Source organism: Panthera onca, chromosome D2 (assembly GCF_046562875.1).
Source record: "Panthera onca isolate mPanOnc1 chromosome D2, mPanOnc1 haplotype 2, whole genome shotgun sequence".
Lineage (NCBI taxonomy): Eukaryota > Metazoa > Chordata > Mammalia > Carnivora > Felidae > Panthera > Panthera onca.
Genome location: NC_138349.1, coordinates 33,973,690 through 34,045,778, shown reverse-complemented (window position 1 = coordinate 34,045,778; position 72,089 = coordinate 33,973,690). Strand labels below are relative to the sequence as shown.

The 72,089-nt window shown below is 41.4% G+C and overlaps 1 protein-coding gene and 1 pseudogene across 4 annotated transcripts; one reads left to right on the top strand and one right to left on the bottom strand.

Moving 5' to 3' along the window:
• The first annotated feature begins 17,799 nt into the window (after positions 1 to 17,799).
• On the top strand, positions 17,800 to 56,816 carry LGI1 (leucine rich glioma inactivated 1). 4 transcript variants are annotated; one of them, XM_060641993.3, is made up of 8 exons: positions 17,803 to 18,374; positions 18,784 to 18,855; positions 38,082 to 38,153; positions 38,250 to 38,321; positions 49,548 to 49,619; positions 52,466 to 52,635; positions 52,912 to 53,076; positions 55,625 to 56,816. In XM_060641993.3, the coding sequence occupies exons 1-8, from the start codon at positions 18,160 to 18,162 to the stop codon at positions 56,458 to 56,460; spliced, it is 1,674 nt and encodes a 557-aa protein (XP_060497976.1). In that variant the 5' UTR covers positions 17,803 to 18,159; the 3' UTR covers positions 56,461 to 56,816. The 4 variants fall into 4 exon arrangements, with proteins under 4 accessions (XP_060497978.1, XP_078290733.1, XP_060497976.1 ...); XM_060641996.3 differs by having other exon boundaries at positions 17,813 to 18,374; positions 56,406 to 56,816; XM_060641995.3 differs by lacking the exon at positions 18,784 to 18,855 and having other exon boundaries at positions 17,800 to 18,374.
• Positions 56,817 to 68,078: 11,262 nt separating this feature from the next.
• On the bottom strand, positions 68,079 to 69,803 carry LOC132684634 (stress-induced-phosphoprotein 1 pseudogene; annotated as a pseudogene).
• Positions 69,804 to 72,089: the final 2,286 nt, after the last annotated feature.

Here is a 72,089-nt window from a genome sequence, read left to right as displayed (position 1 = left end):
TTCGCTGTCTCCAAGTCTAAAATATGGTAGATGTCCCTGTAGCCATATCACAGCAGAGGCTATTAAACAAGGGAGTCTTAAAGAATCTTTGAGAAATGGTACAATGGTTATTCTGGCAGACATTATGTATTCACCAAATCTTATCTCCCTTTTCTTCTGCTAAAGGAACATACGATTGAATTCTGACCAATGGAATGTGGGCAGAAGGGCTACATGCCACATCCAGGCCTAGCCTTGAAGAAACCTTGCTTGAGAACCTCCCCATGTGCACTCTCTCCCTCTCCCTTCGTCTGCTGGTGGGAGGCAGAGTCCAGTGGAGGAGTCCAAGGTCCTGGGGAGGGTGGGATATGTATAAGCAGTCAATCTGCATATGTTAAGTCACTGAACTTCAGGGAATGTTTGTTATGGCTAGCTTACCCTGACTTATACAGCAGTCTTAGATCAAACAAGTTAACTTATTCACAAGCATAATGTCAAGCATAATGTCAAGAACATAGCAAATGTTTAGTAAGTAATAGCTATTTGTTATTATGTGATATTTACCCTACTTTAGGTACGTAGACTTTCCCTTCCCATTTTTCTAATGCTATTTCTTCCCTTTGAGCCAGTGACCAAGGCATATCTGGATGTCTATTTCTGCTCTGTCTTTAAGCCTGATCAAAATGTCAATGCAATACTTCTTTCTGGACTTCGCTTTACTAATAGCATTTCCTTGCAAAAACTATGAGGATAGAGGAGATGCTTCTGTTGACATGATAATGGTTCTGAAATGAGTCAGAGGCATGAGGCAGTCCAATTGGCACCATTCATCACCGCTCCATTCTGCTTTCCCTGCCTTTCCGTATGAAGGCTACTGGGCTGAGAGTTCAATTAGTTTGAGGGCTAACCTGGAGAAGCAGCACAATCTGGTCCACTGGAGAAAACAGTCCATAAAAACTGTTCCTCCTGAGTTTTCACAAAACTTCCAGATTGTGATTAGAAACTGGAGAACCAGATGGGTGGCAAAAGGAATTCTGACAACTTCAAGGAATTCAGGGTACTAAATCAATAGTTGTGTGACTAGGTGGCCACTTAGCATGATTTGAGGAGCTCCAGGGGTTCCTCCTGTGGCCCCCAGACATCTCCTCCATTGCATCAGCAATGCCTGACCAGTGGTTCATAACAACCTTTCACAAACATGTTACTTTGCACGATCTCTTTAATGCTCCCAATTCTCCTGCAAGTTAGGGGTATAAGTATGGACCCCAAGGCTCCACAAAATCAAGAGATTTGCACAAGATCACACAGCTAATAAAGGGCAGAAAGGGGACACTTCATATGCTCAGTGGCTTCAGAGTTCTTTCGACCCCACCACAACTGCCTCTGACATTATTAAAGCTTCGCTTCTTTGGGTTCAGTGCATCTCCTAAGGAATTTCTCATTCAAATGAAATCTCACCCGAATCTTAGTGTATAAGTGGAGTGGTTCTGGTCAAAGTGTATTTATGAGAACGAGAGACAGGGAGAGGGAAAGCTCAGGGAAGTAGATGCAAAGCCCAAGAAGTACAGTCTAAAAGCCACTGGGTTAAAGCATCTGTCCCCTATTCGGATACAAATGGCCTTGGAGGAACCACTTAGTGTCACTCATACATTGTATCCCATCAGATAACTTCCTACTGGCTGACACAGTGAGATAAAACAGCAAACCCAGGATGAAGGGACCTGTCAGTGTATGGCAAGGAGAGAAGGAGAGAAGGCAACCAATAAAGGATGAAAACCAACTTCAGGTTTACTCTGCCTGTGGAGGGAATCGACTTCTGCTGCTGCTAGTAGATTATTGTGCTTCTTGAACACTGATGTTTAAAGCTAATGCTTTAAAGTACTGTATTTATCGAGTGCTCTGAGAATCAGGATTTTAGGGGCCAGAGAGAGTGATGGAAACCAGCCACCAAGCTCTCCAAATTCCTGGGAGCAGGACAATGCAAGAGAAGAGGGTGTGGGCAGCTGGCCTGTGACTGGGATTGGTGAGAGAAGAACCTGGGTGGGTCCTGATGCGTTGGGAGATACTAATTGAGGGGCTTCCCACGTTCTCTTTCTCTCATCTCCATGTCTTCCCTCTGCTTTACTCAGTTCATGTTCATCGAGATCCTCCTTGGCCAGCACCACAAGGTGTTAGAGGATTTACAATTCCTGCCAAGGATCCATTTCTTGATTCTTTTTAAATGCCCCTTTTGAGGAACAATGGTGTTTCCCACATTCACTCCTGCAAAAATTTGTCTTTACTGAAAAAGGATCAATTAACTTTATCATTTTCCTGGACTCAAATCCTAGCTCTGCTGTTGGCTGGCTCTACAACCTATTTATTTCACCTCTCTAGCCTGTTTCCTTACTTGAAAAATGGGCATAACAACACCTACCTCAGAGAGTTGTAATGAGAAATAAATGATATAACAAAATATAAATAAACAGTTCTTAGCACAATGCTCTATACTCACACAGGGCCCAGTGAAAGGGATCAGAGTATGTCACCCAAAAAATGCCATTTTGAAATAAGGTTTGTTTTGAGCTGAAAGCATTTAGCCTTTGCCCTTTCACTTCTTGTCTAAAAGCAAAGCACACATTTCCCTTTGTAAATGTAATGTAAATTTTCATTTGTGAACATGCCTTTCTCTCCAGTACCAGGAAAAGAACTACTGAGACAATTCTTGTCACCTGAGAGAAACTTATCTGCATAACAAACCTTACTAAACCAAGTCTTATTTATCATACATTTCCTAGACCCTTCTCATAATTTACCCACATTCCAGAAGCCCCAAGCCCCTCTTCCTTTGTCTCCCCTTTCTCCCCCAACAGTATCACCCTTTGTTAAGATGACATACAAGTCCCAAATTCTTACACCTCCTTAAGTCACATTTGTTTGTGAACTCTTGTGCACAAGTGTGTAATTAAATCCTGTTTTTAAAAATCTCTTGTCAATCTGCCTTTCATCAGCTTAATTTGCAGGACTCAGGTACAGAACATAAGAAAGTAGAGGAGAAAGTTTTTCCTTCCCTACAGAGGCATAAAACCTTTTTCTTCTTGTACTTTTTTTTTTCTTGTTTCACATTATATTCAATGTTCCCTGGTTTACCCTAGAAACCATTTCTCAGAAGCCTTCGCCATTTGGGGGAGGATTCAGAGGCAAAGGAGAGAAGACATTTCCCAGATCTTTGGGAGCAGAAGGACTACGGTGAGATACTCTCTACTACTGAGCCATCTGACATCCACAGGGAATCTGGGGACCTTGAGGAAGCTGCCAGCGTGGGCTGAAATAGAGATGGGGCCTTTCAGGTTTAGTTTAAATTTTCCTGACACTTTAGTCAGGACTCGGTGCTGCTATCGCTGCTCCGCCAACCTGATTGTCCCCTGACACAGCCTTCTCCCACACTGTGCTTCCTCTTGTTTAATTCTCGTGTCCTCCTCTAGACTACATGATGCCCAAAGGTAGCAGCTCTGTGGGGCTTGCCCTGAGCTGAATGTCCGGTGCTGTGCTGTGCCTCACATGGAAAACACACTTAGCACACATGTGTTGAATGAGTGAACTTAGACAACATGCTGAGTAAGAAATAAGATTCATTTGTTTAGAGTAAAAAAAAACAAAAACAAAAAACAATCCAGCAATCTAATCTGAGTGGCACGATTATAGTCAAATGTCAGCCGATGCGCACTCCACTTAAGCAAGGCTTGTGTCCGTCACAACTCACTTCAGTGTTGGGCCCGAAAAATGACAAAAGGGAAAGTGTTGTTTTCCTGGAAAAACCTTAACAATCATCTCAGCGTGCTGATGCTGTCATTTGAGAGCCCTTCTGAAATCTGGCTGCTCTTCAGGCTGAGGATGGAAGGAAATGCCACCTCTGGATTGTGTTTCTTCAAGGTTCTGTGATTTACCCTCAGACTAGAATGAAGGCACTGTAACAGAGGTCTGGGCTTGAGGGTATAGTCTGGGTTGGGAAGGCAGCCTTTCCACTCTGTTCTCCTCCCTGGGTCAGGCCTGGTTTCTCCCTTCAGTCATTCTGACAGGTTCAGGAGGGAGGCTCTCATAAGGGTACCTGGGATAGTGGGAGACATCAGAATAATAATAGTTTGCTATGTGCTAAGCACCTTCTTACAGTATCTCATTTCCTCTTCATAGCAATCCTGTGACAAGAGTACTGGTATCTCCATTTTACAGGTGAGAAAAAGATAAGAAAGTTCCAAAATTTTCCCAAGGTTACTCAGCTGGTAAATGGCAGAGCCAGGGGTGAAGCCATAACCACCACACTAGACCACACTACTGGTTTGGGATGACCCAAGGCTTCCCCTACGTGTCCCCAAAGAGCCTCCCGAGCCAGCGCTGAATCATCCTCAGTCGTGTCCATGCCTCGAATGCCATATATTCTACAGACATCTTACACAACACTTGCCTCACATAGACAAGGCCTCCAGAACTGCCCATAATTTCATATACATCAAAAATAAGGTAAACATGATAAACATTTTGGAAATAGACAGAAGTCAGTGTGAAGCCAACTATGTGGCCCTGGGCAGGTCATTTAGCCTCTGTGAGCTGTGCTTCCTCTTCTGCAGGGTGAGGATGACAATGCCTTGTATTCAGGGCAGGTAAGATGATCAGCTGGCCCAGCAAGTATTGGCTCTTCCACCTTCCTCAGTCCACCTCAGGAACAGTACAGACAGTGACGCACGTGTGGCCAGGAGAGGGGCTGGTGCAGGAGCCTGATGCTTTCCTGCTGCTGATGCTCCTCCCTGCCCCAGACCAGCGGGGCACTAATCCTATGGTCATAACCATTCCTTTGCCATTTTCTGGGGTTAAATTCCAAGCTTCTTGGATCATCATTCCTATGCAAACTTAATGGGTGTAACACAGGCCGTAAGTCACGGGCAGCAACGGAAAGCTCTTAATTCTTCCAGAATGAGAATTCAAAGCCAAACAAAACAGGACCTTTCTAAATGGATAAGGCAAAAGCAACAAGCTTGAAATCCAACATCACGAAGTTCAAGTTTCCAAAGCCCGAGCAGTCTGGTTGTATGTTTCTCCTTTAATTTCAGAATCTTAAACCAAAATCATCAGACAAAAAAGCACTTAGTGGCCTCCTTGAAAAGGTAGAGAAGTGTCTCTTTTAAGAAAAAAATGTCTAATAACTTTTGTGGCAGTGATTCAGGCATGAAGAAGAAGAAGAAGAAGAAGAAGGAGAAAAAGAAGAAGAAGGAGAAGAAGAGAGAATAATCATGTTTTCAACTTTATATTTCAATAAACAAGTCCTCCCTAGAGGCAGTGTTTTCCCTTAGTACCACCCCAAATCATATTTCTGGCTCAGTTACGTTCACCTTGCCCATGACTTAGAATCATGCTCATTATATTCACTAACAACCTTCTGTTTTTTCGCTATTCAAATCTAGCTGGTAGCAAGGGCAGCCTACCATGATGCCCTTCCCCTGTTTTTGGTGTTTGGCTCTGAAAAATTCCAATATATTTATAGAGAAAATGCTAAATAGCTAAAATCCTAGTTTATCAAAAATATTCTTGATATTTTTGATAAAATATTCTGATAAAATATTTTGATAAAAATATTCCTTCCATATACTTTTATTTTAAATTGAGGTACAGTTGACCTATATTACATTAACTTCTGGTATTCAACATAATGATGAGATCTTTGTATGTAGTTTTGCAAAATGATCACCACAATAAATCTAGTTAACACCCATCACCATATAGAGCTACAAAAAATTTTTTTGTTTCTTGTGACGAGAACAAGATCAAATATGCATTATGGCATTGTTAGCTACAGTCAATATAGTCCATAAAGAATGCTTTTGTATTTTGATTTAAACTTTGCCATGTGCATTTTGGTTAACTGAAGGATATGCATCTGCCAGACATGAAGTGAGGAAAACAAAGTCTTTTCAAGCCCCTGTTTTGACAAGGTATTTTTCCTGCCTGAGGAGAGAAATTTGGAAGTTATAGAATGTCAGTGCTAGAAAGATGGAGAAACTGAGGCCTGAGGAAATGAGGAAACGAAATGCCTGTCCAAGGCCACACAGCCTCTCCTCAGTTCTTGCCGGAGGGTATCTGTCAGTTTGTTTTGGATTCTGTATGTAGAGCATTCAGTGTCCCTGAGTTAATGGATTATTGATTAATGTTCAGAAAAATGCACAAAGAAGTTTTTTATGTTCCCACTATGAGAACTCCTTTTATTCCTTCTCAGTGGGAACGCTAGGAGCTTTGGGGCAGGACAATTCTTCGTTGTGTGTGGAGGTTCCAAGAGTTTCAGGATGTTGGCATCTCCCGTCCAACAGTTGCAGCCAGGGTGAAGCAAGAGGCAACTAGGCCAATGTTTTCACTCCTCAGGGCACCAAATAGCTAGGAGTAACTTACTACTGTCCATGCAAGAAGCTGCTCAATGCTCTCCCTGCCTTTCTGATAATCTTCCCTCCAGGAGGGTTTCTGACAGAGGCAGTTCACATGTACGGGATCCTTAGAGATCATCCAGACCAAGCACTTCCTTTGAAAACCAGAGCCGGGATGTCAAGAGCTATGCACAAGGTCATACAGCTCATCCCAGACAGAACCAGATCCTGGCCTCTTCTCTTTCTACCACGGCTTAGAGACAAACTTCCCAAATGCCACATCTTTGGCCAGGATCAGCCCCGGGTACACACCCAGAGGAGCACAGGGGCTGAATACCCATCACCTCACAGGGGTTCTGCACTCCCACAGTCCCTGCCTGCTCTTGTGAGTACAGTGAGACAACCCTTGTTCCAGGAAACCATGCTGAAGCAAGAAGTGCTTCACAGCTTCACAGCAACAGTGCTGTGGAGTGATCAAGAGTGTGGAATGTCTCAGTTTTAAGCCAGATGGATTTCTTATTGTATGTGGGTGAGCTGCCTAGCCTCTGTGCCTCAGTTTCCTCATTGGGCAATAGTTCCAAGGCACCTACAACAGCACCTGGCACATTATAAACAGGTGCCAGTGTTATTTGTCAGCAACATCACCACCACCATCATTTTCTTCTTCTTCATCAATTACATCAACTTTCCTCCCTGAAAATTTAACCAAGGAAAGAAAGCAGGGCCAGTTTCTGCCACCAGCATGAGTCAGGGGGTCTCTTTCTTTGGGGCTGCAAGCAATGGTCTCCAGTCCATGCCTAATTCAGTTTCTACTCAACTTTGAAGACAGTTATGAAAATGTATAAACTTGGCATACTTAACTGTGGTAATAAAAATTAAACAAAACTGAGTTCATTTTTTAAGAGGAAAAAGTAAGTACAAGCCCACACATCTAAACTACATTTTCTCCTTTACAAGCCCATTTTAGCGGTTTCTCCTAGGTAATGATCATTCAATCAAGGGAATAGAAAGATAAATAAAACTGCAGATCGCACCTTCAAGGAGGATTTTTTTAAGCAGTACAACTTGCTGCCTTTCATCCCATTCACCCGGGCTTCACTCTGTGACGGGTTTGGAATCTTGGTAAACTGAATAGGGCCAGGGCGAAAATCCTACTGGATTCACTGACCCTCCTACTCCCTTCCTTGCAGATCACCACTCCGAATAGCTTCCCCAGGCTTCCACAGTGTTCTCAGATCCCTTAGAGTTCAGTCAGTTGCTTCCTATTGAGGAGCCATTGGAAGGGTACAGTAAGTATGTCTTTTTATCTTCTATATTCTGATGGTTTGACATCTGGGGACTTCCTGACCCTGGAGGGACTGCCCCTGCAAGGTTAACCAATTCCTAGAGGTAGTAAACGACACATCTGTAAGAATATCTTTCATCTGCAAACCAACTAATGCAGAATCCATCTCCCCAACCATCTCCTCTGTTGGGCTCTCTTACTCTGAGCCACTATCCACCTGCCCTAATAATCCCAGAAACAGGTACCAGATAATCAGGGACAGCTCCTATGTCCCAAAGCCCACTGAGATTATTCAGACTAGCACAATAAAGGCTCTTGTCTACATTTTCCTTCACTCTTTCTGCCTCCTGACTGACCCCAGTGCTTCCCCATGTAGCCTCCCTACATAGTGTGCCACACCTCCTACTTTACATTCCAAGGTTGGTACAGCAACTTCTGTGAGTACAGCAACTCTTTCCTTCATGGTAGTCATTTCCATGCTTGCCTGTTTTACCAGACCTGATTCAAACAAATCTTGGCTACCCTTACAATAAAGGGAAATAAAATGGAAAAAGATTCCAAGACAAGAGCCAGTTGGGGAGGAAGGGTAGTAAACATGACTAGAACAGCATAATGACCTCTCACACTTGTAAAAGACTAGAGTTGATGAAATGCTGTCATAGACACAATTTAATCCAGCCAGTGGCAAAAGCCTGTGAAGTCAACATTAATCTCATTTCACACAAAGATACTGAGACAGAGAGAGGTTGCATGACTTAACCGTGATCCCACAGCCAGTAGGTGGCAATGTCAGAATTTGAACTCGGATCTATCAGTTTCTACAATTCTATTGCTGCCTCTCAAAGAAGCAGAGAGAATAAGAATGGAGAATGAGCTTTCTACCATCTTACAGTCTGGGTAATCATTCCATTTGCTGAGAACAGAGACTTGTATGTCTTTGCATTCCCCAACACCTTGTGCATAATATTCAGAAGTATACATTGAACTAATAAATGAAGAGCAATTGAAAGGGGGCAGTAAACAGTTCCAAGCACCTTAGGAACCCACTGACCCTCCCTCTCTTATCCTTGGTTCTGACACACCAATGTAGCATTGGTATTGACAAAGGTGATTTTAAGATACTTCCTACAGAAGACACTGGAGCTTCTGTCAGAAGAATTTTAAAAGAAGTAGTTCAAAAAACAAGAACAACAACAACAACAAAAAACGACCCACTCTTTTTGTATAATTTTGGAGACTTAGAGGCCAAAGAAGCTGTTCTGGCATGGCTTGTATCTGGGCTTGTTTTTTCTTAAGCAACTGACTACTTAGGAAACTCACTTCCGGGACTAAAAAGTTTAGTTTAAGTTTCTCAAAATGCCTAAATTCTGACTACTCTTCATCACAGATTGCTGGCCCTAAGATTAACTACTGGTTTCCTTTGTTTTACCGAATAGATGTAACCTGTCAACTTTAGCTATAATATGAGATCTATTTTTCCATGGACTTCTATCCTAAAATGGGAGATGCATTCATGTGCTAACATAGCACATTTTATTTACAACCAATGGCAGATGGTTACTCTTCTTTGAGTACCCACAGGGTCACTATTCAGTTTTCCTGAATAGTTTGGCCCTACTGTGTGCCTAAAAACTTGAATTTCGGAATTAGACAAATATGGGTTGAGTTCCATTTAATAGTAGCTGCGTGACTTTGGGCAAATGACTTAACGCATTTGATCTTACATTTCCTTATCTGTAAGATGGGGTAATAATAGTATTAATGCAAATCTGTTGAGAAGAATTAATATATAATTCAAATATATATAATACAGTTATATAGAATATTATTATATAAGTTATATGTAACTTTAAATATGTAATATTTGTTGCTGGGCATTAATATTGGAGAGATGTTTTATCTATATGCCATAATAGATAAAAGCCAGGTGGGGAGGAAGGGTAGAATTCAACTTAGTAAACATGACTAGAGCAGCATAATAGACCCTCACACTTGTGAAAGACTAGAGTTGAAATGCTTTCACAGACACAATTTCATCCAGCCATTGGCAAAAGCCTGTGAAGCAACATTAATCTCATTTCACACAAAGATACTGAGACAGAGAGAGGTTGCGTGATTTAACCATGATCCCACAGCCAGTAGGTGGCATATATATATTATACTATATAATCAGTATTCAGTGTGGTAGCAAGAGTTAGCACCTTTTCTTTTTTAAGTTTATTTACTTATTTTGAGAGAGCGCATGCTAGCAGAGGAGGGACAGAGAGAGAGAATCTCAAGCAGGCTCTGTGTCCAGCGAGGAGCCTGACACAGAACTCTATCTCCCCACCATTAGATCATGACCTGAGCCATTATCAAGAGTTGGATGCTTAACTGACTGAGCCACTCAGGCTCCCGAGTACCTTTGATTCTTCCGCTCTTGGCTAGGCCCTGTGGGCCTTTGCTGTCTGGGCTGTGGATGCAGTGTTAATGACTTCTGCTCAGAATTCCCTCCTTAGCCATCCTTTTCACCAACTGGTAGTTATGTCCCTGCTTTCTATCTAACTCCTGTTTTTCCCCCTTTGACAAAAGCGAGAGGCTGTGTTCTAGCTCCATGTCCCTGTAGCACTTTCACTGTTAATTCAACAGGTATTTCTTAAGCATTGTTTCATTTTTCATGTTGCTGCATTAACAAACCACCCAAAACTGACTAGCTTAAAATCATTTGATTTGCTCACAGCTCTTTGATCTGGTGTAGGCTCAACTGGGAGTTTCTTCTGTTGGCCTTGCCAGCAGTCACTCTTGTGGTTGCATTCATCTGGCAGATCCGTTGGGAGCTGAACTCAGCCTAGATGCTGGAGTGGCTGGGTCTCCTTCTCTATGGAGACTCAGGGTTTCTAACTCTACGTGACCTCTTCACAAGGAGCCTGACTTACATGGCACCTCAGCACTCCTAAAAGTGCAAAAGCAGAAGCTGCCAGTTCTTAAGACTCTGGCCAGGAACTGGCATCGATTGTGTCACTTCTGCAGATTTTGTTGGACAGTCCTGCTCCCAGAGGAGAGGGCACAAGGGCATGAATACTGGGAGGCCTGGTTCATTGAGGGCCATTAATGCAACAGACTATGGAAACCACATTCTCTGTGCCTAACATTGTGTTAGGATCATTGGGAAAACGTCAGACCAGATTCCTGTCTCCACGGGCCTGCATCCTAGGGCAGTGGTTATCAAAACTTAAGAGTGAATTGGAATCACTTGGAAGCTTTGTGAAAACACAAATTGCTGGGCCCCACCCCAGAGTTTCTGTTTCCATTTGTCTGGGGTGGGGCCCGAGATTCTGTATCTCTAATAAGTTCTCAGGTGATACCAATGCTGCTGGTCTGGGAACACTTTAAGAACCACAGTCCCGGGAACCAGAATACATCCCCAGAGATTTTAATTCAGTTAGTCTGGGGTAAGGCCCAGGCACCTGTATTTTTTTTTAAACATTTCCCAGATGATCCTAATATGCAGCCAGGATTAAAAACCACTGCTTGAGAGCCTATTCTGTCTCCCTCTCTTTTATCTTACAAGTTTCCTTGAGCTAGTCACATGTTGATTTATCTTTATGACCCCACCTGAATATTTCACATCTTCAAAACCAAGGTTCTCAAATTTTGCTGCACTTTAGAATTTCATGTGACCTTTAAAAGTCTCAATGTCCAGGTCATACACCAGACCAATTAAATAAGAACCTCTAGGGATGTGACCCCAGCATTAAGTATTTTTAAGAATTCTCAAAGTGAATGGGGCACCTGGGTGGCTCAGTCGGTTGAGCGTCCAACTTCGGCTCAGGTCATGATCTCATGGTTTGTGAGTTTGAGCCCTGCGTCGGGCTCTGTGCTGACAGCTCAGAGCCTGGAGCCTGCTTCAGATTCTGTGTCTCCCTCTCTCTCTGCCCCTAACCCACTCTCATTCTGTCTCTGTCTCTCTCAAAAATAAATAAACATTAAAAAAAAAAAAAAAAAAGAATTCTCAAAGTAGAGGTGCCTGTGTGGCTCATTTGGTTGAGCATCTGACTCTTGATTTCAGCTCAGGTCATGATCTTGTGATCCGTGGGATCGAGCCCCGTGTTGGGCTCTGCACTGACCATGTGGAGTCTGCGTGGTATTCTCTTTCCTTCTCTCTCTGCCCCTCCCCTATTTACACTCTCTCTCTCTCTCTCTCTCTCTCTCTCTCTGAAAATAAATAAATAAACATTAAAAAAAATTCTCCAAGTGATTGCAAAGTGCAACAAAGTTTGAGAATGGGTGCTTTAAAATACCCTTATTGATATCGTCAGAGTACACATTTCTCAGTTAAAAAATGATCCTTCCCACAGTAATTTTCAGTGTCTTCCTTTGAACATTAAAAAAAAATGAAGAGTATATTTTAAACTAGAATTTTACCCTCTCCTCTGTCATTCCCACTTACATCTGCATTCATGCCTCAATTGCATAATTATCCTTTAGGGAGACCAGATTTTGCCACATTTGCCATTAATTTTTTTTTTTTTTTTTTTTTTTTTTTTTTTTTTTTTTTTTTACCGAAGACAGTGAGGAACTTTTGGTGAAGAAGGGGTTAATGTGATAGCCCGGTTGCATGCTGGGAACTGTAGTCCGGGAGAAGCACCTAGCCAATGAGGCACTATGGGCCTCCAAAGCAGCACCCAGTGTCTCACATCCCACTGATCCTTTGGGGACGCAGCAACATCGTGGGTATCAGAGTCAGATCCCAGTGCCACTCCTCACCAGCTGCAGGACCCGGGGCAAGCTACTTCACCTCCTGGCCCTAAGTTTCCTTATCTGTAAGTAGAGAGGAAATAACAACACTAATAAAGATCTAACCCATTGGATTGTTATGAGGATTAAATGAATTAATATACATAAAGGGCTTTGAACAGCAAATGGCACACAATATGCATTCTGTTAAGTGTCAGCTCTCATTATTCTTGCCTTCCATCTCCCCTTTTGGCCAAAGATGGACTGCAGGAATCGAAAATGCCCCAATTCCACAGTCAGGACACAAGAGTTTAGCTGTCTTTTGAGAAATTATCCCTGTTTGTCTGAATTGTCCTCTGGTCATTCTCTTAAAAATCATGAGTTCGGCTGGGGTGATAAGCTGGGGCCAAGGGAAATGATATTAGCAGACAGATACTGGCACACGTCCCATCCGTAGTGAGTATTCCTGGGTTTTGCCTACCCAGCAGCCATCCTCTCTGCTCCTGGTAGTAGTACCAAAGTTTCCTTTGGGGTGCCACCCCCCTGCCACTGTGTCCACTCTTGGTGGGGGTGGGACTGCTGCTAATGTGTCCTGTTTTCCTGTGGCAAGTGGGTAGGTACCTGACCCCAGATCAGCCCACTGGGCTCTCTCCTTCAGGGAGGAACATGGGGATAAGAACTGGTTAGAGTGCATGCACCTGAGGACCTTGTCCCTTACCTCCTTCTACCTAGACTCCGAAGCTCCCTCAAGTTTCTCCATTCTGAAGTCTGCTTGGACAGCCCTTCCTTGGATTCTGCCAGTCACTCTATCACCATGGCAATAAGGGCCTTTTATGCTAAGGTTGGCAGAGTCAATGTCTGACACTTTCTCCAAAGAGTCCTAAGTGACACACTCCTTCTAAGCAATCTTCAAAATCTGGTCCTCTGCTCACTGCCCTCGCCTACTTCTCATCTACTTTCTGGCAGAACTGTCAGTAGCTGAATGCCTTCTTTGTGACATGCCTTCCACGTGCATTGTCACTAATCTTAATATCAACAATGCAAAGATGGTATTCTTGCTACTTTATCAACATAGCAGGTGAGGCAAAGAGAAGCTAAGCAACTTGCCCAAGGTCACACAGCTAGTGAATAACAGAAATGGCATTCTAACTGGTCTATTTACTGCCCTCAATCAGTAAGTGGAATTGATTGAAATTGAGATCAACATTTCACAGACTCCTGGGGCGGTGAAGATCTTACGCACTCTCTAATGAAGCATTTTCATTTTCTTTCTTTCTTTTTTTTTCTTTTTTCTTTTTGGTCATAGACTGTAAGAAACATTTTACATCACAACCGTGCGCGCGCACGAACTGACACCATTTGCGTGTGTGAGTGTTTGTAAAAGGAGGCAGGGCCAAGCTGCATCTTTCAAGGCTCATAATAATGATTTGTTTACTTGCATAATGCGTGTTTCCTAGGCCACACCAGCCGGATGGGAGAGCTGGAATCAGAACCAGCACAGGCTGTTCCTCTCTCACTCTGCTTTCATCAGCTCTCCCAGAATCTCCAGCTCCCCCACAAAGCCCCTGTCCAGTTTCTGAGGATGCCCAGGGAACGTCGCACACATGCTCCCAAACACACACCAGATCCTCATTTCCCTTCTCCTGTGCTCTGGCTCCTGCTGGGATCATCCGCCAACTCCTCTGTGGGGCTGTCACTGCTGCTGGGTCACTAGTGTTGAGCTGCTCCTGGTGGAAAGCCCGGTGACTTTGGTGATATCTGAGTTACGCACTTGCATGGGGACGCTGTTGGTCTTGTATCTCCAGTGCCACAGCGCTGTGTGCAGTTCCTCACAGCACCCACCTGCAATGCCGCGATGCCCACTAAACTAGAGAGAACCCCCTCTGTGACAGGGATCCCAAGCAGATTCCTCTTACCCCTTCTAATTTACACACGTTCAAGGGCAGGAGGCTGAAAACAATCTTTGTCCCGTGTTTAGAAGCACCTTCTTTTTCTCCAGCTCTGGACCTTGTCCTTGGACTGAGTTTCGATGTCGTAGTCTCACCCAAATTGGTGAGTTCTTTCTTTCCCAGGAGGATCCTTGGTTGCTTTATGCAAATAGACTCTTGGCAAGGCCACAGTCTGTCATCCAGCCCAGAAGTGCCTGCTTCCTAGAGTGAATACAGACTTAAGGTAAACCCATTTTTATTTGAGAGCTTTGCTTCCCAGGTATCAGGAGTCACGTGTTCAGAGTTCAAGTCCTGTTGCAGCAACGATGATGATGATGACAAATCTTTCCCATGTATCCCATACTAAACACTTTGGATACATTACTGGATTTAATTCTGCCGACAATTCTGTGATGTATATTATTATTATCCTCATTTTACAGAGGAAAAAACTGTAGCTTAGAAAGCTTAAATTGTAGCCTGTAGTCACACGGCTGGCAAAACGCAGAGCCAGCCCTGGACCCACTCAGCTACTCCTCCAGCCTGGGCCTGGCATCGAGCCTTCCTCAGCCTGGCCTCCCAGACCCCCTGGGCCTCCTTCCAGCTCTGCTTTCATCCTTTCTAGGCCAATCTCCCAGGGTCCCCACCGCAATCCACAGGTGGCTTATCAAACCTTATCTAAAGGTGTCTGAGTTTGTGGAAACTCCTAAGTCTCCATCCTCTCGATTCCCACAACTCTCTGAGCCCAACCAGGGCTTCCTGGAGAAGGGGGAAGTGTCATCAGCAATAAGAGCCCCCTTGCCAGGCCCCCTAAGACTTTAACATGGTAAACTGCTCTCCCTAGCCCCCTCCTCAGATCCAATCCTTCAGTCAGGACTTTGTCTTTCCTAAAAGGCCATTAGCAATCTACATGACAGGGTTAACATTTTGCCTGATCTTAGTGGGTTAGTGGGTGTTTTCATTGAATAGGGAATTCAAGTCTGGGCTTTAAATGCCATAGAAAAAGAAAAAGTTACTGTCTTTTCAGAATGCCCATTGTAATTTGTCCTTAGAGTCCCCACTCCCCTCCCCATGGTCCTTTTTCCACTTGAGCTGACAAACTTAGCCACCAGATACATATAGCGGCAAAGTGAAGTTATGGATATGATTTCTTTCCCTCATCCATTTGCCCTTCTGGCTTACTCAAGTCAAAAATAAAAGACTGCTCACACTTTCTTTGACCATGTCTAAAGAGTACAAAGCCAAGGTCTGATCAAGCAATCTTGATAATTTGATACATTTGAAGGGGAAACACAGGGAGCGAATGATCCTGTTTAACCGCATCGATCACTTTAACCAGGTATCTGTGATGGTGTCACCCCACACAGAGTGGTGGCTCTGCTCCTAACAGTCCGAATGACCTCTCAGTAACTCAGTTTCCTCATCTATAACATTTTGGAGATCGAATCTGAGAACTCCAAGGTTCCTGAAAGTTCTCCGGGTCTTTATTTTATAATTACAAAATGCATCATTTACAAGTCAGATAAGTTAGGGGATGGGTGGTAAGAATAAAAACAATCCTCTATAAAATTTTTACCACATAATTATTTTTATGGAGCAAATTTCCACTGTGCACTTGAAGCAGGATGCAATTTACAAAAATCTGGCTTGCAGCCAACTTTTAAGTGACACTTTTACCATTTCAAGTAGGGCTTGCCCGTGGGTCACAGTCTAAAAACACTCTCATATACTCCCTCCCTCCCTCCCTCCCTACAGAGACTTTGACAGTGAAACATTAGTAGAATCTATTCTAAAATCATTACTTATCTTGGATTGAGGTGTTTTTTTTTCCTTTTCTGTAAAAATGCAACATATTTATATACCCTCAAAAACTGGCTGAATGATAATAATCTACTGGTCCTTTTGAAGCACAAACCAGATTAAATCACTCCTAAAACACTGGAGGGGTGTCCGCTGCTCCCTGGGGGGAGGCCAGGCCCTTGTGTCTGTTTGCCCCACCTAGAATGCTCCCACTCTCTCTTTCATTCCCCCTTACCTGGGAACTCAGTTTAATCATTACTTCTTCAGGGAACTGTCCCCAGACTCCCTTGATGAGATCAGATCCCTCTATTGTAACTCTGAGATGTGATGTGACATTTCTTTGGATGAGCACGTCCTGACCATGAATAGCTTCTCTGCTCCATTGTCGCTCTAGAAGGCTTACTTTTTGCACACTGCGTGCACAACGCTGTCCAGGCACTGGGTTCACTGCAGGGTGCCTCCCTTCATGAAGCTTACAGTCTTCTGGGTAAACAGACAGAAATCAGCTACAAGAATGAACATGCCTTTGCTGCTCCGCCCCCCCCCTCCAGAGTTTATAGAGGTTAAACAAGTGATAGGCATGAGCATGGGGCATGTGATGCGAGGGAAAGGGGGGATGGGTAAACTGACAATGCATCAAGCTCCCGTAGAGGTTGAGTTTATGTCATAATCACACCTTTGCTCAAATGTTCCTAAGAACATGTCTCCGCTAAGAAGCTGAGCAGGAGACAGGATTGCAGGCTGACATCCCCTGGCCAGCTGTGCCAGCTCTAGGGATGGCCGACTTCAGCATGGTAAGAGGACCCACAGTTTATTTTCCAACGTGTCCTCCAAGCTAAGGGTCTTCCCACCCTCTTGGACTATACCGCCCTATCCCAATGTCAAGGACTGTTGTGGGTTTTTTTTCTTCTTTAAATTAATTTCCTATTCCAAGGGTACATTCTCTTTTCCATCAAATGTGACAGTACCATAGCCTACCGTTTTGATTTAATGTTCATAATATTTATGGAACACCTTGGCGACCATCCTCATTTCACAGGCAGGGGAACAGATGCAGGGATAACATCAGCTAGTTTGTGGCAGAACTGGGACCTCAACGCCAGGTCTCCGGCTCTTAGTCCAGTGCTTCCCCCACCCTGTCTGAGCCTCCTGGGCTAAACCAGGATCTTTTCAGGGCCCTGAGAAGCCAAAGTTGGCTGCCTCCTGCTGGCAGGGAGCTCTTTCAGGCTTCTGGTTCCACTACTAACGCAGGGGGAGTGAGAAATGAGGAAAGTGGATTATGCACAGAGGCAGTCCACACTGCCATCTCCACACCTCATTGGGGAAGGAGAGGATGGCTTACATATGGGGGGGAGGGAGGTATTATGATAACCAATAATTCATAACTGTTGATAAGTGTCAGAAAAGTATTTACTCACATTCATTCCCTGAAAGTCACATTCTCCATGTGTTCTCATTTGTCTTTCAACGATGGCATCAGTCAGGTGGATTCAGCAAAAACTACCAAGGTTTTAGCCAAATGCTGCAGAGGGAGAGAGTTTCATTTAACTTCATTTTTCCAGCCAGGGCTGGCTCCAAAGCGAGTTTTTGGTTTGCTACATGCAAAGCAAATTCCCAGAGGTTTCTGAGACTGCCGAGATCTGATACAAGATGACTGCTCCCACCCACCCACCCACTAATAAGACAGAAAGCCATCCTATTTTTGGTAACAATTAAAGAGCCTCCCCGTGCAAGCGGAACGCTGTTTATTTTCTGTTACATCACTTCACTTTGCCTTTGAAGGCTGGTCTGTGCTCAGTGTTCTCGTGGTGATGCAAGTCGGCTCTCTCCTCCAGCCGTTGGGTCCCTCCCATCACACAGCACCTCACAGGTCTCTTCCCGGAGCAGCGCATTGCTGGAGCGAAGAGCAGCTCACGAATCAGCTGCAGGTCCCCGGTTTGAAAAGCAGAGATACAGAGAGGCAAAGGAAAAGGGTGGACTCCTGTGTGACCTGGTCTCAGAGCAAGACAATCACCAGCTGAATTCCAGAAGCCCTGTTCATGTTTGGGGATATTTTTTCGACTGCATGGAATCAGAGAGAAGCCAAAGGATGGGAAATGCCTGCATCCCCCTGAAAAGAATCGCTTATTTCCTATGTCTCTTATCTGCGCTTTTGCTGACTGAGGGGAAGAAACCAGCGAAGCCAAAATGCCCTGCCGTGTGTACTTGTACCAAAGATAATGCTTTATGTGAGAATGCCAGATCTATTCCACGCACCGTTCCTCCTGATGTTATCTCATTGTAAGGCCCGTAAGCATTTTGATATCTAATTTACGATTTAAAAATTCCAGCCGATGTATTTGGGGCTTTTTGTATGTATCGGTAGGAGGGCATGGAGAGAGAAATTCCTCTTGCGTGCTTGGCCATTTGACAATGCTAACATTTTGCTGCATTTAGAAATTTTGATTTTTATTAGCTGCTATGGAACCTGCTTAGAGACCCCCCAACCCCTGAACATTATTGTGGGAAACCTGTAGCCGATTCATCTCTCCTACTTCATCTGGGAAGGAACAGTATCGTACTTCATAAAATAGTGTCAAAATAGTGACTGTTTTGCTAAACCGGATTAACATAAGGTTTGTTCTGTGTGTGTGTGTGTGTGTCTCTTTGTGTCTGTCTGTCTGTTTGTTTTTTGTTTGTTTTCTTTCAGATCCTTTGTGAGATCTGGTTTTACTGAAATCTCAGAAGGGAGTTTTTTATTCACACCATCGCTGCAGCTCTTGTGAGAAATATTTATATCATGACTATTTTTAATATAGCATATATTTGGATAAGCCCTCTAGTAAAGCGATCTCAATATTAATTTTGTCAAATGTGACTGTGTTTCTGGAAAGAAAAAGAATATCAGTAAAGTAAGAGGTAGCTGGGTTTGTTTGCGACTTGACATGGGCAGTGCAGGTTGTTTCTTGCAAGGGTAAATTTGCTAACCTGTAATGCTGTCTACTTTCATGGCTATTTATGAAGTTGTTGGAATGTTTGCAACAATGATCCCAGTTCCATGCCACTATTTTACTTTCATTTTTGACTTGGGAACTTTGCTTATTTCGCCCTGGAGTTTTTGAATTAGTCCATACAGAACCCTGCGTAACATATGCGCTCAAGATGTTGTCTCCCAGGGATCTGGGGCCGGCTGCTACCCTGTATGATTTACCATGTGGGGAAAAACAAATCTGGGTTCCTTCGAGGTAACTCCTTAATATATTAACTCTCGTGAGATTGTTTTCTAATCTCCTGTAATTTATAACTTACAAGGAGGGAAGGAAAATATTAATATAGGATAGTGCAAAGGATTAGTCTTTGCTGTATGTTTTGAGTTAGCCACGAGGGAACCACATATTCAGTCTATGTCTCAAAACAGTCAAAAAACAATATTCGACTAAGAAATCAGATTTCTCCACAGGCACAATGTCACATGTATAATTTGTTTGGACGTGTAATGTTGGGGCCATTGGAATGCTCGTCCTTAGAGCAGGACCACGTGAGGGTCAAGAGGTCCCCTGGTACTCAGGTATCAGGCAACAGACTAGGGTTGTAGTGACATGGGTCCAGGAGGAAATTTAGCCAATTGTCAATCAACTGAGTTTTGGCTATCTGAACTGCATGATTCAAGACCCAAATTTTTTGCTTGCTTGTTTTTTGTTTTCTTGCCTTAATTGGCCATCTTGGCTATTTTAAGTTATATATAGAGAGACAAACAGCATGATTTGAAATTGGAGAGACCTGTGTAAATCTAACCCCACTATTCATTAGAAACTAGACATGGAATCTTGTGCAAATGACTAAATCTCTCTGAGCCTCAGTCTCCTCATCTGTAAAATGGAGGTGATAATGCATTCAAGGAGTGTTACCAGAGATAATCAAGATTTAAGTAGATAAAATGCTTGGCATCAGGTATGAAAAATTGTTTACACATTTTACAAAAGGTGGAGGTTTAATTTTTTACATAAAGCTATAAAGCTAAAAAAAAAAAAAACCTCGGTTAAATCTGTTAATATATTGCTTTATCTATATGAAATCCCAAAACTGGTTTGTCTATGTCATTGATTCACAAACCCGATCAGGTGTTATGACATTATGTAACAATGTTGGCTAATGTCTTTCTACCAGCTAATGTCTTTGAGTGATACACAATTGAGTAGAATATTCTTAAGGGATTTACCTGATTGATGGCTAGTGGTGTGATTAGGGGAAGTGTTTACACATCAAACAGACCCAAAAAAGAGTCAGGCAAAGAGCACATGAAGAGGCAAAGTCTCCAGTGCTGGAATCCTTCCATAGCGTAAGAATTGGTTGTATCTGAAAACGCGATACATTGTGCTTCTGTTGTCCACTTGTTAGATAAATAAATGGCTCATTTAAAAAGCATCCTTTTGATGAGCTGAGGCACCTCCTTCCCCCCAGGATAGTTAAATAGATCAGTCCTTAAAACTCAAGAAGGGTCAGTCAACACATACTAATATTCCAACACTAAATAGACATTAGCTGTGACACAGAAAACCTGGATAGAGCAACCCCATCAGTCAGAACGCCCCTACTTTGTTTTTGCTGGAGGACCAGCCTCACAGGCACAGATGCCGGACAGTGTTATAGGAATAGTTACCGGCTGCTGCGGGGTAATGTGATTCCACGTATTTAGAATCACAGAGGGAAGCCAAGGAACTGGTTTTTAAATAGCCCACACCGAGTGTGTGCCATGCCCCTGTGTCCCATGCTCTGAGTTCCTATGGAACATTCCAGCCCTTATTTCTAAAAGCAGTTCAGGTTTCAGAAATAACAAAAGGGCGAGTGATTCTTGCCCAGTATGTCCTTACTTAACTCACATTGGGTAACCTCAACATGGCAGACTTGTGCCAGGGCAGAGCTTATGCAAAAATGTCAGGTGTCAAAGTTTGTCTCTGATCTCAGGACCCTGTTTCCTAAAGATTTTGCTCCCTATTCTTCCTGCCCAATGTTCTCTGCTTCCTGCTCCTCAGGAAAGGGTCTAATAAGCTGATTTTCACTGAGCAGGAAATAAATTCTAAGGCTCCAAATACGAATTGTGCCATAATCATAACATTGATGGGACTAGATGGTTCACAGACAGGAAGAGTTCTCCTATGGGGTAGGGCCATCCAGTGCCCTGAAAAACCCATGTGGGCTGCCAACTCCCCGTGGAACATGAAGACAAAGGGGCCTGAATTTGCCTTTGCATGACTTTTGCCATCAAACGAGGCCTGGATCACACCAGCCATTGCTTGTGTTTTGCAATGAATTCTAAAGCATTTGTGACTGTGGACTGACCTGTCATATCCTGTGAAGATGCAAACTTCAGACTCAGTTCTGCTTGATTGACACACAAACACAGTTGGTTTCTTGCTCTGTTTTTGAAAAGGGAAAAGAAATGACCCATTCCCATCATCCACGCTAACAATCTGATAATTTTGTTATGGCTTTTTCAGACCTTCTGCAGAAGCATGATGAGAAGTACTTTTTGAAATGTCAGCTCCGGGTAGTGAGGGAAACGGACGCAGTGCCTCCTTAAGTTGCATACCGTGTTTTTGGGGAAAAGATCCTGGTAGGCCATGGCTGGCAATGTGCATTGGAGAGCAAGAACAGCAAAAGCCCAGACTCTGTAGAGAGGAGAGAAAGAATAGAATTATCACCAAAAAAAAAAAGAAAGAAAATCATCAAATTAGTTGTACAAAACATTTTAAAAATGTCTTATTTACGGTTTTAAACAGCAACAATAACAAAACTTTGCCTAAGAAAATGCAATTTCATTCATGTTTTCCATAGGGCCAGTCATGAAGCATAACCAAGGAGAATGATTATTCACTTGGGTTTGATTTTAGCGGTGGAGAACAGTGCTTGGAGTGAATGCAATTTACAGAAATGTGTTTTCACACATTAAAGCCCTGTTCTTCTCAATTACAGACTGAAATCCCCAATGATAAAGGCTCATTCCAGAAGTAAAATTCTAACTGAAGAGTATAAAATGTGGCCACATTTCCATTCATTTATAAAATGTTTAATAAACTAAATCCCTCCAATTCTTATGAGAGTGCTATATGCAGGGAATAAATTACAGGGTTGATTTTAGTATCCTGCTATATATATAAGAATTCAGTGTGGTCAGAAAAAAATTCTATTTATTCCAATGAGATTTGATCTTGTTTGAAGCAATAGAATTGATTCTTGTGGGGGAGAAGATATCAAAAAAATCACTATTTCTTTTCTTAATCCACAATCGGCACACAAGTACATAGTCCATAAGAAGTAAAAAAACTAAATAAGGAAAAAGCAAATACCATGAACAAGGTAAATAATAAATCCATCCTTATTAAGTTTTTATCGTTTAGTCCTTCAAAATATTCTTTGTCTGGGAAAATATATCCATGGCCTATCTCTTCTTTGCAGTGATCAGCCCCCTTTCATCCTTAGGTTACAAGATTAAGAAAAATGTAGCACTCTTTTTTTTTATTTTTTTTAATGATTATTTGTTTTTGAGAAAGAGAGGGAGAGAGAGAGAGAGACAGAGCACAAGCAGGGGAGGGGCAGAGAGAGAGGGAGACACAGAATCCGAAGCAGGCACCAGGCTCTGAGCTGTCAGCACAGAGCCTGACACTGGGCTCAAACTCACCAGCCATGAGATCGTGACCTGGCTGGGCGCTTAATGACTGAGCCACCCGGGCACCCCATATGTAGCACTCTTTGATGAGTACTCAAGCCAGACCTAAAAGCTAAGAGGGCTTCTAGAGGAATTATTTGCTGGCTGTGGATGAGCCTGTTTTGGTTTATGCCCAGCTGATGCCCCTCCCCCCCACAATAGACCAAGAAGTAAAAATTTCAGCCAGCTAACTAGGTTGTTCTGTCTACAACTTGCCTAAGGACCATAGATCTGATTTTGAGCTTTTTAATTAATTAATTGTCGTGACTGCAAGCTGACCCTGTACAACCAATGTTTTCTATGAAAGTGTATTTCATCCTTTCAATTATTCAAGCAAGAAACTTAGGAGTTACCTGCCCCTTATCCCTCACTGTCCACTTCCAACCAGACAAGTCCTCTCTCAAACAGGATGAGAACCTGCCACCTCTTCTTCACCCCAGGGTCATGGCCCTGAATGAGGCTGCAATTCACCCTTCAGGCCACTGTGGGAGTTTGTGCACTGGGTGCCTGTTTAACCCTCCTCCATTAGTGTTACTTTCCTGAAACACAGATCTCATCAAGTCACACTTGTGCTTGGAAATGTTTAATGTTTCCCTAGAAACAGAGAAAGACTGAACATCTGAATTGGTATTAATAGAATTTGGCTATTGGTCCAGGGTCATCTCTCATAATATTGACACCACACATACACACACACACCCACACACACACACATTCTCTCTCCCTTGGCTCCATTTATACCAGACTGAAGTACCTCATTCCCTGACCTCTATTTTCTCAAGCTCTATAGATTTTACAGATGTCTCTCGTTCTTCCTGTCACTTACTAGAGTTCTTTGTGCTTGTATCTGCCCCATGTCTCTGGACATCATGGAGGGTTATCAATAGCCAAGGTCCTACAAAAGAGCCCAGATGTTGTAAGTCTGGACTAAGCATGTTATTTGTTGGATTCAATCCATATTTCCACAGATTTTATGCTTAATACTCTTGCTTTCCTATCAGTAGATAGTCACATCCTTTTTCATGTTCGGTGTACCCTATCAGATTTCACATGAGCTAATTGTGTGGAGAGCTAGAAAGTGAACTGAACCAAAAAAGAAAAAAAAGTGAAGAGATTTTCTTCAGCCTCAGAATAAAGGTGTTGTTCACCGACTCAGTTCCCTCCTTTTTTAAAAAAAAATTTTTTTAATGTTTATTTATTTTTGAGAGAGACAGAGACAGAGCACTAGCGGGGGAGGAGCAGAGAGAGAGGGAGACACAGAATCTGAAACAGGCTCCAGGCTCTGAGCTGTCAGCACAGAGCCCAACGCGGAGCTTGAACTCACAAACTGCGAGATCATAACCTGAGCTGAGGCCAAAGCTCAACCAACTGAGCCACCCAGGTACCCTCTCAGTTCCCTCCTGCATACTGGCACCTTAAGTTGGGAATCGTCCCCCTTCCCTAGGAACCAAGGACTATTCCTACAAAGAGAGTAATGGTTGGGTGATATTCTCTCAAGCCAAAGAGAAGCTCCCCAATCTGTCCTAGGGACCCAGGTTGACCTAGAAAGTGTGGGATAGAACACAATGTGGGGAGCCCCTGGCTCTGAGGTTCAGGTTACTGGAGGACTTCTACCCTCCTCCCTCCTGAAGACCTAGATATAGACTAAATTTGAGTGGGTCAGGCAGAGAGTCTAGTCAAGAAACTACCTTGCTTTTGGGACCAGAACAAAATAGTGGAAGGCAGACTGCGAGGCATGGCCACATCCTCTTCCCCAGGAGAGGCCAGGGCCAGTAGAAGTTTACCTGGAGACCCCGTCCTCCCTGTTCCCTGCCTCTTCACTTTCTTTATGCTTCCCCCACCCCCCCCCCCAGCCCGTCTCTTCACACCTACTCCTGGGCTGTCCCAATCCTCTCTTCTGTGTCAGGTGTGTTATTTGTACATAAAAATTATACTTTAAAAAAAAAAGGAAAGGAAAAAAGCATGGTGTTATGATGTTAAACTTCACCAGAGATTTCCAGTATACCAGAACGTAAAAGGCAAAGCTTTCAAAGCCTTTCCTGAGACGCACTGCCTGAGTCTCTTCTGTCCCACTTGGACTTCTACTAGGCCTTTGACATGTAAGAAATCAAATATTTCTCCCAGGTTCTCTATTGATTCTGGAGGTCAACTAGCTTCTCTCTTATGAAGGGTAAAATTCCCCTGTCCAACAAGACATCCAAAGGGAAATGTTGCTTAAGCTTAAAGAGTATGAAGATGAAAAAAAAAAATTCATTAACATAGGGTAATTTCCTTTTTGACTTATTTATATTTGCTTAGCTAAAAGTATTTATTCATTGCATCGTGGCAAGCAGTAACAAAATGAAAGCAAAAAGCTTCCCATTTCATAAACACATTTTTGGATTCTGCTATGCAACAGGCATAGCATTGGACTTTGTTAGGGACACAGAGATGAGTGTCACCTCCCTCCCTGACCTGATATGGCAGCTCTCAGTTAACAGAGATCCCTAATAAGGTAAATTATAATTGCCTGATTTTGAATGTATCATAATGTAGTCTCTTTTTTAAACAATTTTATCGTAAACTAGTCTTTAAAAAAATTTTTTAATGTTTATTTATTTTTGAGAGAGAGAGAGAGAGAGAGAGAGAGAGACAGTACATGAGCAGGGGAGGGGCAGAGAGAGAGGGAGACACAGAATCAGAAGCAGGCTCCAGGCTCCGAGCTGTCAGCACAGAGCCTGATGCAGGACATGAACTCACGAACCATGAGATGATCTGACCCATGAGATCAGGACCTGAGCCAAAGTTGGATGCTCAACTGACTGAGCCACCCGGGTGCCCCTATTGTAAGCCAGTCTTGATTGGCTTTCTCATTTTGTTCAAAATGATATCCAGTTGATTGGTGATGATGGTGACTTGTGCCAACTGTTGAGATATAGGCTACAGAATGATTGAAGGGGCTTTGTGGTGACAGCTGTGATATCCAAATGGCTAACCCTGGAGAGCTGGCAATGTGGCAAGTAGCAAAGAACACAGGTTTTATGGTGAAATAAACATGGGTTCGGTTTCCACTCTGTTGCTTAGTAGTTCTATGAGTTGGGGCAAGTTTTATCAAGCCTCATTATCTGCATCTGCAAAATGGGGACTAATCATAGATTGCACAGGATTACAGTAAAGATTAAATGAAGCAATAAAGCAAAAAAAATTTTCATTCAAAAATGAAAAATAAAGTACTTGGCACTGTGCCTGTAAGTCAATATTAAATGTTAGCTTTTATTATAGTTTTTGAAAATCACTTTAGTATATATGGGGCTGAAGCGAGCACTGAAAATCACTTTAATTTGACTGACCACAACATTAGATTAGCATCCGATTGTATGGGCTGGGTTTGCTTAGGATCCTAGATTCAAAATTTTGTTGTTCTACGCGTAGGTCTCCATCAGAACCTGCTAAGAAATCTTTCCTTCAAATACTTCTGACAGAAAACATGAACTATTTACCTTTCTTGGGGTCAGGGACAGAGAGGAAGCAGAATGCTGTCACTTCCTCCTCATGAAAAAAATGCACCACATTTTGTAAAACATGATTTTGTTCAAAATAATGAACACTGACCAGTATTCAGATGAGTGGTTCTGTGACAGGATAGAAAGAAGTCTGCTCTAGAAGACATTTGTTTCCATCCAGTTCAGCCATTAATGAGCTTTCTGAACTTGGGTTGGTCACAAAATGTCCATGGGCCTCAGATTTTATATGTAGAGAATACCAGAGATAGACCAATTATGGTTCTCAAACTCAACTGCCAGCGGGGGTTGGGTGGTAGCATAAATAAAGGAATCAGCTGGGTATAAGACCTTAGGGCCTGGTAGTGACTGGGGTAAACCAGAGAAGACATGCCTTGCCTAAAAATGACATCCTCTGCTCCAACTGATTATTGCTGATGAGAATATGGTACATGAACATGGGGTCATATTTTCCTTATTTTCAGGAAAAGGCAAAAATCTGGAAGCAGATTTTTTTTTAATTTTTTTTAATGTTTATTTATTTTTGAGACAGAGAGAGACAGAGCATGAATGGGGGAGGGGCAGAGAGAGAGGGAGACACAGAATCAGAAGCAGGCTCCAGGCTCTGAGCCATCAGCCCAGAGCCTGACGCGGGGCTCAAACTCACGAACCGTGAGATCGTGACCTGAGCTGAAGTAGGACGCTCAACCGACTGAGCCGCCCAGGCGCCCCTGGAAGCAGATTTTTTTAAAGGATAAACACCAAATAAAATGTAAGTTGACATTTTGAAACCTTTACATTCAATTAACTAAGGCGTCTTCCTGGCTTAAAACAATTCTATTGTATTCTGTTCTATTCTACAAATAGAGTTACTTTAAATTATAATATAGAAAGTGGTCTTGTTAAAGAAATGGACAAAATTTATTGTATCAGTTCTAACAAACCAGTAAATTGGATTGTTAAATGAAAGAGCCTCATAATATGGAATTGACTATTATAGAATCATTATTAAAATAATAATGTAGTTCTCAATTTCTCATGGTGGCTGATGATAAAACAATATTTCACTATCCCTCCCATGGGCAGGGACTAGAAAGGAATTGTGCCTGTTTGCATGGCGAGATGGCAAGTGTTTGCCTGTGTCAGGTGTGATTAAAAAGCAACGAACCTTTAAAAAAAATAAACAGACAAGAATTTGTATGTACAAATAACTCTGGAGTTGCAGCGAATTCCTGTGGAAGGTCATAGATTCCTCCCTTCTATGCTTCCATGGCAAAGCATTTCTAGGTCCTTCTCTGAGAATTGTCTTTGCTGCCACTTTACAAGCCATGCAGTAAAACCAGGCAGTCTTTTTAGGGGGTTTTTGTCATTTTTGAATCGCCTGATGCTAAGCACTTTATAGATTCTCTCTCTCTCTCTCTCTCTCTCTCTCTCTTTCTCTCTTTTCTTTAACTTCATCATCACAATAACCCTATGAGGGCGTATGATTACCTCCATTCCACAGAGGAAGCACTGAGTCCTAGAAGGGTTTTAGGTAACCTCCTCAATGTCTCACCCTTCCTAAGTGGCACATCTGGGGTTTAAACCCATGTCCTCACTTTTAATTACTTTCGTCTACTTCCTCTTGAACATGAATCACCGGGCTTGACTTTGCACAGTTCTGTTCCCAAAATCCAACCCCCTCTCAAAGGGTCAACCTTTGCCATTAATGAGGGTATTCAGGGGAATGTGTCCTGATTCCTGGACACAATTAATGAGAAGGAGTTTCAAAAGCCCTTTGAAAGAGTGGCAGCATTACTGGCAAGAACATTTCGTTTCCCTAGGATTCAACTCTCATTTGTATGTGTAAGCTCTGGTCTCCTTACTTGAAAAAAAGAGAGAGAGGAAAAAAATAGTAAATGAAAAAGGACTTATATACTTTAAAGTTATGCCTTAGACCAGTATTTTCTAAACCTGTGTCCTGTGGAACAACTGTCCTGAAAGAAATGCGTCTGTGCTCAAATAAATTTGGGAAACTGCACTTTTTACCCCCACCTTGACTATTCACAGGCACTTGGGCTTAGAAAAGCCTCTGGAATTATTTCATGTCATTTCACTTTTCTTAACATCTCATAGGATATTGGGAATCTATGCCTTTGGTATGCATATTATTTATTAGATTAATTATTTGTACCCCACCTTCTTTTAGAAAGCCTTGCTAGCAGTGCTTAGGCAGATACAAAGAATTCCATCTTGGAGGATACATGAAACCATTTATCTCCATATAAGGCCTAACTCAGACCATCTTGTTAGTGTGGATTCATCAGGTGTGAGATCTGGGAGGACGCCTCCCTGCCACACTGTCCACCTGGTCAAGCAGCTTGGCACACACAGCTTCTCTGGCACCTCCCAGTGGGTGCTCCATCTTCCTGAAGAAGTAGATTACCACTTGCAGCATGTTAAAGGAAAATGCCCCTGAACTTAAATCTACACTCTCACCGTTTTTGTCTGGAGCAGGTTCCATCACAGCTATTTCCCAAATGGCTAATCCAACATTTCTGTGGGTATGTTCCGTGGAATATTCGTTTTACATAAAGCTCAGTGATAAAAGGGTCCCATGATCAATAAAATTGGGAAATTGCATATTTCATTCCCTTTTGAAGAGTCTCTGTTTAAGGATAGAAAGATCCGTGTAATTAAGATTATCTTCAATTATCTTCACTTACTCACTTTTCCCAGACTTATTTGGATTATTGTTGTTGTTGTTGTTCATGTACAATCTCTCAACCCTATAAAGCCTCATATTTCAGGGAATATACTCAGGGAACAACTGGGCAAGGCTGTTCCAGATTTGTAGCAGATAAGTGGGCAGATCTGATGGGATTAAAAAGAGGAAGCGTGGCCTTGCCTATGACCATTACCAGTCTAAGCACAGAATCCCAGCTCTGCCAGTTACAGGCTTCAAATTACTTTACCTCTCTCACTTTGGTTTTTCTTTATATTTTAAGAGGAGAATATAAAACCTAAATTAAGTGTTCATTTTAAGATTAAAATGAGTTAATAGATGGCAAGCTGCTGAAGATGAGGCTTGTCACAGAATAGGCTTAAAATTTAAGTCCCTTCTCCTTGGTGCTTCAAGACCAGGGCAATACACGCTGAATTTACACACAACATCAGGAGGATGGGCTGTTGACTAGTAATGCCAACTCCTAGAAAGGAAAAGTTTGACTATCCTGGGATGAGAGGTAATAGACTATAAAAGCAATGAGGTAGATCCATGCTCTAATCTTTGCTAGTATGCATGCCAAGAATATTCCCAAGGGAATCCCTGCAACTCTAACACCTACATTCTAATCCTGGCCCTGCCACTGATAAAAGATGTATGTGACCTTAGGTAAATCACTTAACTTATGGAGACCTGTTTTCTCACCTTAAGAAAGAGGAATTGGGGGCACCTGGGTGGCTCAGTTGGTTAAGTATCCAACTTCTGCTCAGGTCATGATCTCACAGTTCGTGAGTTCAAGCCCTGCATCGGACTTTCTGCTGTCAACACAGTGCCCACTTTGGATCCTCTGTCTCCCTCTCTGTGCCTCTCCCCCCTCTCAAAAATAAATAAACATTAAAAAAAAAAAAAGGAGGACGTAAACTACATATCTCTCTGGAGTGCCCCTCACCTCCCGCCAGATTTACATGAAGCTAAAGTAGGGTTGTTTCCTATCAATCCAGATGAAGAGGTGGTGGTCTACTTAAGTGTCAGCTGAATTGCACTGAAAATGTTTTGCAGGGATGAGAGACCAAAAAAAACCCCAAAACCAAAAAACTGTGACATAATGTGCTCATGTGTGATGCTTCCCATTTTAATGCTTTCCTGTCTTAAAAACATATTTTTAAATATTCAAGTGTAAATTATTCACATGGCACATGCACTTAGAATATGTGCATTTAACTAAGGTGAATCATCAGCCTATCATTAATTATCATTCAACCAGCCCTATTCTTTTAGATAAAGGAGAATATTAGTAACTGAAGGGGCTGAATCATTTAAGCACAGTGAGCTCTAAACAAGTTGGCAAGCTTTCCAGCTATGCCCTTAAATCTTCTAGCAGCTTATAGCCTGTGTGGCTTGATCTCTCATTTACCTATATATGCATATATAACACATGTTGCATATGTGCCTGGAATTGTGCGTTTTTGTGTCACACACACTACCCATGGCTGGTTAATTCCTTGGACGATGCCCATAACAGTTCTCTTGGACAGGTGACAATCTCACTAGACCTCAGTTTCCCTAGCAGTAAAACTAAGGTTCTTCACTATATCTAACGGCTCTTCCAGATCTGATGTTTTATGTCTATGCTCTTTGATTATTCTCTGGCAGAAGCATTGGAGACATGCTCACGTACATTCTCTCATGTAATTCTTAGAATCTTCCGGGAAGTCTTTTGGTTATCATAATTCTGATCTTGACAGATGATGAAACAGATTCACCTACTTTATGTATCGTGTACATCATAAGTGACAATTACAAGCTTCGAAACCAGATTCTCTAGTCTATATCTGATTAATGCCATCTCCAAGTGAAAGTACTGGCTGATCACTCTTTTCTTCTTCATGCAGAGTAGTCCTTACTGAGGGGAGATTATATGGGAGAGCCCTCCTAAATCATCTCCATCGTCCCCCCCCCCCCGCCCCCGCCCCAAATAGCCAGAAGAATCTGCTCTGGCCTAGAAGACACAACGCAGGCCACTCGTGTGTGAATGACAATTCTAATGGTAATCGAGATATCACAAGTGACTAGAGGGAATTTGAAGTAGTAGGTATCATTAGAGTCAGGGGATGCTGGCACATGGCCAGATCAGCAGTCTGGTTGGAGACTAGGGGAGATTTTCTCAGCAGGATTACTCCTCCTATTCAGCTATCTGCAGCTCCCCATGCAGAGCCCAGTCCTACTCTTCCATGAATGAAGCCCACAATGCTACAAGCATAGATTCATATATATTTGAAGCTGGAAACAACCTAAAATACCTTGTCTTGCCCCCTCATTTGACAACACAGCCAGGAGAAGTCTCAAGGCCACACGGAGTATTTATGGTTAATTCTGGGAATTAAGAGCCAGTCTTCCTGATTCCCTCTTCACTGTGCTCCTCCTGCGGTCCCTGGAGAGGTGAGGAACCAGGGCAGGAAACCATTTCAGCGGCCCATTAGTCTTGGCATCAACACATGTGCCCGCCCAGTCCTTTTGCTCTTGTGGACTTCCATCTCCAGCCTCTTGGCTGGACATTGGGCAGCCTGAAACTTGACCTTCTTCCAGTGTAGCTAGATCCTAATTCTCTGATCTTCTGCTCATTTCTTTACTTCTCTGTTGTTACCTCGGTTTCCCTCAGGACTCTGAGCTCCGCGCTGACCCTGTCACCCACCTTTTTGTTCCTTTGAATTAAATGCTCTGGTCCTAGCTTTTGAATTCAACCAGGAACCCCCTAACAATTTTATGGCCTTGGTGTTAATTTATTGCTTGCGAAGACATGCGACCCCCACACACACCCCCTCCTGCCATCTAAGCAGTTGGATGTAGGCACCAGAGGGAGGAACTGGAGCTTGAGGCTAGCAGATACTTTTCAGATACCATCCTCTGTTCCCACTGCGATATTAACAATAAAATCATGAAAGCTTTTTTAAAAAACCTATCATTGATAGGGAATTTTAAGAATATTATTCTAAATGCTTGAGGCAATCAAATATGCAATTTGAAAAGATTATTACCGGGGGGTGGGAGGCAGGGGAGGGTGGGTGATGGGTATTGAGGAGGGCACCTTTTGGGATGAGCACTGGGTGTTGTATGGAAACCAATTTGACAATAAAGTTCATATATTGAAAAAATAAATAAAGTGCTCTTCTCCAAGGTCAGAGCATTCTTGATGGTGATGTGATATGTGTTATCAATAAAAAGTATATATTTCATTTTAAAAAAAAGATTATTACCTATCAAAGCTTACTGGATGCTTTACTCAGAAGTAAAGTCATATTTCTAAATAGTTTCATTTTATTTTATTTTTTTTATTTTTTTTTTTAAATTTTTTATCGTTTATTTATTTTTGAGACAGAGAGAAACAGAGCATGAACGGGGGAGGGGCAGAGAGAGAGGGAGACACAGAATCGGAAGCAGGCTCCAGGCTCTGAGCCATCAGCCCAGAGCCCGACGCGGGGCTCGAACTCACGGAACGTGAGATCGTGACCTGAGCTGAAGTCGGACGCTTAACCGACTGAGCCACCCAGACGCCCCCTAAATAGTTTCATTTTAAATCAGAAAGAATAAACACATATGAATTGAGCACTAAGCTAAATATCCTAAGGAAAACAAGAGAAAATAAATAATAATTAGACAAAATAATAAACTAGAAAGCAATTGGAATAATAAATAAATCCAACATTTGATTCTTGGGAAACCAATAACATAGCAGACCTTTGAAGGAAGCAACACTCACAAATGGAGACAGCATTAATTATTCAATAAAAGGTTTTGAGTAAGTTTGGGTAAGTATTTAGGAAAGAATCAAGGCAGTATCTCACCTCATATTATACATAAAAGTAAGTCCCAAATGGATCAAGGAGTCAAATGTTTAAAAAAAAATTTTTTAAGGGGGTAGATGTAGGTAATAGTTCATTGATCTTTATGTAGGAAAGAACATTTTAAGAATAAAAGCAAAGAAAGAATATGTACCATATGTATGCATATCAATATCTTTGGGTAGTATGATTATGTAATCTTTAGTTTTTCCTTTAAGCATTTCTGTGTTTTGCAGAATTTCTACAATGAGCATATAGTGTTCATAAGCAGAATACACCAAACTGCATTCAAAAGTTTTAAAGTCTTTACTTGAAAAAAAAATACAGGTTTAAAAGGTTTTAATATCACTTTGAGACTACTCACATTAATTAGTTCCTTTAAAAAGGGGATTATTGTTTCATTGTATTTCTTAAATCCTTATGAGCCAAACAGTGTTGTTATGGTTGTCTGCCAGAATGTAGCTATTAAGTCATTATGTGACCCTATACTGACAGGCTACCAGGTGTGTCAATACCAGGGCACTGGACAAGGAGTCTTGGGCCTCATGACCTTAAGCAAAGCTTTTCACAGCCCTCTGATCCTCAGTTTCCTCTTGTCAAACAGATATTAATATCTCCTCTACCACTTTCACAGAGTTTTTCCAAAGACCAAATAAGATAATCCAGCAAGAATCTATGAAATATAGGCTATTATGAAGGCAACAACCATCATTTAAAGAATGAGCTATTGCCTGCCTGGAATTAACAGTTGGTATGTACAGTCTTCCTAAATCTCCTTCTTGTAAGGAAACATACACTCCCTTGGTTGCAGACAGGAAATAAAGTCCTCCTCATTCCTCCTACAGTCCCCTTTCTTACTGAATTCATGAGGGTGATGACTAAGAGATATAAGTGCATTACCTTTGGGGGCAAGGTCAGATCGGTCAACACACATCCCTGTGTGCACCTCTACCAAAACTCTAGGGGGAAATGCCTGATGTTTTCCTTCCCTAAGAATAGAGGAAGTGGCAGAGACCTCACAGGTTCCCATAGGACCAGAGGTGAAGAGCAAATTCTAGACTATCTCCACACCAACCCACAGGATGGCTGCTTGGCAAGCCTATGGGGTCTAGATCTCTGATTTGTGCCTCAGAGTATCAAGTTCATTCAGATGGTACATTGGTCCCCACCAACCCTTCTATGATGCTGCTTTTGTGAGCATGGTTGTCAAATCTGAGTCATATTATTGCAGAGTCTTACTACATGTAGTTATGGGGACAGGACCATCCACAGCACCTCTATGTCCCAGAGCCACTGCTCCAACTAGACTTGCTACAAGGAGCGAACTGCTCTCTCAGCCACCACAGGTAAAGAGGGGGTAGTGTAAGTGACCTGGAAGGGAAGCGTACCATATGCAGCCCAGGCTGCATATAAGAGTCACCTAAGGAGCTTTTAAACATCCTCACGACCAGGCCACACCCCAAGTGTAGAATTTAACTAGAACCCCTCAGGGTAAGAACCAGTTACCACCATATTTTTAAAGCTTCTCAGGTCTTTCCAAGTGCAACCAAGATTAAGAAGCTGTGGCTTAGGATCTAACACAGACCTAGGCATCTCCCCTGCTTCAACATTCACACAACCTTCCCTTTGCAAGGCCTCCTCCACATTCTGCTCTCTCGTAAGTGTGCCTGGCTCATACTTTGCCTGCCAGGGAGCTAACTCAACCCTGAGGCATCCTTTCTCCTTCAGCTCCTCTGCTGGCTGGCTCCATCTCTGTTTGCTGATTCCAAATACCCAGGAAGGGACTTATCTTTAGCCTAATTTGCCTTTTGAACCAGGGTATTTGGCCCTTGGGAGGCTGACTGACCCCAGGATCAGCTATTCTGGATAAAGACATGAGTCCTAGCCCTAGTAATCTGTGGAAAGGGACAGAGTTTGTGCTCTATAAAACATGCCACCTTGATCTGCTCTAGGTCTGTCATGTGTGAAGATGGTATGGAGTAGCACAGTTTCCTTTTAACAGGGACTGTGGGATTCTTTAACAACTGGCCCAATGGCAAATCATAATATTGAAATCAAACATATTTCAAGAAATTCATAAAAATTAAGGATCAGAGTTTCACCCTCTTTATAGAACATGATTTTTAGTCTTTTAAGTATACATAGAATAATAAAATGGATAGCCTATTCAACTATATTTATAATGTATGTATAATTTTATACATCTTTGTCTACAGAATCCTTGTCCATAGAAAACCACAATTGAATTTAGAATTGAAAGACTAAGATACTCATTATTATCTTAACCAGAGTGATTATTTTTTAGTTTTTATTAAGAAACTTTTTTTATTGAAATGTAATATACATAATGAAAAGGGTACATATACTAAGTGTTTATCTCGATGACTTTTTAAGAATGTTTTTCAGAGAAGTTTTAGGTTCACGGCAAAATTCAAGAGAAGGCACAGAGATTTCCCATATACCACCTACCCTCAGACATGCATACCCTCCCCCATTACCAATATCCCCCGCCACAGTGGGACATTTGTTACAATTGATAAACCTACATTAATACCCAGGGTCCCTAGTTTACATAATGGCTCACTTCTGATGTTGTAGATTCTAGGGTTTTGACAAATGTATGATAATATGTACCCATCATTCTGGTACCATACAGAGTATTTTCACAGCCCTAAAATTCCTCTGTGCTCTACCTGTTCATTCCTGCTTCCACACCACTGTGGTTTTTTATAAAGTGAATATCTTTGTAATCAGCATCCAGGTCAAGAAACTAAGCACTATCATTACCCCCAAAGACGCCCCTTGAGCTCCCTTCCAGTTACCACCCATCTCCAATGGTAACCACTATCTCCATTTCTGGCAGTATAGCGAGTTTTGATGGGGTTTGTGGGTTGTTTTTGTTTTTGTTTTGTTTTGGTTTGGTTTTGTTTTGGTTTTGGTTTTGGTTTTTTTGTTTTGTTTTTTTTTTTTATTATGTTCTGGCTTCTTTCTCTCAACTTAGGTTGGTGAGATTCATTCATATTTTTACATGTAGCTTCCATTTTAGCCAGAGATTTTAATCCTTGAAATATCTAGTTCAACAAGCATTATTTAACCAGGAACTGTGCTCAGGGCTGGGGACACAAAAGTAAATAAGGGTAAGCCCCTGCTCTAAGGAACATTCAATCTAGTAATGTAGTAATGACAAGAATTTAATGTAAATTGAATTCCTTTTGTTTAACAAATATTTATTCAGTGTCCACTATGGGATGGGCAGTATTACAGGTGTTAGGGATAAGCAATGGACACGCAGATACAAATTCTACTGGGAATCCTCTGTTTCATTTCCCTGACATGCGTGGGCAAGTTCTGCCCACTAATATCTATTTCCTGCTCTGTTTTGCATCTAATTTCAACATAAGGGGAACTAGTGCTGAAAGCTCTTTCTTCTGGTGACTTAGAGTGTACAGTTTTGAAGTGGCTGCCCCAACCATGGGGCAGTTTGTAAAGCAGTGAGCATGGGAGGTATTTCTCAGTATCTATTTTTGCCTTATTCTATTCTGTCCATCACTGATACTGCCTATTCAGAATGAAACAAAGCTCTGGAACATAAGGAAGGCTTTGGATGTTACTTGGAGCAAAGCTGAGCAATCTTGTTTTTCACAACTGTGAAGTAAGAAGAGACAAGTGCCAGAGTTATGACTGGAATCATAAACCTTTGAATTTGTTGTAATAACTACAAGCATCTAATAAGTATCATTATTCATTAGTGTTGACTTTTCAGAGCCTAGTCAATGACTTAAGTATAAAGCTATGATGTTGGAAGAGGAGAGAAAGAGAATCCAACATCACTCCAGGATTGATAGCTTAAGATGAAATGGAACAGAGCATCTAGTTTTATTTATTTGGTTCATGTTTCCTCCCATTTTTATGGAAAATGTCAAGCACATATAAAAGTAGAGATAATAGTAAACTTCATTTCCATGTATCTATGTTTTACCTTCAAAGATTCTCAGTCATGATCAATTCATCTCCAACTCACTGCTTTCCCCTCCCCTGATTATTCTGAAGCAATCCCAGATGTCAAATAAAATTTTCAAAAATGTTCAGGAAGTAAGATCTCTTAGTATTAATCTCCTTAGAGGTGAAATCACCAAGCTAGTTAGTGCCAATTATTTTTAATCCTTAGACTTCAAAAGTAAGTCAAAAAGATTCCTAACAGAGAATATTGGACTTTATATAGTGCAGTTAAATGGGATGTATGAGATTTGAATTATCAAATTATGTCAAACACCTGGTCTAGTCCATGACCTAGATCACATTTTGGATAATAGTTACAAGTGGAATAAGAGGTTCCCCCGCACAAGAGCCTTAATGTGTAGATGGAACATCACTTGAACCCATAATAAATTTGTCACCAGTACATTTAAAACTTTATTTTTAGCTTGTATCTACACTTTATCTAATGAATTCCATAAATTAATACTCACTCAAAAAAAAAAAAACACCTCATCTTTGTATTATTTGGCCTATAATCACCTCTTTTAAGTCTGTCATTCAGAAGCTGGCAACTTTTCCAAATTGTTCAACAGGACGTTGGGACTGCTGGTTGATGTTCCTTTTCATCAGTAATTTCAAAACCAAATTCTTGTGGATTTTGACATTGCAAATAAATGTGCCCAAGTGAAACTGTTTTTTTTTTCCCAACTATTTAGTAATAAATGGGTCTAAACCTTTTCCTAAGCCTCACTGTTTCCCATCTTCAGCCTGTTCTATTATCTAAGAAGGATGTTAGTTGATGTTCATTGAGCCAGTGTTGATGGCATATCTACTGTGAGATATCAAAGCAAAACTAGGCTTTGATGGAGCTACTTTTCCAGGGCTTCCAGGCTTAACACCCTGAGGCACCATTGTGTGAGCTGATCAGAATGTTCCAGAAGTTTATAGAGCAAGAGGGAAAGATTCTGTTAGTGTCTTTGTCATAAAAATGTGCAAAATGTTGCTTTGGCTGCTTTGACTGTCATACTTGTCCAGTTATATCTCAAAAATGTTACTCAGGGCATGTGACATCCATCACTGTGAGAAGTGGGACATGAAGACTCTATGAGTATCTGATGAAGAGAGAATTGGGGGTAAAAAAAAAAAGCTTCAAAGATTACCTAAATAAACAACACTGTGGAAGACAGACACCTAGACACTTTTCCATACACAACTCCCATTCATTTCTTTAAGACATAATAGCAGCAAAGATTGACAATCTGTCAGGTTAACTGTTTTCATTGTGTACTTTTTCCTGGGCAGATTATTCACATCGAACTCCTTTGATGTGATCAGTGATGATGCTTTTATTGGTCTTCCACATCTAGAGTATTTGTAAGTAAAAAAAACTTTTCTTTGACATAATGATTCAGGACAAGTCCTCTTGGGTTCCTACAGCTGTCTGACAACAAATATTATAACTTATTGCAGATTCATAGAAAACAACAACATCAAGTCCATTTCAAGACATACTTTCCGGGGACTAAAGTCTTTAATTCACCTGTAAGTATGAATGTTGCTGTTACTTTTTAAGCTTACTAACAGACAATGCAGTTTGATAATCTGTGGCTAAAGCGCCCACTTAATGGGTAGTCCATGAAAATTTAAGAAACCCAAATGATTTCTCTCCATGCATACTTGCCATATCTCCCTGTCATCAGCCAGTGTGTGTCCAAGAAATTGATTACTATTAATAGGATTAGCCTAATCCAACCATAATTAGGAAAATAATCTAATGCAGGGAAGTTGTGTGACTGAAATAACTTTTTAATTATCTACTTCATTACTCACTTCACGGATAATTATGGATTGACTATATAGCTTAATTTGATATGTGCTGTTTTTCTTTTTCTGTGTAAATCCTGACTTTATATACATTTAAATATATGCTATACCCACCAGCAATGTCTACACAGTACCTGAACAACTTGTTTATAAATTAAATGTTTAATTATTCAATGGATGGCTAGAGGTACAACTGTTGTTCTTAACAGGAGACAATTTTGCCTCCTAGGGAACATTCATCAATATCTAGAGACAGGTTTGATTGTCACAACTGGGGGCTGTAACTGACATCTAGTGGGTAGAGGGAAGCAATGCTCTTAAACACCCTACAATACACAGGACAGCCCCCACAACAAAGAAATATCCAGCCTAAAATGGCATAGTGCTGAGCTTGGGAAGCTTGAAAAACATGAACAAAATAACTTATTTGTCCTAGCCTCCCCCACCACCTACACACATACACACACACACACACACACACACACACACACACACACACAAATGTATTTTTAAGAAAGCTAGAGGGCATGGGAAGAAAAAGCACTAACATTTATTAAGTCCCCACTATTATGTTGGTCAATTTGCTTTACATGGATTTTCATTTAATCCTTTTAACAATCCTGCCAGATAAGTAAAATAATCCCCATTTTAGAAATGAGAAAACAGAGACCTAGAGGTGATATGTGACTAGTGAACTGAATAGCTATGGGATTATAGCATCAGTAGTCGAACTGCAATGATTATTCATCCATTCAAGGCTATTTTTCAAGTGCCTAATATGTGTCTCATTAATGTTGAGACAAAAGTCCAGGAGATCCAAATGTCATTCCATCAACTTTAACCTGTTCCCGCACAATACCTCACTATCAGCTCTGTTCTAAGCCCCAGGATCTATAGCAGGGAACAAGGCAGACAAAAATACTTGCCTTTTGAGCCACATTCTAGTGTGTCCACATGGTCCTAATGCTTCTTCTCACCAAGGCTTGTTTCAACTCCTGTTTGGATTTGCAACAAGGAAGGGGGAACTGATGGCCAGATGTATTATGCACAAATCATTATACCTTTCAAGTCTCCTGTAAAAAGTAATTACAATAAAAAATGTTTGCTAGGCTGCTCTGCATGTCAATGATATAATGTGATGCAAAAATAATCGTGCATGGTATATATGTGTTGCCATTTTATCACAGAGCCAAACACCACCAAACCTCATTATTTAGAAAATGATAAATAACAGAAACAAATATATGGAAGAAGAAATGAAAGTCTTGACCTCAACTAGAGAGCTTCTTAATTCACATAAATCCCATTCAACATAGCTTCTGTGTGATGCTTAGCATCATGAAGGGCTAAAGGAAGGATGCAAGATCCAGGTATCCTTTCTGGGAACTTGCAGTATAAGTCTTGCCATTCCCCTTGGTTCACTCAAGTGTATCTTCTCTTCAGTCTAAAGGACTGCCTGATCTGGAAAGAAAGGAGGAAGGAAGGAAGGAAGGAAGGAAGGAAGGAAGGAAGGAAGGAAGGGTTAATGAAGGGAGAGAGGGAGAGAAAGGAAGGAAAGAAGGGGAAGAAAAAATGGAAGGAAAGAGGCTAGAGATGAGGAGCAAAGGGAAAAAGAAAAAAAAAAAAATCTATACAACACCCTAATGAAGAACATCTATTTTGTTTGACTACAGACTGTTAGGTCCATCAAATGAAATGGGAATTGAAATTTGGGTCATAATGAGGCCCTTTATAAGAAGGGGACACTGGTATAGCGTGTGCTTAACATCTAGACATTTTCAAGCTCAAGGGAACACTAAAGTCAGTATTCAAAGGGGCATGAATCTTAAGGGTCAGACGGTGAAAGGAAAGACGAACCTCTCTGACCAGGTGCTAGAGGTGGGAAGGTGTTATGAGGGAACAGGTTAAAGTTGACTAAATGAATATGACCCTTAGGTCTCTTGCATCTTTATCTAATACTCAGATTGACTCATATGGCATTGCCAATATTAGACTGTTTTTGATCTACAAAAATGCAATGCCATATGGTTCATCCTAAATAGTCTTTAAGAAAGTGTCACACAAAGATGAATAAGATCCAATTCCAACCTGGAGAAGCTCAGCCTGGCAAGAGGAATTAGACAAACAAATATTTTCTCACTGAGTGCCTTTGTCCCCAAGTTATATTCTCCTTTCCAGTTATGCCATTCTTTGAGCTGTACTCCTTTCTCCCTTCCTTCCTTCCTTCCTTCCTTCCTTCCTTCCTTCCTCCTTTCTTCCTTTCTCTCCCTCCTCCCTTCCTCCCTTACTTCCTTTCTTCTTTTTTTCTTTTCTCCTTTCCTTTTTTTCCTTTCAAGGAGAGATGGGTAGGGAAGATTTGAAGCCTAAATGTCCCTCTGACTGCTCAGCACATCAAGTTAATTTTCCATTATTTACCACTTATAAATAAATCTGGCATCTGTTGGAGCCATTAGTGTCCTTTTTAAGATTTTAGGCTTCAAAGTGCAATTTCCTCCACCTCGGACCAAGTCTTCCAATCAAAGGCAAGCACTGAACCAGTGAGGAATGATCACCTGACCCTCTAAATTGCACATACTGGAGGAAGAGTTTGCCAAGTTTTTTCAGGTCTTGACCTCATTATAGTCTCCTGGTGACCTTACAAAAGAGACAGGACAGTGGCACTACCCACGGTGACATGAGAACATGGAAGTGCACCTGCATTTAAGCTGCTCCCCAGTTAGTAGTAAAAGCAGAAGTTTCCTGGGGTCTTTAATAAGACGTCTTGTGCCCTCCCATTATGTCAGGACCAGAAAGCTTTGATTGCGCTGCCTGGATCCTCCCACAGGACATGGTCTGAGGAGCAAATATGACTAGGAAAGAAGGAAAAGATCCTGAAGACAGGAGCCCTAGCCTTGCTCTTCATCTCCAAATGCAAATAGTTGGGATGAGACATATACTTTTAGGTCCAGCTGGCTTCCACTCTGCCCCACCTGAGCATATACACATTCAGTCAGTTTCTAAGGAAGCAGCACACTTACATTACCTTCTTATACATCTATCTCAGGAGACTTAACTTCTAAAGAGAGATTTATAGACAACTTAAAAGTTACTATATATACACACTCCCCCTCAAGCTAGCTTTCAGAGAAGGGTGAATACGTTTCAGTCCTTATAAGGCCAGTCAAATCCTGGGACACTATCTATTAGTTTATTTTGAGTGACTGTCCCAATGTTATACATGTTTAACTTGAATGTTTGAATAGTTTATATATTTCAACAAGGTTTGAATTTTTCTAATGACTGTGTATTACTCTTGAAATCAGGGGGAAAATGCATTAAAAATATTTTATGGCCAACGATGATGAAATCTCTAAACATTGTGTATTTCTGTTAATACCCATGAGCCTTTTTCATAATTATTTCCTTGGGTATCACATATGTGTTTGTAATTAAGGCCCAATAGAGGCAGGTCTGTTTGCATGTATATATAAAAATATTCGGGGAAAATTGTCATCGATCTGTATGTGTTGTGGGGCACCTGCTGGTTGCTCAGCACTGTAGGGGTGCAAAAGGTATATACAGCAGTCCTCAAACTCAGGGTGCCTATGTATCCCCAATCAGTCAGGCAGGATGCCTTCACAATGACATACATGCAAGGAGGCAGTGCGATGCAGTGGCTGAGGGTGATCTCTGCCACCCGACTGCCTGGGTTCAAAGCCTGAACAACTGTGGGATATCAGGAGGTCACTTAACTCCACTGTGCCTCAGATTTCTTATATGTAAAATGGGAGTGATAATAATCTGTAAAAATATCGACAGGAAACAATAAGATACTTAGGAGTACCTAACTCCTAAGGTTATCATGAGATCAAGTGAGTTAATCTATGCAAAGTGCTTAGCACAGAGTCTGGTATGCAGTCAGCACCATTATGTAGGGATAAATTAAACTCACTGCCTAACTTCTATTCATCCTGGATCAAGATTCCAAATGCTGCAATGTATTTACCCCTTTAAATGTTTTGTATGAAATGAAAATAACTGCTCTTGAAGCACTACAAGTTCAGTCAGACAGCAACTCAAGATGAGAATCTGTACTGCAGGGAGGCTGGGATAGCTGCAGATAGCTGTGGGTGATGTTTCTTAGCAGCAGAGCCCAATGGCACTGAAACAAACGTGCTGTCTGAGACAGTCTGGTCTGCCTTAAGAGACAAGACTTTCCAGTAGGTTCCATAGTCATAATCACAGGTTTTCTCAGGTAAACCAGGAAGACACCAAAGTGGAGGGAATGGTCATCCCCTCTGTTGGGAAAGAAAGACTGTCTGCCATTGGGAATGCTTGACCCTACTCAGCTAGTTTCAAGGTAACTAGACATTCAGTTGGGTAATTTCCTGGTGTCTTAAAGAATATGTCTAAGGCAGACTCTGAACCAAGACTAGAGAATGGTGCTTAGTTGAAGGCACACTTTAAAGAGCCTCCACATTGCTTTGGAATGAGTGAGGCTAAGTGAGGGTGAGGCTAAGAGGAGGGAGGGCTCTTTGTGAGCAGTGGATCTATGTGATGTGGGGGTGCATGCCAATGGCAGTTCACAGGGCTTTGTACTTTCTCCCTAACTCAGTGTCTTGGTATAAGGGGGCTAAGAGAAGCATCTTCTACTCTTTTCTTTGTCTAGATTGGTGGCCTTCTACTCCTCCACTCCAGCCTGCCTCATTCATATCTAAGTATCTACTGAGGGCTTACTTTGTACCAGGTACTAGGAATAAAGTGATAAGAAAAGCATCCTTCCAGTACTAACTACAGAATCAACCTAGAACAAATTAACATTGATGAAATATATCCTCAAACCTTTCCTTGCCTTGTCTTCACTCCTCTCCTGATCAGTGCTATCCCCAACACGCACTTCCCCACCTCAGACATTCCGGTACGCCCCTACTCCCTATAAAAACCTGTGACCAAACTCATTGACTCTTAACAATGTGGCTTAAAGTATTGCCCCTCCTCATATCATTTCATAATTATTAAAGATGAAGCCATAGCCTTTCACAGGTGAAAAGTATAAAAATGTGATTTAAGAGCTAGAATAGAACTTGCAGATTATTCTGACCAAGTGATCGTTCTCTTTGCAGAAAAGAAAACAGTCAGAGCTCAAACCCAGTATGCCATTCCTGGCTCATGTCATTTCCACCCCACTCTGCTGCCCAATCCAGGGAGCCCTGAAGAGGGCAGGCAGGCAAAGTGTCGGCTTGGTCAGTTGCCCGGATTTCCTTCAGTCATGCAATGCAGAACGTCTTTTCCTGACAATTCTAGGGCCACCTCTGACTCCTTTCCTCTCTCTCCATCAGCCTTGTAATTTGTTTTCCTCTTATTTCTAATAATACTCATATTTAGTTTTAAAATCTAGCAATGATTTGACCCTTACCCACCTAACATATTTTTGAAGAGGAAGGAGGCCCCCCACATCAGTTCAAGCTCACACACTTTCATGCCATCTCACACTGGACCAGAAAGGAGACAGAAGGTCTCTAGACCTTTAGGAACAGTAACATGTGTCTCTGAAATCACTTGCTTTCCACGTGAATATCACCATGAGATGAACGCTGTATTAATGACTAAAAGAAAATATGACAAAATCGTTCTTTAAATGTTTTTATTTATTTTTGAGAAAGAGAAAGAGACAGAGGACGAGCGGAAGAGGGGCAGAGAGAGAGGGAGACACAGAATCTGAAACAGGCTCCAGGCTCTGAACTATCAGCACAGAGCCTGATGCAGGGCTCAAACTCGTGAACTGTGAGATCATGACCTGAGCCGAAGTCATACGCTTAACCGACAGAGCCACCTGGGCACCCCAAAATATGACAAAAATCTTAACAGTAATTGGCAGGATGGTTATTGTTTTACACTTGAAAAATAGAATTTTTATACTTTCCAAATTTTCTTGAAGAAATAATAATAAGTATTATTACATATGTATGTATACATATATATGCATATGCATATATGTGTGTATATGTATATCAGGAAAAAATATATGCCAGTGACATATCTATCACTAATAAATGTGTATGCTTTATATACATCAGTAAAAGATGAGACACTTAAAAATACCAAGGCATAAAGTTCTGTCTACTCAAAGAGGCAAAGAAAATAGATGATCTCAACCTCCTGAATTGAGCATTTAAAAGTGCTTAGATATTGGGGCACCTGGGTGGCTCAGTTGATTTAGTGTCTGACTCTTGATTTTGGCTCAGGTCATAATCTCACAGTTTGTGAGATCAAGCCCCATGTCAGGCTGTGTGCTGACAGTACGGAGCCTGCTTAGGATTCTCTCTGTGTCTCTCTCCCTCTCTCTCTGCCCCTCCCTGCCTCTCTCTCTCTCTCAAAATAAATAAATAAACTCAAATTTTTTAAAAATAATAAAAGTGCTTAGGTATTAAGTATCACTGGCATTGACAACAACCAAGAAACAGATTAGTTTTGTGCCTTGATTATCTGACATAAGGCTTAAAAATTCACATGCAGATGCAGAAATTTTCCCTGGAATCTATTTCAAAAGTGTGTTTATAAAAATATTAGTAGTTTTTTGTGTTAATTTTCACAATAAATGAAATTGGTATTCTTTACTCAGTTTTGCAGATGTAGAGACAGAAACCAAGAGAGGTTAAATTAAGTTGGTAAAAGGCACACTCCTGACAGTGAGGATGCTCAAATGGAAGCCCTCGTCCACTTGAGACAAAGCCAGCACCCAAACTACTACACTGATGTGGGTATGAAAGTGACAGCCAGTTGTACAAAAGACAGAGATCATATTTCAACCAGAGCAGCTATTAGGGAAAAGGGAATGATAATATGAAGCTGTTACTCGTGAAGCAGGGGGAAGATGGAGGGAAAGGAGAAACTGAGAACATTTAATGGATTGGATTTTCCATTTTGCTCTCCAGTAGCAAGACTCAATGTAGAGATGGAATCTGAAGAATCAAATGATCCTAACATCAAGTCTAAAAACTCTAACCCTAACCCTATCTCAATATCTCTAGCTGTTTCAGTAAACTAATAGGCATGAAATCTTCACCCTTTCTGCCTAAGGACCAAATGCTGAGCAGGCTTCCCAGAGCATCAGGGACTTGCTACTTTTTCTTCCTAGCAGCCCTGGCCCAGACCCCTCAGGAGCTCCCCACCCCACCCGCCCACCTCCCAAGTCTCTCAGAGAATTGCCCATAAGCCCCAGACACCCATGATGGTTTTGGAAGCTCCAGGCCCTCCTCAAAGCTGAGTTTCAGCTGGTGCAAGGAACCCAGAGGTGTAGCTCCAAATCTGGACTGACTGCAGTCCTAAATTTCCTCAGAGGATGAGGGCCTGAAGCCATGTGGGAATCTTGTGAGAAAAATGGGAGCTCCATCCTGAAACCGATCTCATGAAATAGTTGACATCATCTGACCATGACAGTTATTCACACTCCAGCCCAGTAACTTCAGAACTTTACAGATGAAGTAAAATAATTGGTTTAGAATGATTAAATCCTCACTGGACAGAACCATTACATACACATATACTAAGCAATGGGGTCTTTTTAAAACCTCAACTTTATCCTTTGTTTCTTCTGAATTTAGAATTTAGAATAACAATACATGCTCGATGATAAAAACTCTTACAATCCAGATGTTTACATAGCAAAAGTAAAAGATTCTAAGTGTAAACGATTATATCTTTTTCCAGACCTTTATGGATTGTTAGACACATATCCTCCCTCCCCAAGTGGGATTATCTTCTACGTACTATTCTCCAATTTCCCTGCTTTTTGTTTTCCTTTAGGCATAATCTCATGTCAAATAATAGAGATCTACCTCATGTTTTAAAATCTCCTGCAAAATATTCCATGTTAACTGCACACAATCCTTACTGACGGACATGCAGGTTGTTTCCAATTCTTTTCTACTCTAGATAATTCTAGATTAACTATCTTTCCCCAGTTGGGCAGTGGGTCTCAACATAATTCCAATTCTATTTACTTGGCAAATTGGAAAATACTCTTAACTGGCCAGCTAAGAAATGTGTGGAGGCATTTCATATTTCTTTTCTTCACTTTGCAGACTCTTCTGATCTCCTATGTGCCCTGTGCATCCTTCACCATGTGCCCATCAGCCTGCACTGGCTGCTTTACATCAGGGCCCAGTTACATTTGTTTTGCAGAATAATTCCCAGGCTTTGTCAGCATTGCTTTCCTAAGACATTCTCTGCTCCATTCCCTCTTGCAGCTTTCTTCTTATGCAAATGTGAACCCTGTCACTGAGGCCTCCCAAAGGCTTCAGGGAAGCTGTCTGAACTCCAATTCCTGGGCCTCTGGCATCTGGAAGCCTTCCTCTCATTTCTGAGTCTTCCACTTATTTCTGCCTCTTTTAGGATTCCAGGCAGACTTCTCATGCCTCCCTGTCACCAAACCTAGGCATGAAGCTCCATCCTATCTCCTTCAGAAACGGTCCACTGTGAGTCAGTATTTCACTGAATTTTGGCAGTGGAACAGGGAAAGAGTCACATTGAGTGCAGTAAATCCATCCATCACTTCTGCCTTTGGCACCTCTTATGCTGTCCCACCCTCTGGTCCCCAGAGTGAGAGTCTCTCTGTCACAAGAAGTCCTCAAGAGGCACAAAGCCTTATTCTACAGCCCATCAGGTCAACCTGCCTTCATCGGTCCCATCCAACAACTCTGTTGAATTAAAAGTCCTCCATCTTGTCATGGAAAAATGATGTGTCTCTACCCCAGAAGCCTGTAGCTCCAAGTCTGTGTCTTACCAGCTGCTTCTGTGGTTGCCTTCACCTTGGGTATGTGAGGCCTAGAGCTCTATGCATCCTTTGGGCAGGAAGTGGAACTCCCAGATTTGTTCACTGTTTAGAAGAACTGCCTTGGAAATGAAATGGAATGGAATGGAATGGAATCAAATGGAATGAAATGAAATGAATTGAATTGAAATAAAATAAAATAATAAAATAAAATAAAATAAAATAAAATAAAATAAATAAAATAATTGCTTTGGGCAGCAATGCAAACAGGGTATCTCTTCCTGGGCAACCCTAGTGGCAGTAGCAATTCAGGACTTGTCTGTTTCTTCATTTCACATCCACTGTCTTATGATCCAGCCTCCTCCAACCTTGTGCCCTGCAGCCAGGTGTAGTTTGTGCTGGTTTCACCCATGTAGGAGTTAGCATGAGAACTTAAAGACACATCGTGCCAGAAAATAAATTGAGACACATAACTCAGGAATGACTCTGGACTTGTCCAAGACACTAGGAAATCTCTTCATTCAAGAGAATTCAGAAAAGTGAATTATGGAGACATTCTCTTGAAAAGTCTTCTTTAACAACATTTTATTAATACTAAATAGGTGGACAGTCATGGTAGTTTTTTCGTGTGGTCAGTTTTCTAAATGTTGTTTCCTGAGCAGTGTACACACAGAAGCCCTTCTCCTTTGTTTCTTCTCCCCACCTCCCTGCTGCCCTTTGTTGAGAGTAGACCAGATGCCAGGTGCCTTCCTGAGTTATCCCATTTACTTTTTCTAACAATCTTATGACATGAGGTATTATTAACTTCCCCCTAAAAATGAAAAAACTGAGTCTTGAGGAAGATTTATAAAGTCGCACAGCCAGGAAAGAGTGGAGTCAAGATTCAAACCAAGCTCAGAATGACTCCAAAGCTGTGCCCTTCTTTATATAATGGACTGTCACTGAGACTGGAACATTCTGATTCAGTTCCCATTCTTACATTCCAAGGTCCATTGAAAAGAGTTTTCCAATCTAGTAGTAATTTCTAAAACTCAGGAAAACAACATAATTAACTTAAAAATAGGTTTTAAAAGTCTTGAATGTTTGCACTTGAGAAATCTCATAATAATTAGAGCAGGTGGAAGACAAGAAGAGTTTTCAGTGTGTTTTAAATGGAATTTGAGTGAATTTTCAAGGACTTTGGAGGCCAAACACATAAGCTCTTTTTATTTCATTTAATTTAAAAAAAATTTTTTTAATTGTTTTTAATAGTTTTGTGGAATAAAAACAATCATAAGAAAAGTATATAACATGTATATATACAATGCTGGTTAAAAATAAAAAATTACCAGTACGTACATTCCTTCCTATCATGCAAGGCCCACTCCTTGTTATGTCCACACTTCTGTAATATGGACACATTTCTCTTTTCTTGGTAGTATCAGGACTATTTTCTACTCATTAGCTTTGATTAGAATCATTCTAGTGATTTATGAAAGAACAAATAGAGAAAAACAATTCCTGTGACAATAAGACAAGAACTGGAAGAAAAGGAAAGAGGAGATGATTAAAGAGGATGGATGGATGGATGGATATTTGTGAGAAAGCTGTTTTCTGAGGTCGAATGAATGTATGTAAAAAGGGAGTATATACTTTGGAAAGAAGAAAGGATATGCTGGCAGGGAGGTAAGTTAGACAGAGTCCTCAAACTCTAGAGCTATTGGCACTATCAGTTGTGGATTCAGCTGCTGTCTGGAGAACGTGAGGAAGAGAGAGGGAGGAGGAGGGGCAGCCTGAGTGTGAGGGAAAAAGGGCACTGTCAACCATTTAGTTAGTCATCATTTGGGACACATCCCCTAGACTGAATGTCCAAGAGTATGAATCTCATATTCTATTCTACATAGAAGGATCAATGCCCAGTATCATTTTATTGCTGGCATTGTGGGGGTTGTTTGTTAGTTTCTTTTTTTACCATGACACATAAAGTGCCATAAACACTGAGCAAGTGTTGAAGCAATGAGACCAAGAATTGAAAATACGATAGTAGGAATCTGAGTAGTATCTTAGAAGAAGGAGAAGAAAAGGTCCTGCAAGTAATTTAGTGTAGTCGGGAAAGAATAAAAGGGACTTATAATTAAGTTTTATCATAAAATGCATTTATTTAGTTTATGACTATAGTTTACATCACTCTTTTTTTTCTTTTTTTCTTCCAGGAGCCTTGCAAACAACAATCTCCAGACACTCCCAAAAGATATTTTCAAAGGCCTGGATTCTTTAACGAATGTGTAAGAGGACCTAAGAAATCACTGATTAATTAATTCGCAGTTGTTAACAAAGAAGCCTGTTATTGAGGATTAGAATTCGTAACTGGCTTTAAAATTAAGTTAGAATTTTAAAATTTAAATTTTAAATTGGCTTAAATTTTAAATTTACTTGAACTAATGTTGGAGCCTTCTATGGTATTTCCCACTGGAAATTCTGAATATATGGTGCCCAGGCATTCCTTTGACAAAGTGTTTGTCCTCTGGGAGGTAGTGCTGATAAGGGACTTTGAGGGTGTGGGAAGAGGAGGCCCAGAGTGAAGTTTCAAGATGCCTTTTTTCACATGAGTTCCAGGAAATGGGGCTACAAAGGAAAAACATAAAGGAGTCTGGGAAACTGACCGAGTACAGATGAAAGGTTACACCCATGGGTTGGTCAATCAACAGAGAAATGGAACAGGAAGTGGGGGAAGGGAGGCAAGTTTGCCTTTTCTCTAGTTAGACTGAACAACAACTCTAGGCTTAATCCCCAGGAATTTGGCTTAAGCCCCAGGAAGGGAATGAACTTAATTATTTTTGACCCTTTTTCAAACAAAAGAGCTTTCAAACTTTGACTTTTAAGCTTCAGAGTGAAAGATCTTTGTAAGGAATTTGTATATTTTGCTGTAAGCAAAGCAAGTAATATATGCCTAATCCTCTCAAAAGCAATTTAGCTTCATTAAGTGTTTTCCAGACATTAGAAGGGTATTTAAATGTCATAAGATAGATAGATACAGGAACAAATGAAAGAATATATGAAACCAAAAGATTTCTTCTTATCAATTCAGGTACTTTGCTATAGAATATACATTCAAAACAAATTTTCTCCAATGACAAAAGATCTAAGTCAAGTATTTTCTCCTAAACCTAGTATTTAACTTCAAATCAGTAAGCTAATGAAAAACTTTCTTTGTTCCTTGTGGTATTTCCCCAGCCCCTCCTCAATGCCTATTACCCCAATTCCTGAATGATGGTTTATTTCCAAGAGAGTGCCAGAATCAGGACACTTCCAAGAGAGTCTCGGACAGACCACAGTTATCCGTCTGGTTTACAATCACCCAGAAAAACTGATACTCATTATTCTGGGTCAGAGTATTCTTGGGAGATGAAGTCAGTCTTGGGAATGTCTTAGAGGTTAGATGATATGCTATGACAGACTTGGGGATACAGCTTATTTGGGCACCATCCTCTGGCCCATCCTGGTGTCAGCCAATACTACACACTAGAAACAAAACAAAACAAAACAAAAACCCAAAAAACAAACAACAACAAGAAAACCCACTTGAAATTGGCTCAACCTCTATGGAAATCCCATAATGGATTTGGCTTCTTGGGCCTACTCTGAGATGCCCAAATCAAGAATTATCTAAGAAGTACAAGGATCCTTGCCAAGTTGTCTTTTAGTGGATTTCTTGGTTTTCTTGAATGTATCCCTCCAAAAGCATTTTTAAATGCTTCAACATTTAAAAATTACTCATGTGCTGTGTGAACACTAGGCAATACCTATCTTAGGAATTCCGTGTGACCAAGAAGGGTTTTAGGAAGGACCTGGAATGTCCGAACAAAAGCAATGCAAATAAACAGAAAACTTGGTGAGTTGGGATCATATGTGGAAATTTGAACTACCCATGCTGTATAGTTTATTACAGACATGAGTTGTTGTATGTCTGAGTTAACTCTGCTGTGTCAAAGTCATTTCCTATTAAAATTCAATTTGTAGACCATGGAGTAGGATCAGAATGAATTACATCTGTGAGGAAGAAGAAAAGCAAATAGCTCCCTTGATTTAATTAAATATGATATAATAAGCACTGTATTCTATCTTCTAGACCTGCATTGTCCAATATGGTAGCCACACATGTGGTCACCAAACAGCATTCATAGTGTAACTGAGGAACAAAACTTTAAATTTTACTTAATTAAAAAAATTTTTTTTAATGTTTATTTATTTTTGAAGGAGAAAGACACACAGTGTGAGTGGGGTAGGGGCAGAGAGAGAGGGAGACACAGAATCTGAAGCAGGGTCCAGGCTCTGAGCTGTCAGCATAGAGCCTGAAGCAGGGCTAGAACGCACGAACCGCGAAATCATGATCTGAGCTGAAGCCGGATGCTTAACCAACAGCCACCCAGGCGCCCCTAAATTTTACTTAATTTTTTAAAAATTAAGCCAAAAACTAAATTTAAATGAGTTCAATTATGGGAAAATGTAATTATGTTTGGAACAACTTGGATGTGTGAAACTATGGTTTCCAGCTAGAAATTTTATGAAATCTAAATCCATATCACACACTTCTGATGAAAATTTAGCATCCAAATTGAGATATACTCTAAGTGTAAAACACACTAGACTCCAAAGACTTACTATTTTTAAAAAATGTAAACTATCTCATTAATAATGTTTGTATTGACTACACATCTAAATAATAATATTTTGTGTGAAATGCTAAGCAAAATATCATTTTAAAATAAATAAAATATATTGTTAAAATTAATTTCACCTATTTCCTGTTACCTTTTTAATGTGTTTATAGAAAATTTTAAATTATGTATAGAGTCCACACTATATTTCTATGGACACACAGCTCTAGACAGAGCTGCCTTTGATCCAAGAGGGAATAACTTCTGAGGTTCCATTGACTGGGTAGCAATGAAGGGTGCACTGTGGGAACTCTCTGAACTCAAAGTGAATTGTCGATCAGGTTTAAGGTAGATTATGGGGCACGATGTAAAGCCAGGTAAAGGCATTTTGCATGTGTTAATTGCTGAAGTAAAGTCATGCCTTTGGAGGTAGGACCCTCATACAGCAAAATCAGCTGAAATTTGTCTTTCAGGGACCTGAGAGGGAATTCATTTAATTGTGACTGTAAACTGAAGTGGCTGGTGGAATGGCTAGGCCACACCAATGCAACTGTTGAAGACATCTACTGCGAAGGCCCCCCAGAATACAAGAAACGCAAAATCAATAGTCTCTCCCCAAAGGATTTTGATTGCATCATTACAGGTAATGGATTCCAAATGATTCCACCTCATAAAGTTAAAATAAGGGCTACATTTTATGTGTGTGCAGGAATTGATATTTTTTATATCTTTAAAAACCAACTGACCGATTTAATTTTTAAAATACTATAAAGCATTAAAACTTTGTGTGTTTAAAAGCAAAGTAAAATTATCATTTTACTATTTCTCTTAAATAAATGTATTTCTTATGGACATTTGAGATCTAGCCAAGGAGCAAGGCATTAGCACAGTTATTCATCATCATTTCCTGTTTTTGCAGAATTTGCAAAGTCTCAAGACCTGCCTTATCAATCACTGTCCATAGATACTTTTTCTTATATGAACGATGAGTATGTGGTCATTGCTCAGCCTTTTACTGGAAAGTGCATTTTCCTTGAATGGGACCATGTAGAAAAGACCTTCCGGAATTATGACAACATTACAGGTATGAAAAGCCTGATTGTATTTTGAATAGAAAGTTAAGCACATTGAACCAAGGGGAACAGAAAAAGACAAGTGGTATAGGGGGATGCTTTGGGCAGGCTTAGAGTCATTTAAACCCCAACTGTACCATTTACTAAGTGACTTGGGGTTGTTCCCTAAACCTTAATTTCCTGACTTGGAAATGGGAATAATAATACCCAACTCACAGGGTTGTTGTTAAGATAATGCAATCATAAGATAATGTGATCACATATTCAAGGAACTTAGCACAGAACCTAGCCTAGTAAACACACAATAAAAGGTGGATTATTTTTCCAGGAAAAATATTGGACTAGGAATCATGAGGTTTAATCCAGGTTCTGCCACAAACTAGCTGGGTGAACCACTCACCCTCACTGGGCCCTCCCTTTTTCTTAACTATAAAATAAGGATGTTATTTTAGATCATTGAATCTCAAGCTTTGTTGCACAAACATGACTCCTACAAAAGGTTAATGTACTCCTAGTGACAGAAAGGGTTTTTGGTCCAATATATCTGTGAGCTATATCTCCCTGTTAGAGATTCATAATACACAGTAAAGACCCTGAGAAGTCTGGCAGTAAGGCAGGCTCTTTAAAGTGTTTTATGCATTTAATTTGACGTCGGAAACCACCTTTTTTCCCTGAAAACTTTTACTTAGGTGCCCTCTTAAGTTTTTTCAACAACTTTACAATTTTTAAATAAGTGAGAATATGGGCCCCTTCTGAAATATTTCCGTTAGCTTTAGCTTCTAACGTATTTAAATCTTAAACTTTTCCATAAACTTCTCCCACCTTTTTGGGTGGGAAGGGTCATAATTAGATTTTGTGGGTGGCCACAAGCCCCATTGGTCATAGGATCAAGACAGGTCTGGGGCTGGCTTGAGACTGAGGTGCCCAGATGAAGGAATCTTCTTCAAACTGAAGTTGTCCCAGAAACCTCCTTCTTTCTCAAGGTGGAAGGTCATGCTTCCCTTTCTCCCCCAAACCCCTCAGTTTTCCCATGGGCTATTGCGCAGTTTTGTGCAGTTTAGTTCAGGTTCTTCTTACCCGGAATAATTCATCATTATTCCAGATGAATCTTAAGATGAACACTTGAAAGAGAAATGAATCACACATTTGCAGACTTTCAGAGGCCATCATCTCATCTAGAATGACAAATATATGCCAAATATGCAGTTACTATGACTTCCCTTACCCCAGACAGATATCGCTAATCAATCATGGTGCTCTTGCTTACAGAGTGCAGACAGGGCAACAGAATCCTTCTCAACATAATTTTCCAGGAAGTTTTCCAATCAATCAGTTGATACGGTACGTGGTTGAAATCTAGTGGACATCCCTGATCTTGTCCAAACTCTCATTGTATAGAAGAGAAACTGAATTTTAGAGAAGTAAAGTGATTTTCCTGAAGTCATACAATCAGTTGAGCCCTTGAAAGGTCACAAATAGAATAATTTCACCTATTAGTACAGAGTTGATGCAGAATTTATTGCCTCAGAGCCTTTAAAGTTGCAGTTAGAAAAGGTGTGGGCCCAGATTTGCCCCGCTCTCTTTGGATTTCTTAGAGCCAAGCTCCTTCTAGTCAACCAGAATTTACTGATCAAACTCTCATCAAACTCTTACCAAAAGGATACTGAGCTGGTCCACTGATCCCATATTGTTTTCTGAGATTTCCCAAAATAACTGTTAGGAGTATCACCCATGACTGTACCCCTCTTCCATTTTTCTCAAAGATTCCTCTTTCTTCTCTTCTCTCCTGCCACCAAAACTTCAGAAAAATTACAAGTGTCATCTTTATCCTTTTTTAGGGGAAAATTATGTTACTTTTAGAGCAAGATTCAATTCACAATTAGAACAAACCAATTACAGTTAGAACCATGGGCTACCCAGATCACTGCTCAAGACTTTGTAGGATGATCTAGAAACTTGTGGGATCCTAGCCCAAGTTGGAAGCCCTGGAATAGCTCACCTTCTCCCAGCTTGGGTTAAAAGCATAGAGACTCTGGTAGACCTGGGTTTGAATCCCAACTTTGCCTTCTCTTAGCAGCACTGAACCCCTCTGAGCTTCAATCTGCTCATCTGCAAAAGGGAGTATAATAATATTTATCTCTTAAGATTGTTGGGAATTTTTAATGAGATGATTTGGCAAAGCACATAGTTGGTGCTCAATAAATGGCAGTTTTCACTAGAATTACTATAACTCATAATATGTCAGGGAAAGCAATGCTTTCTTTCTGTAAGAAGTGAGAGGAGGAAACTCAGGCTGTAGCCATATGTCCTGAATGTCTAGTGCAGGTTGGATGTGACATGACAACTCAGGTGTTGGTAACAAGGCCTCATGAGGCACAAAGGCACAGAACGTCAGGATCCTGCTGCCATTGGGTCTTAGAGATTGGCCTTGCCTGTTCAACCAAGGAAATCTCTTATTTCAGGCTGATTTTGGTGGAAGTTGTATGGCCTCAGCCTGCATGTTTACATGCTGCAAAAGAGGATGGCCATCCAACTAATCTCTCATTTGTCTTTTCCCAGGCACGTCCACTGTAGTGTGCAAGCCTATAGTCATTGAAACTCAGCTCTATGTTATTGTGGCCCAGCTGTTTGGCGGCTCTCACATCTATAAGCGAGACAGTTTTGCAAATAAATTTATAAAAATCCAGGATATTGAAATTCTCAAAATCCGAAAACCCAATGACATTGAAACATTCAAGATTGAAAACAACTGGTACTTTGTTGTTGCTGACAGTTCAAAAGCTGGTTTTACTACCATTTATAAATGGAATGGAAATGGATTCTACTCCCATCAATCCTTACATGCGTGGTACAGGGACACTGATGTGGAATATCTAGAAATAGCCAGAACACCTCAGACACTCAGAACGCCTCATTTAATCCTGTCTAGTAGTTCCCAGCGTCCTGTAATTTATCAGTGGAACAAAGCAACACAATTATTCACTAACCAAACTGACATCCCTAACATGGAGGATGTATATGCTGTTAAGCACTTCTCAGTGAAAGGTGACGTGTACATTTGCTTGACAAGATTCATTGGTGATTCCAAAGTAATGAAATGGGGAGGATCCTCATTTCAGGATATTCAGAGGATGCCATCACGAGGATCCATGGTGTTCCAGCCTCTTCAGATAAATAACTATCAATATGCAATTCTTGGAAGTGATTATTCCTTTACTCAAGTGTATAACTGGGATGCAGAAAAAGCCAAATTTGTGAAATTTCAGGAATTAAATGTTCAGGCACCGAGATCATTCACGCATGTGTCCATTAATAAGCGTAATTTTCTTTTTGCTTCCAGTTTTAAGGGAAATACACAGATTTACAAACATGTCATAGTTGACTTAAGCGCATGACACACCAAATTCTGTGGCTGCCATCAGAAACTTTCTACAGTACATGATCCGGACGAACTCAATGCATGATGACTCTTCTTATCACACTTGCAAATGAATGCCTTTCAAACATTGAGACTGCTAGAACCAAGCACTACCAGTATCTCCATCCTTAACTGTCCAGTCCAGTGGTGTGGGAAGTTACCTTTTATAAGACAAAATTGAATTGTGTAACTGTTCTTTGCAGTGAAGATGTGTAAATAAGTGTTTAATGGTATCTGTTACTCCAAAAAGAAATATTAATATGTACTTTTCCATTTATTTATTCATGTGTTCCAAAACAACTGCCAAATAAAATGTTTACATTTTCTTTCATATCTCAAAGGTAATTATTTACAATTATTTTATTCTTGGTGATGGATGCTGAGGAAATAGCTTTATACAATAGGGTTATATTTACATCAAGAACTTAGGGTGTGAATAGTAAGTGATGATGAAGCACTGATATTGATTACCCAAGATATATGAACAGGTTTATCAGCTGATTTGGAACGTTCAAAGGTGTTTCCAAAGGTCACAGCATTTAAGAACATTTTGTGGTGAAACGGCGATGAATTAAAAGCAGGGTAGAGAAATTTGCTTATTACAAGAAGACTGATTTAAAATAAAGAATTGTAAGACCCATCCTTTCCTATCTGATAGCTCTAGCTAAAAAAAAAATTATTCAAAGAACCTATAGAAGAAACCAAACTCAAGAATCTGAATTTTAAAAACCCTATTTAGGGACTTTCTAAATGTCTGACTCTAGAATTATCTGAGAGCTGATATAGATTTGTAAACCTTACAGTACTTGCCTCAAATTTACCCAATATGATGGCCTCTTAATCTGATCAAGGATGCTTCACTTCTAGACATCAGTTTGGATGTTACTGACATGCCACAGAGTGTCCAGGAGGCTCATATTTGATTTTCTAAATTCTTGCTCCTGGATCACATGGTTTGTTAGCACCTAGCACAGTGCCTGTTATAGGGTAGGCTCTCAAAAACTGCTTTCGAAGATGCATGTGTGTCCTCCTGTTATAATACAATAATAAACTTCGTAAGTCCCTTTGATCTATTCGGTCCTATTTATTGACTACCTATTAAGAATGGGGTGTTGTTCCTGTGGTGCTGGGGAGGAGAATTGAGGAGGAATAGGGCATGGTCCTTGCCCTTTGGGGCCTTAGACTAATCGGAGGGTTAGGACACAGAAACCTACAGAGTAAGCCCTGAGTGCCAATCATCATCTGAATATTCTGATTATAAAGATCATGGGAGTATCAAAGATGAGTTCCTAGAGGAAGTGGTCCTTGTTTGAAGTTAAAGGGGAGATATGGTTTCAAAAGGGGATCACGGCAGAGGAGCTGTTTCTGAAATGATTCCGTGTGAAAGAGCTTCCCCCAACTTATTGCTCCCCACACTCTTTTTCCAAATGAATGGGGAGCAGAGAGGCGTAGACATCAACCCCACTGCCAGCACATATCTGGCAAACTTAATGGACCTAAGGTACACACAGTAGTTACACATTTTCCAGGAAGCGACACCTTGGGGCATTATGCACAGGAACCAGATTCCTTTGCCACATGGGGAAGATATTAACTGACATTAGAATTATGGGGGGATAAGAAGTCTTACCCACTCCCGATCTGTACACAGGGAGACAGGCCTTTGAATGTCTTATTTTTTTCAGTTCCCTTTTTCTATAAGTAGCATATATACTGTTGAAGAACACCTACTTTGTACAGACTGCGTTTAAGTCCTGCCTTGCCATTTGCTGGCTTTGTCCACAGGCAAGTTACTTAAGTTCTCTGAGCTTCAGTTTCTTCATCTGTAAAGGGATAATAATGCTTACTGCAAGGACAGTGGAAGGATGAAATGAGATAATGTGCACTTGGTGGACTGAATTTTCCAAATATGGTGACAAAATTTCCCATCCTACATGTTCTGTGAGAACCTTGCCCTCACCCCATCAAGAGGTGGTACCTAATTCCCTTATCATTAAATCTGGGCAGGCTTGTAATCAATAGAATGTGGTGGAAATGATGCAGTTTGAATTTTGGGCCTAGATCACAAAAACAAGGAAGCTTCTGTCTTGTGAACTGGGACAATCGTTTCTGGAGCCCTGAGCTGCCACCTGCAGGATCCTACTAGGCTGAGGCCACCATTCTGAGGAAGTCAAGGCTTTGATCAACAGCTCTGGCTGAGGTCCCTCCTAACAGCCACATCAACCACCATCCTGTGAGCGAGGATGCCTCTGGGTGATTCAAGCCCCAAGCTGTTAAGTCACCACCAGCCATCCAGTCTTCCCAGCTGAGGCCCCAGACAAGCAGCTAAGACAAGGGACAAACCATCCGCATGGTACTGGATCCAAATTCCTCACCCACAGAATCTATGAGCATAATAAAATTGTTTATTTGAACATCTAAGTTTTGGGGTGATTTTTTTTATACTGCAGCAGTGATCAGAACAGCACACCAAGTACTTAACACAGACCCAGCACAAGTCAGCACTTACCAAGTGCTAGTTAATGGGCTCCACACCCGGAATGTTGCGTGCTTCGGGGTCATGCTCTACCTTATTACCTTAATGTAACCCACAGTCATTTCGTTTTTAAAGTCTGTCTCCTGTTTTCAATACATTGCCAGTGTTCTAACTGTGCCAGGCCCTCTGCTGAGTTCAGGGATGCAGAGATGAAAGACTTCGATTCTTCTCTGTTTAATAGAAGCATTATTAGCAAACCGACTCTCTGATTTACCTGAAACCTGAGACCCGGAGCTGTGAAGCAAGCCGAGTGAGGCAGGCTACAATCCCGGCCTCTGGACACTCAATTCAGATCTTTCTTCATCACATGGTGCTACCTTTCAACACCTCACCCTCCAGTCTGAACCTGGGATTGCAGACAGGAATGAGGTGAGGAGTGAGAAGGCTGACAGAAATTCAAGAAAGACTGAGGAGGAGGACACATGGTAGGGTCCACTTTCACTACAATTGGCCAGTCCTTTCTCAGAGTTGCTCTTTTCACCTGTATCCTTCATCTACCTTACACGGTATAACTCTGCCCCCTCTCCAGCCATAGATGATTGGACCTGAAGTGAACTCCTCATCCAGGGTTCAACCCGGATGCTGGGCTGGGCTCAGCCTGAACTGATCTAGTTCTCTCTCCTGGATATTTGGAATTAGGACAGCAGAAGCTGGGTCAATTAGCCACAGGCACCGGAATTGTAAAATGATCTTAAATCAGGTCCCCTCAAAGCAGAGGGATTTATTGGGGGAGTGCTGTCATGCTATACCTGTAAGGGAGTGAGACTAGGGCAGGGGAAGATGCCACACAAAGTTGTCCTTTCAGGAGAAGTTAGCTTCAGCCTGACTCCACCACGGGGAACTCCAGAGTGTGAACTGTAGCACACAGTGTGTCCTGCCTTGAGGCAAGGAGGACAGACGTTCATATCCCACCCCCTACCTGATAGTCTTTGACCAAAAAGTATGGGGCATAACGTCTCAGACATCTCCAGCAATGAAAGTCCCTATTGGCTAAGGACAATTCTCAGAAAAGTATGCAAATGTAAGCTGATATAAACTGACACCCATGGCTGCTGCAGGATGGGTGCTTCAACCTAGTAAAGAGCAGTTGGGTGGGAACCAGTGAAAGATACTACAGGGACAGTCACTGAGGTACTAAAGACACCATTTTGGAGCAGCCATAAGGGCAGCAAAAGAGCAGAGGAAGCTGGTCTGAAAAGTGAGGAGAGAATGACTTAGAAGGTCAGAGAGAAGAAGGGGTGAGAAACTACCTATCTGAGGGGGAGAGGGAGGAAGAGCTAGGAGAGAGAGAAAGGAGAGGGAGAAAAGGTAAGAAAAAGAAGAGAGAGGGAGGTCTGGTGTCCCAAGTCAGGTCGCCTGAGAACCAGACTCTGAGAAGCTAATGTACACACATTTATCAGGTAGTACCCTTGAGATGACACCCGACAGAGAAAAGAAAGGAGAATTCGGCAGAGAACAGCTGTGCTGTGGTGCAGTTCCAATAAAAGTAGCACTGTAGGGAGCCAAGATGCTCCCTCTCAGGTGTCCCAAGTTGGACCGAGGGGCCCCACCAGGTCTTTACACCTCCATGTTGATTAGTTTTTGGATGTGGGCTGAAAGAAAGAAAGGCTGTGTTTTAACCACAGCAATCCCCAAAGAGGGGAGGAAGCAGAAGCTGTCTCTGGGAGTCCTCCTAGCAGCTGGAAAAGTAAGTCTTTTATTTCTGAATAAGGATCTGAGCAGCACAACACAGCATCCACCACAAGGGGAAAGAGGGGGGGAGAGAGAGGGTGCGAGAAGGAAGCAGCCCAATTCCTAGGGATTGTCCATTTCCCGCAAATACCTCATTACATCCAATGGCACTCCCTGCCGCTGAATTCCTTGACGTACTTCAGTAGCCTTCTAATAACAACCCCACCTCCACCATCACCACACACACACATTTGGCTTTGTTCCAGATTAGTTTGACTGGGTTTCTGTACTTGCCACACAATTATCTTCACCTAAGTCAGAATGTTTAGGCACAGTTACTGAAATGTAAATACAATGCGGAGTACTAGATATTCCCATCTCTTTTTCCTGTGCTATTCAAACTGTGTGATTTCTATTCATCTATCTTCAAGTCCACTTACTCCTCTGTCATCTCCAACCTCAAATTTCTTTAAAAGGTAATATTACTTCAGCTAGATCAGAGCTGCTCAACTTTTAAAAAATATTTTAATGTTTAAAAAATTTGAACCATGGAAATTTTAAAAATCTCCAGTGTATTTTAGGCCAATGTCTTTCCATTGTGTTGCAGACCAACATTTTTGGAAATTAGAATAAAAATGAATTACCAGAAAAATGATCAAATGCTTTGTTATTGTGGTCACACTGCTGTAAGAGATTCTCAACATTTCCTTTCTTTTTTATTAAAAAAATTTTTTTAACATTTATTCATTTTTGAGAGACAGAAAGAGACAGAGCATGAGCAGGGAAGGGGCAGAGAGAAGGAGACACATAATCCAAAGCAGGCTCCAGGCTCTGAGCCATCAGCACAGAGCCTGATGCAGGGCTTGAACTCATGAACTGCAAGATCATGACCTGAGCCAAAGTCAGAGGCTCAACTGACTCAGCCACCCAGGTGCCCCCTCAACATTTCCTTTCAAGTCCTGTACTCAATCCATCCCAATTTAATTCCAAACTCTTCCCAGCCTGGCACTAGATGTGGTTCTAGGACCACATCTGTAGGTATCTGAACTAGTCAATGAGAGCTAAACTCTCTCAACTCAGTTCTTTGTCGATTTTAGTGTGGGATATAGAGGCATTTATTTTTATCTTTTTATTTTTTATTTTTTGAGAGAGAGTATGCCCTCAAGAGTTGGGGAGGGGCAGAGGGAGAGAGAGAGAGAGAGAGAGAGAGAGAGAGAGAGAGAGAGAATCTTAAGTAGGCTCTAGGCCCAGCTCAGAGCCCAATGCAGGGCTGATCTCATCACCGTGAGAACTTGACCTGAGCCAAAATCAAGAGTCAGAAGCTTAACTGTCTGAGCTACCCAAGTGCCTTGGATATAGAAGCATTTTAACATGGTTGCTCTCATGGGTATAGTGCACCCAGGACCACCGCAGGCCTAGGAAGACCTACAGTGGTTCCTATAAAGTCCTAAAGGTGGAGTTCAAAATCTGGCCAGCTTCTCCTCCTACTCCTGCACCTCTGTTTCACCCACACTCCCTTTATGCTCACAATTTGCCACTCCCTGTTTATCTGAGCACATAGTTGCTTCTGTGCCCATGCTACCCCAACTACCAACAATGGCATTCCCCAACTCTTCTACATTTTGATATCTTAGTCCTCATCCAACCAGTTAGATGTGGATTCTCCTTTCTCAGCCCATGTCTTTTACCATGAGCAAGGCTCATAATTCATACTGCCTTACATTATGGTTGGTTGTTGATCTATCCATCTCTCCACAGGTTACACAGCCCTGCAGATCAGGACTATGTCTTAGGCATCTGTGATTCTTCTATGCCATCCTGTCCTCTATCCCCTGGAATAGTTCTGCTTTGTAGAAACTCCATAAAGCTGGTAGAAATGAAATGGCTTTAAGCCTACCAGCTTCAGCCTCCCTGTTTTGCATATCTGAGAAGTGGCCTCATCCCCTACAGCAAATTCCCAGTCTCACAAAGAATCCTGGCCATGGAAAACATAAGAGACTCTTCAATATAGAGAGCAAACTGAGGGTTGCTGGACGGGTTGTGGGGGATGGAGGGAATGGGCTAAATGGGCAAGGGGCATTAAAGAAGACACCTGCTGGGATGAGCACTGGGTGTTATAGTAGGGGATGAATCACTGGATTCTATTCCTGAAATCATTATTGCACTATATGCTAATTAACTTAGATGTAAATTTAAGCAAACAAACAAACAAACAAATAAATAAGTAATCCTGGCCATGGATTACCCCAAAAGAACACACCTGTACAGGCCCACCTGCTTCCTAGGGGTAACTGGCGTGGTCTGGAAGGTAAAAGAAACACAATTTATTTCCTGAGTAAATCCTTATTCAAACAATTTATTTCCTGAGTAAATCCTTAGGCAAATCTACCTAAAACCTGATCCACAAAAATGAAGGACTGGAACTAATTTAATTAATCCATAGAGACCCAAAGAACACGAGGCTTGATATTAACACTTTCAGAAAGTCTATGCCCTTTGAAATTTTTATCCCCAAGAGGGATCCATATCCATGGTCAGCACTACTCAGAGATGCCTCAAAGGGAGCATCTTCCCCAGCTGAAGCTTTTAACAATAATTCTCAGCAAAACTGTGTCCCAGAAATTAGTCCTTCCAACAGTGCCAGATCCCAGGACAACTGTCCTTTGTCCTTCATTCCCTTAACGCTGTCCACCCACACATATTTAACAGTTCTTAAAAAAACTTTAGGAATTTTAACATTTTAATTCAGTATTATGATTTATATTTTAACATTTTAATTTCATTATAATAATAGGTGGCACTTATTGAGTACTTACGATGAGCCAGGCACTATATTTAAAAAAATTTTTTTTAACGTTTATTCATTTTCTGAGAGACAGAGAGAGACAGAGAATGAGTGGGGGAGGGGCAGAAAGAGAGGGAGACACAGAATCTGAAGCAGGCTCCAGGATCTGAACTGACAGCACAGAGCCTGACGCACGGCTTGAACTCATGAACCATGAGATCATGACCTGAGCCGAAGTCGGACGCTTAACCGACTGAGCCACCCAGGTACCCCTGAGCCAGGCACTATATTAAATGCTTTATCTGTACTGTCATTCCATCTTCTAGGATTCTGTAATAATAGCATTGTTTTACAAATGAGAGAGCTTAGTCTTAGAAAAGCTAAGTAACTTGCCCATATAGCCAGTTAAGAAGGAAAGTCAAGATTCATTTTGGATAGTATCCATCAATGACATCATGGCATGCTATGAAGTGCTTAAAGACAAAATACATATTAAAAATTGAAAATTCAGGACTGTGTAAACTACAGAAGACACCCCAATCAAGAACCTTGAATGTTCCAAGTAACCTAGGACTACTGATTGGTATTTATACCCATGGACACAACAAGCTCAATTTGATAGAAAACATTTATTGAACAGCTACTATATGCAAAGTGCTATGAAAAATGATATGAAGGAAACAAAATGAGCAAGAAGTTCTCCCTCCTTTTAAACAATGTACATGCCTCTGGAGTTTATTTCTAAAAGGCAGCATGTAAAAACAATAAAAGAGGCATCAGTAAGTTCTACAGTATCTAAAGGAGAAGTGAAACATGACCCACGTTTTCTGGACTTTTGCCTGTAAATCTATCCTATTTCGTGACCAGAATATTCCTCTCTTTAGAGCCGCAGACATAGTGATTAACAACATGTGTTTTAGACTCAGGCAGATCCGCGTTTGCATCTCACTGTGGCTACTTACTAGTTCTATGACCTTAGACAAATTAATTAATCATTATTTCACCACCCAGGCTCCGATCCCTGAGGGGAAATAATGGTCAGGATTCTTTTGGTTATAAATTGCTGAAATCCAACTAAACTAGTTTAAATATGAAAATACATATAGCTTCAGAAACATTACCAGTTACTCAGGTGATACTTTCATAAATCTGTTTTTCTCTGACTCTATTGTTGACTTCTTTCTAAGCCAGTCTCTCCTTTCATGGAGGAGAGATACCCATCAGCAGCTCCAACATGACATCTTGCCAGTAGCCATGCCCAGTTGAAAGACAGTGTTCCTTTTCCAGTAGTTGTAGCAAAAGTTTGGGGCTGAGGCTCATTGGCCCAGTGCCCATCCCTGAAGCAATTGTTTTGGCTAAGGATAGAAGGCTCTGATTGGCCAAGCTTGGGTCATATGCCCACTGTTGGAACCTGTGGGTGAGAACCATGTGCAATGACAGTGAGGTAAGGGTGATTCCCAAAAGTAAAACTGTAATGCTATTAAAAAGAAAGAAAAGATGCTGAACAGACAAAACAACAAAAGTCATCAGCAGGAGGTGTGGTCTCTATCAAGAATCTGAGTTTAGAGAGCCAGAGTTCCCAGGGAAGAAGCTACACCCTTTGATGTTTCTAGAATCCCTTCACTAAAAGGTTTCAAAGAGTCCTTCCAGCTCTTATTTTGCAAAACTTGACAAAATATAATCTCCCATCTTTGTCTATTATTCATGATGATTCACTGTAACAATTTCTATATACATTTTTAAATGGTGTTCTCACAAACATTCTGTTTTAAAATATTTAAACTGATATCCTCTGTTTCAGAATGATGTTTTCCCAAGTGAAGTCAGGCTGCCAATTCTGATTTAGTGGCCACCCATCCCTGGAAGATGAGATCAAGCATTCCTAGATCACTTTTTGTTCCCCTGGATGTGCTTCCGTTTCAGATCAATCTTCACCTGGCAAGGGCAGCTCTCTCCTTACTCTAATCACCTTGAGGTTGGCTTGAAGATTAACACCTTAGAGGCTCCCTACTGCTCAGGACTTTTCCTGACTTAGTTTTTCCACAGGTAACTAGGCATTAGCTGGAAATTATCATAGATCAATCTCTGCAGAGAAGAGAATGACATAAAACACTGACTTTTGTTAATAACGGTTCCCTGACCTGGTTTTCCCCCAGAATCACCCAGAAAGCAAACTAACTACACAGGTTCCTGGGACCCCACCTCAGAGCCACTGAAAGTGAATCTTCAAAGAACAGGACTTAGGAATTTTTATTTTTAAACATTCCTTAGGTGATTGTGATGTTGCTAACCCATCACCAGTCTACTAACTGGGCCCCTGCTCTAAATAACCACATTGAACTGACCGTGGCATGTCAGGAACACCAAGCCTGTGGTTACAAAAGTTGGCCAAAAGCTGTAGAATGTACTAGCTTTAAATATTTCCCGAAACCAAGACACCGAGTCTCCTTTGGCCTCAGTTTTTTCTATAAGATATTGGAACTGAGTCAGGTCAAACTAAAGGTCTTTCAGCTCTGAAAAATCTGTAACTTTCTGTTATAATGGGGGGTAGGGAATAGCTTGTAAGTTTGGAGATCTTGGCCCAATACAACCACCTTTATAGTTTTGTGACCTTGAGAAGTCACTTTCACTCCCTGGGTCACAATTTCTTTTCTTTAAAAGTTGGTTGGAGTACATGAGTTATAATTCTAAGATAGCTGTAAGATAACAATTAAGCCTTAGATAATTCTCCAAAATAATCTGTTAATATGTATAGTATGAACAAGCTGAGGTTGATCACAATTTCCTGTTGACTTGGGTTTGCTGGCTTAAGAGTCTATAAGCAGCATTTGGTATGTTGGTATTTAATGGATATGACATTTCATTGCACCAAATGGGAATGGAATATTTTTAGCACAGAATTCGCTAAGTTTTAGTAAAGAGGGCTTGTTCTGTGAATGGAGTGTGAACAAGCAAAGATACTATTTTAAAAGACCAAATATAACCCCCCTCCCCATCACAAAATAGTCATATGTGTACATATTTTCACCACAGAGCTTGAAGAACTTACCCCTTTTTGTATTTTCTAAAAGGCAGTATACCATCTACTTTAATAACTATGCTGGCTCACACACATTCCTCCTGTCTTTGCATGGCCTGCATACTTATGATTAGTAGGCTAGAAGGTGCCTGGGTGGCTTAGTCAGTTAAATGTTAGACTCTTGATTTCAGCTCAGGTCATGATCTCATGGCTGGTGGGGTCAAGCCTGATGCTGGGCTCTGCCCACTAAACACATGGAGCCTGCTTTGGATTCTCTCCCTCTCTCTCTCTGTCCCTGCCCCTACTCACATGCGCATGTGCATGTGCTCTCTCTCTCTCAAAATAAATAAATAAACCTTAAAAAAAATAGGCTATCACACTCTGCACTGACAATGCAGAGTCAGCTTGGGATTCTCTCTCTCTCTCTCTCTCTCTCTCACACACACACACACACACACACACACACACACACACACACACACATGTTCTGAGTCTCTCTCTCTCAAAACAAACTTTAAAAAAATTGGGCTAAAAATATTGTTAATGATTGAAGGCAATAATGATAATAGCTACCATTTATTGAACACTTACTATGTGCAGAACATATGCTATTTCATATGTATTTAGCCATTCAACCTTGCACCAATGTTATTATTCTCAGCATTTTCTTAAGAAAAAAATGGAAGTTCAGAGAGGTACAGAAGCCTGCCCAAGGCATGTAGCTAACAGACAGCAGAACCAGGGTTCAAACCAGGTCTCTCTGCAATCAGAACCCTAGTGATTGACTTACATTGATGTACTTATACTGATTGTTATCAGTCAGGATAAGGTGGGTTATTTGGTCATACTTTAGTGGCACTCAAATACTACTGGCTTAAAACAATAAAGACTTATTTCTTGTTCACATTACTGACAGCACAGTTCCAAGTCATCACAATCTGCATACACGGATGCATGCATTGATGAGATAGCCACCAAACGGGGCATTACTACATCAGAGGGGAAAAGAGCCATGGCAAAGTATGCATGACTGCTACAACTGGTTTTGGAATTCTTTATCTGATTTTTAAAAACTATTTTCATTTTCCCCCCACCCTTTTTTTAAAATTTTACAACCATGCCTGGCTGGCTTGTTTTATTGGAGAAGGGCATGTGGAGTTAACAATGTGAAGATAGTTGGGACCTGAGGTCCGGAAGAACACCCTCCCCTCCCCATACATACGAACTGTCCCAAATAAAAAATAACCAACTATGGGAGAGCAGCTAAGACAGCGACTGAGGGTAGGGAAGGGAACATGGAACCCAAGGGCCACAGGAGAGACCATGCATGGGCTGGGAGGGCCCAGAGGCAGCCTCAATATGAGGAACGTGAGTGAGAGTCTCTCTACCTTCCACATAGGTCTATATAAATAGAAGTTGTTCACCTTCCCCTATTCTCCCCTCTGTTCTGTGCTGCTCACTGTGGCCCCAGCTCCTCTGTTCACAGGTGGGCAAAGGAAAGGGATGATGGGCAAATCATCACTGAATTGTGATCAGACCCACACATTCACCAGCTCTCGGATCTTTTGTGCGTTACAGGATTCTTTATGTGCTGAGTACCTGGGGGTCCTTCTGCATCTGTTCCAGGATGAGCTGCATGGCGGGGTCACTCATTACCTGCTGCACCTCTGGTATGTGGTGTCAGTTGTGCTGGGCCATCATATGGTGTTGGTAACTGTCTGCAGCCTCCTTACAGTTGGCATCCAGTTCTAAGGCTTTCTGGTAGACATCCACGGTTTTCCTGTAGTTCTTCATCTCTTCTAGGGCAGATGCTTTCCCTGTGAAACACTTGATGGAGGTTGGCTCTAGCTGGACACATTCCTTACAGTCCCTGAGCACTAGCTGAGACTCCAGGAGTTTGGTGTAGCAGGCAGCTTGATTGCTGTACTATTTGGAATCCCTTGGGTTCCGTTTGATGGCTTCTGTATAATGCTTCACAGTCTGGGGATCCTCCCTTTCTGAAAACATTCATTGCCTTTGTTCTTCTCCTCTATAGGTCAGTCACCTTTGCTCCTTTCTCTGCTTGTTGGCATTTCTTTTTTTTTTTTTTTAATGTTTATTTATTTTTGAGGGAGAGAGAGAGAGAGACAGAGTACGAGCAAGGGAGGGGCAGAGAGAGAGGGAGACACAGGATCAGAAGCAGGCTCCAGGCTCTGAGCTGTCAGCACAGAGCACAACACAGGGCTTGAACTCTCAAACCGTGAGATCATGACCTGAGCCCAAGTCAGATGCTTAACTGACTGAGCCACCCCAGTACTCCTGCCTGTTGGCATTTCTTGAGCACATCTGGGGTTCAGTGCTCTGCCAAAGACTTGTTATAGAAATGGGTGGCATCCTTGTACTTTTCTTCTTTGAAGTAGGCGTTGCCAACTCGAGCATAAGCTTTGGCAATCTGTCGATATTCTTCTTGATTTTCTCACTCCACTTTGATGGCCTTCTCACAAAGCTCTAGGCATTTACTGTAGTCGCCCTTCTCGAAGTACACAGATGCTTGATTGGTCATGTAAGTCCTGTTGGTGGGGTCCAGGTCCCTGGCTCTGTCGTAGTGCTTCAAGGCTGTATCAAAGTCTTTCTTCTTGTAGGACTCATTCCCCAGCTCCTTCTTTTTCAGTGCCTGCTTCTTATTCTCTGGAAGATCTTCTTCCATTGGCTCTGGCTTGGTATCCTTTTTGGGAGGAGGTAATGGTGGAGGTATTGCACCTTCCTCCTCCTCATCCATACTGTCCCGATCGACTCCCAGGAGGACACTGAGAGTCTTCATGACCTGGGGATCTTGCAGTTTCATGCCCAGGTCAGATGGCTTGTTTCACAGCTGCTCTATCATTTCCTGGTAGGTAGGATCAGTGAGCATTGTCTTTGTCCTGGGATCACTCTCCAACTTCTGATACAGATTGGATATGTTGAAAGGGTTCATGGAACCTCCTCTCTGCCACCTGGGCCTCCATATTCTGTAAGCCCTCTTTCAGCTGAGATTATTTGCTTAATGTTCTCAACCTTATTTATAGGTTCACTTGGCTTCTTCAAATCGGTTTAAGAACTCAAGAGCTGCTGCTTTTCGTGAATAGCCCTTGCCTCCATCAGGCTTTAAGTCAATGGTTTTATAACCATCCTCATAAGCTTTCTGGCATAGGCCACTGAGCAATTGCTATAGAGCATGTGGTTCTGGGGATCTAACTTAATTGCTTTAGAACAGCACTATAATGTATCATCAATGTTGCCAGCTCTCAGGGCCTTATTGCCCTTCTCTTTTAGCTTATTTACCTGCTCCATAGCCTGGTCCAGAACCGCATTGAATCGATTCTATCCACTTCACACTCCCAATTCTTAAGAACTATTTGCATTTAATACGTGGATAACTTTTTTAAAGGGAAGTTTTCCCCAAAATGGAGCTTAAAAGGGCCTAAGCTCCCCCCACCCCACCTCAGCCATCTCTTGGAGATGGCACTGTTGGTTTGATGAAGATTTTACTATCTTGTCCTCCTAATCTGAGTCCAGTATGCCCTGGAGTCATCAATGATATGAGCCAGATGGTCATGTTTATAATATTTACACTGGTGTAGGGGCAAAGTGCAGACCACTTTTATATACACACATCTGCCAAAAGGTTCTTCCATGACAAAGAAGAAAGGTTACATGGTAGGTGGATCCTCCCAGAAGTACTGCATTAGTGTGCTAAGAAGGGCCAGAGGGGCCAGCCCAAGATTCTGAGGAGGTCTACAATATACTATAAAATCTGGCAGGTATACTGGTTCCTGGTAACCCAGCACATTGGGCTATCTAAACCCAGTCTCCTTTATCCCCAGGATGCTTGATTTCACCTCCATCAGCATCTTTCCAAATCTTCTCCCCTTTACTTTCAGTTTAAAAGGTCAACCTGATGCTGAGATTTGAGATTTCTGCAGTGCTCAGGTACTGCTTCAAGGATGCTCTAGCAGATGAATCATAATAATAATAATAACTATTATTATGCTACAAAAAGTGGCTTTGTGTTTAGAGGCCCCCAAATAGAAACTATCATAATATGCGGGGGCAACGTCAAGAGGTATCACCGTTGATAACAAATTGAATGAGTCAGGGCATATTTGATGAGCTCAGACATTTCCTGCACATATTTCAGGGCCTTTCCCAGAAATAACCCATTATCCATTGTGATGGGTGCCAGAATCATTCACTCAGACATGTTAGATAAACTCTATGTGGAAGCTGCAACCTGGCCCCATGCCACCTTCCTTAATAATAAGACGGTTTGGTTCTTACTGTGAATTGTGGAGGAAGAAGAGTTGAAGGGTAAGAATTGCAGCCTCCTGGGGGAGAGGGACATGACCAATGGTTAACAAGCCGAACATGACCACTGTGGCCAGCAGAGGGCAGCAGAACCAGATTACTTGTGCAGGTGGCTCCAGTGACCCTGTGGCCACTACTGTGAACATCTGTGCTCCAGGAGACCAGGACGACACAGGGTAGTCCCTAGAAAAGGTACAGCTAAAGTGGGAAAGGAGGTTTGGGGAAAGAGATTTCCTTCCCATTGATGATATTCTTTCTCTGAAATCAATCTACTGGCCTGCCTCCTGGAAAATTAATCTTCCAAAGGCTGCTCATCCCAAGAGGAACAGTCAGAAAAGCAATTTAAATCACACAGAGCTAAAGACTAGAACATAAATGTCTAATGACTCAATCAAGATATAAACAATTCATTAAATTCAGCCTGAAACAGCCACCATCCTTCCCTATGCCCTAACAGATTTACCATTGCATTGCTTGTGCCACCAATGTCCACCACCTCCACAACAAAGACACATACTATAAACACTTTGCTCTCATCTTCCCAGTAGATCTCTTGCCCTCCGTTTTCTTCTCCAGAAGGTCAGTGTTCTTAATCAGAGGGTAGTGAGTATGGGCAATGGGCAATACACACAAAGAGAGGACCTGTTTCATCCTCCCTTTCTTCTTTGGTTAAGCCAGAGATGACTCAGTATAGTTGAATTTTACTGTCCTTGAACACAGCAAGACTCCTTAAACTTCACGAGTAGAGGAGGGTCAAGTAGGGCATACCACTAAGAATTATTGCTATTATGATGATTGTCCCAATGAGTGTGGGTAGATGCTCAGATGCTTAAAGGAAATTACGGCTAATTTTGTTATCAAAAATGTAAGTCTAATCAGGTAAAAATGTTGATGTCAATGTATTTTCAGCCCTTCCCCTGGCCCTATGAGCTAAAGAAGGTTCTGCTTTTTTCTATTCTGTTTCTTCCTTTCCCACGCTTCTCCCAGCAGGGTCCTGTTTTGGGGACTCTCATGAAGCCGTACTGAAAAAATAACATAAAGAAACTCACAGGGCAGGCTGAAGGAGGATGTTCAAATCTGTGTTTTAGAAGAGAGAGGCCCAGAAGCAGCTGTGGAAGGGGAGTGGGTGGGTGAGGACATGGGGGTTCTAAGTATTTCTGTGGGTTACAGCTTTTCATGACATTAAAAAACATGTTGTTGTACCATTGTTCATTTGGTGCAAGTCTTCTTTGAGAATGGACATTACGAATCCTAGTTTCAATAGAATTACAG

Bases quoted from the DNA above. Each gene is read 5' to 3' on its own strand.
- LGI1 (XM_060641993.3), top strand. From the start codon at position 18,160: ATGGAATCAGAGAGAAGCCAAAGGATGGGAAATGCCTGCATCCCCCTG. The intron at 18,856-38,081 runs GTGAGAAATATT...TTTCCTGGGCAG, and splicing joins ACACCATCGCTGCAGCTCTT to ATTATTCACATCGAACTCCT. The intron at 38,154-38,249 runs GTAAGTAAAAAA...AACTTATTGCAG, and splicing joins CTTCCACATCTAGAGTATTT to ATTCATAGAAAACAACAACA.